Source organism: Coturnix japonica, chromosome 9 (assembly GCF_001577835.2).
Source record: "Coturnix japonica isolate 7356 chromosome 9, Coturnix japonica 2.1, whole genome shotgun sequence".
In the NCBI taxonomy this organism is placed as follows: Eukaryota; Metazoa; Chordata; class Aves; order Galliformes; family Phasianidae; genus Coturnix; species Coturnix japonica.
Window position 1 is genome coordinate 3,052,409 of NC_029524.1, and position 70,600 is coordinate 3,123,008.

The 70,600-nt window shown below is 46.2% G+C and overlaps 3 protein-coding genes across 5 annotated transcripts; 2 read left to right on the top strand and 1 right to left on the bottom strand.

Moving 5' to 3' along the window:
• Positions 1–2,128: 2,128 nt before the first annotated feature.
• A4GNT (alpha-1,4-N-acetylglucosaminyltransferase) lies at positions 2,129–8,356 on the top strand. 2 transcript variants are annotated; one of them, XM_015871293.2, is made up of 4 exons: positions 2,129–2,328; positions 4,615–4,817; positions 5,766–6,215; positions 7,170–8,356. In XM_015871293.2, the coding sequence occupies exons 2-4, from the start codon at positions 4,713–4,715 to the stop codon at positions 7,779–7,781; spliced, it is 1,167 nt and encodes a 388-aa protein (XP_015726779.1). In that variant the 5' UTR covers positions 2,129–2,328; positions 4,615–4,712; the 3' UTR covers positions 7,782–8,356. The 2 variants fall into 2 exon arrangements, with proteins under 2 accessions (XP_015726779.1, XP_015726777.1); XM_015871291.2 differs by lacking the exon at positions 2,129–2,328 and having other exon boundaries at positions 4,264–4,817.
• Positions 8,357–9,221: 865 nt separating this feature from the next.
• On the top strand, positions 9,222–19,273 carry DZIP1L (DAZ interacting zinc finger protein 1 like). The gene is made up of 10 exons (XM_015871290.2): positions 9,222–9,378; positions 11,026–11,511; positions 11,664–11,840; positions 11,973–12,134; positions 12,338–12,430; positions 12,842–12,872; positions 13,631–13,681; positions 14,012–14,148; positions 14,760–14,952; positions 15,131–19,273. The coding sequence occupies exons 2-10, from the start codon at positions 11,038–11,040 to the stop codon at positions 15,220–15,222; spliced, it is 1,410 nt and encodes a 469-aa protein (XP_015726776.1). The 5' UTR covers positions 9,222–9,378; positions 11,026–11,037; the 3' UTR covers positions 15,223–19,273.
• Positions 19,274–20,159: 886 nt separating this feature from the next.
• Positions 20,160–33,529, bottom strand: CLDN18 (claudin 18). Of its 2 annotated transcripts, none has more exons than XM_015871307.1 (5): positions 33,310–33,529; positions 23,147–23,311; positions 22,798–22,903; positions 22,371–22,481; positions 20,160–21,696 (listed from the first exon to the last, which is right to left on the bottom strand). In XM_015871307.1, the coding sequence occupies exons 1-5, from the start codon at positions 33,527–33,529 to the stop codon at positions 21,519–21,521; spliced, it is 780 nt and encodes a 259-aa protein (XP_015726793.1). In that variant the 3' UTR covers positions 20,160–21,518. The 2 variants fall into 2 exon arrangements, with proteins under 2 accessions (XP_015726793.1, XP_015726794.1); XM_015871308.2 differs by lacking the exon at positions 33,310–33,529 and adding an exon at positions 27,459–27,871.
• Positions 33,530–70,600: the final 37,071 nt, after the last annotated feature.

Below are 70,600 nucleotides of genomic sequence, written 5' to 3' on the forward strand. Positions count from 1 at the left end.
GGATCTGGACCAACTTCTGCCTGCAGATCCTTGTTTTTCAGTGCTCTCCACACAGGGAAGCAAAAACCATACTCCTCTAGAAGGCAATGCAGAACAGAACCAGGGTTTGGCCCCTGCCTGTGTTTAGTATTTCACCTGTTTGTTGCTATCAGGGCCCCAACTCACATGCCAGGTTGATGGGACACAGGTGAGATCAGCATAGTGGTGTCTGACCCACGGCAACCCAGAGCAGGAGAACAGAGTCCCATTGAGATGCTGGTATCCATGTGGGAGCATCTTTGCCTCCATTCATACAGCATAATGCTAGGTGTTAGGATGAGTCCAACCACTAAAAGCAGTTTTCTGGAGTAAAGATGCTTTTCGTACCAGATGGCATCTCTGCCCCTGCATTTATGCATCAGCTCATACTGTAAAATCAGCACAACAGGAAGGGATGGATGGACACATTCATCCCTGGAAGAGCACACAGCCTGTATACACCATCCTATTCCCTTGCAGGATACACTGCAAGAGATGGACCTGACTGAAGTGTTTGCCAAAGGAGAGGGTTCCTGGGGAGAGCTGAGGTGTGTCGGGCACAGGGGCTCCTCCTACGTCATTCCCAGGGACTTCTTTGTGAGCCGAGCCCTCCCGCATGCTCTCCTGGGTGCTATCTGCTGATTAAGCCCAGGATATCTTGCCAGCTTTCCATGGAACTGTTTGCTCTGCACGGCTGCGGCAGCATTCATGTTTCCACGTCCCTGGCAGCTGCCTGCAGCAGGCTGTTTGCACGCAGGAGTGCAAACACAGCCAGGGGAGGCTGGGCTCTTTGCATCTAGCGAGAGGCACACCCTGGCCTCCTCAGTGGAGGGTTGCAGAAGGCAAGCTGGCCTCTTGCTGCCTTGTGACCCCACAGATGGCAGAGGTGTTCAGCTGAGCACTTCTCAGTAGTTTCTTAGCACTAGGGGCTTGCTGATGGTAGAGAAAAGTGGTTTTCTGGATGGCAGATGTGTGGGTTTGCCTCTATGACAATATGACAATATTTCAACCCTTTTGGGGGAAGGACCTTGGATTGATCATCCCAAATCCTACTGCACCATGTGCAAGGCACCCTGAGCATCCTGCCCTGCTAGTAAGTCTGCCCTGAAGCTACAGCTTCATCAAAAATTGAAGGAGAAGAGGGAAAAGGAGCAAGTAGGAGGGATGGTGCAGAAGGGATCTGCCTTAAGGGTTCTATTAGACTTTGTGGTTCCATCTCTCTTATAAATCCTGCTGACCCGGGACAAGATAGCTGTTAAGAGCCAAGTCACTGCTGCACTCCTCCCAGAGGGTTTTCTGAGGTCTCTGATGTTATTTGTTAAATACAGCCATGCTCAGTGCAAACTAGCTATGTGCATTTAGAATCATAGACTATCCCAAGTTGGAAAGAACCCATAAAGACCAAGTCCAGCTCTTAAAAGCAATGCACTGCAATGCAATTTAAAAGCAGTGCATTAAGCAACATCGAGCTCCACGGCCTTTTTCTCAGGGTTTGAGGTGACCATAGTTTGGCTGACCCTCCACATTTCCACCACAAGTTAACATGCAGCAAGTCCAGCCCTACGGGTGTGGGGCTACTGGTGAAGCACTACTTGGATTCATAGGATCACAGGACAGTTTGATCATAGAATTACAGGAACTTTACAGACATTCCATTTCCAACCCCTGCTGTGGTTTGGCTGTCCCCCACCAGATCAGGCTGCCCAGGGCTCCAAACAGCCTGGCATGGATTAAGCAGACCCAACCTGTGCTGGCACAGAGCTCAGGACACAGCATGCTATTTGGGATGTATTTGTGAAGGGCACTGTTGTGAGCACTTCCAAGCAAGGAAATAGCATTGCATGCTACTCTGGGAAAGCTCTTCTTCATTACAGGGCAAAGACCTAAACTACAATGCAAAGTATCTTCCATAAGGGCAGTTCTGGATACAAAGAGAAGAAAAGCTTAATAAGCTGTAAGCCACCACCTTCCTTCCAGGCAATTGGGAATAAAGCAGCGATACACAGGGTGCAGGCAGTCAGGGTTTTGGAGTCTGCTTGGCTCTAAATCCTGTGCCTGGCGACCCCAGCAGGGCGCTGCCTGCTGCTGTGTGCCTGTGCCTCTGAGATCAGCCCCAGCTCCTTACTCAGTGTTATCTCAGAATCCAAGAATGCAAACACCAGAATAGGTAGCTATGAGGCTGCTCCGAGCCCTGGCACAGGAGAAGATAGAGGAGAGGTAGTGCAGCTCCTCCGGCACCTTCCTGCCTGCTCCAGCTTGGTTCTGCTTCCCAGAAGACCGAGTGCTTTGCTGGGTTATTCCAGCCAAAAGGTGAGTTTTGTTTTATCTATAAATATGCCAGGTTGGGGAATCGGAAAGAGGGAAAAGTGATGTGGGAGGAAGAGCCTTTGCTTGTGTGCACTGCTGGAAGCTGGAACATCTGCATTAATTAGTCCACAATGAATATGGTACGTTCTTCTATAGGACTTCCATTCGACACAGGTTTCCACATATGCCTGGTGTTAAATCAAGAGGGGAGCTGCCTTTGAAGTGCATGCACGTGCACTGACTTGATTGCAGCTGCAATTTGCTCTAGCAGCTTCTGCAAAGACACAGGAGTGCAAGCCCAAGCGATGCCATGAGTGCACCAGAACTGAATAGCACACAGTTATTCCCCACTCGGAGGAATAAAGACAGCCACCTTGGGAGCAAAACCCACTGGCTTTTAGAGGAAACCCCAAAATCCCACTGCACCCTCCTGCTGCTCATGTCCTGTGGGCATGGCAGAGGAGTTATCGCACAGCTGGAGCCGTGCTGTAGCTCCTAATCTCACTTGTAGTCTCCCACCCATTTTCATCCCACACTTGAAATGCTGCAATTGCCTGGAGAAAAGAAATATCTTTACAAGAAGGGCCATCAAGGCAGCGTGCCGTCTGCTGCAGCCGAAAAGCAGCCCACTCAGCAGGGTAATCTATTCAATGGCTGGGATTTATTTTTAACGCACGGCTCTGCAGTCCTTTTAACTTGAGCGGAGAAGTGAACATTTTGATAACAGCAGCCTCCAGGTCAAATGTGATGAGAATTCTAACTCGCCACAGAGTGGCTTTTGGAAAACCAACCAAGCAAAACAATTTCCCAGAATGAGATGATGAAGATTGGCGTCGCTCCGCACAATGTTGTACACGGAGCTGATAGCTGTTGGAGGGGCTACTTATTCTCCCTCCACAATTTGCAAATCAAATGCCTTCTGGACTGTTTTAAATCTGAACTACTATTGCTTCCATGGCTGTGCTGGGCTCCTCGTTCAGATATGAGATGTCGGATCTCAAGGCCAACCATTAATGGGAAGGTCTGGGTGGTCCCATTTCTCATCAAAAGCAAAGCCAGCAGACTGGCATTGAGATTTTTAACACTGCAAAAGATGGGAGGGAGCACCAGTCTCCAGACTGCATGGAAACAGACTGACAAGCCTCATGCGTGGTTTGGGTCAAAGCTTTGATTTGGAGGGGAAAGTAATAGGAAGAAGAGTTTGAAAGTCTGGCCAAGCTGAGGTTGATGAGAGAGCTGCTAAACTTCTCCTGTTTTATATTCGAGTGACTGGAAATAAGTCAAAGCCCATCTGAGAGAGGCAGGAGGGGAATGTGGAAGGCAATTCAGCGTAGCAGCGCCTCCAGCTTTATCAGCAGGCTCAGGAACACGTCGTTTCCGAACCTTTGTGTTTGCTCTCCGCTCCCTGTCTTCCGTCCACATTCCCTATCTGCAGAGAGGCCCTGGAAGTGGGGGCTGGTCTCCTCTGCAGAGCACCCGTGCAAGGAGGGAAAGTCGGGAAAAGAAAGGAAAAACAGTCATTAAAGGAAAAGCAGCTTCTCCTCCCCTGAAGGCTGCAAACTTGCTGGCCTTGGCCAGAAGATTATCCCTACAGCCATGCTGGTGATTGCAGCACTGCACTGCTTCACCTGTGCTGCTGCAGGAACCTGGGGCATAGGAAAAAAAAACACAACCCTTCTATTTTCTATGCATTGGCAATGGGAAACAGCCAAATTTGCTATGCAGTGTGGAAAGCCGTACTGATGGGAGCAGCCATTGTTTTAATATTTAATTTGATGAGATGTAGCTCTGAAAAATGGAGCAAGAGCTGCCACAGCTTCAAGCTCAATGCTTCCAGGGGAATTTCCATGGGGTTCTCTACACTGTGGACTTATCTATATTCCAGCTGGGTGACATGGTAATGCGTCTTATTAACTAACTGAGCACACAGTCTCATTTCCTCCCATTCCTTTTAATTTATCAGTCTTCAAATACATTCAGGAGATGGCTTGGATGCTGAGTTGTCATTCAATGTAGCTTCCTTCCTTCAGACCCTGGCTCCAGGGTGACAGCTGGTCCCTGCAGAGCGGATATGGCTGTTCCCATGCAACCTGATGTCATCTCAGGAGGGATTTCCCTACACTGTGAGCCTGTAGATGCAGTTCAGCAACGGCTTGATCCTGCCTCTCACCAGCCAGAGCTCCCTGGTGCTGTATGGGCTTGTGCTGCAGTGAGACAAGGATTGAGGAGCTGGGCCATGCTGATGCAGGCTGGAGATGTCCAAAACCTGTCCATTCTTTGTCCTTTTAGGTGGCTCCCGTTGGCCTCACACCAACTCTCGGACTGAGAAAGTAAAGCTTTCACTTTTTCTTTGCGCATCCGTCTGCTGCCTTCAGAAGTCTCCTTGCATGATCCAGACAGTTTGGGTATCTTCCTCCAGGAGCTGGGCTTCCAGGAGGCCTGATGGCCAACGAACAAGCTGGAAATGTGGATTTATCAGAACTATAATCCAGGTACCTTCTTGCTTTTTAGCTTGCACAAAGCCATGTGCTTTCTATCCTCCATCTGCCTTCTGCTGGTCCCTCCATCCCTGTGGAACCTGAGTCCCTCACAGCCTTTGGGATAAAAGCTGAGATGTGAGCAGGTTGGGAGAAAGACTTTGTTTCCTATGTGCTCATGTTCCTTCTGGCTGAGACATCCAAAACTGTAATCACGGTCTTCCCATTGCTGCCACTCATAGTCCCCTGAGATACTCAACTCCACCACAACTTGGGATCTGGTTCTCACATGCCAAGGACATCTACTCATGAGCAAGCACGTGTTGCCATGATGTTCCAAAGCTTGAGAACCATTCACTACACTAGCCTACCCTAGGAGTGGTACCAAAGTCTCATCCTATCTTTCACTGGGTCTTTTCAAACTCAACAACAGCATAGCTGTGCCACAAAATGTAGGCATGTGTCCCTTTTTCAGGACCTCTCCAGGTCCCCATTTTCTGCTTGGGGGTGAGGAGTTGAGGCTACACAGCTCTTTATCCCTCTGCACTTGGAGCTTTCATGCCAGGTTTGTCCTGGGGAAAGGTGTGAGTATAACCTTGTTGCCTTCATGCTATGGGGGAAGGCGTGAGCATCACCATTATAGAATCATTAAGGTTGGAAAAGACCACTGAGGTCACCAGGAGCAAAAGCCAACCCACCCCCACCATGCTCACTGATGAGATCTGTCCCTCAGTGCCACATCTCCACGGTTCCAGAACACCTCCAGGAACAGTGATTCCACCACTTCATGTAAAGGGGGAAAGGCATGAGTATCACTATGCTGCCTTCCTCCTAAGAGTAAAGGCATGATCATGCTACCTTTATGCTACACTTTCCAAAGCAAGTCCAACCACTCCTAGTCCTGCTAACATGGTGATCATATATATATGATGTATATTGTTGCTTTTCCCTGTCTCTCCTTAGCATATATGTCTGAGGCATCACTTCAAAGCCCAAAGGAAAACAAGAATGTTGAAGAAAATCCACATTTGCCTCTGCTTCTTCTTTGTCTCCGGCATTTTATACGAGATCTCCTTGCTATCTGGCTGCTTCTTCTCCTGTATGCCTATGCCCAAGCAATTCCTGACACCTGAGCAGGTCCTCAACCTGGGCAGAAGCATCATCTTCCTGGAGACGACAGAGCGCCTGGAACCACCACCACTGGTGTCCTGTTCCGTGGAGTCTGCTGCCAGAATCTACCAGGACCGGCCCATCATCCTCTTCATGAAGGGGCTGACAAATGACACCGTGTTGGACTCAAACTCCAGCTACACGGCCTTCTCGCTTTTATCTTCTATGAAGAATGTCTTCCTTTTCCCTCTCCAGATGGAAACCATCTTCCAGGAGACCCCTCTTCTGCAGTGGTACAATGAGGTAAGGTTCGTAATGAGGGTGAAGTAGGAAAATGTTGAAATGATAGTGGGAAAACTCTAAAGAAGGCTTGAAACGAAGGGAGGAGCACAGGCTTGGCAATGAGAAATCAGCCACCTCCATTGTTCTGGTTCAGAATGTGTTTATTTTTGCCATGTTTTGCAATGTATTCATCTATCCGTTTGCTGAACATAATATCAGCATTTTCCCACTATCTGGAGAATCAGATTTTTGGCAAACAGAGCGTTGGTAAAAATAGATTGCACATGTGTTTTGATAAAACAGCGCTTAATAATCTTGCTCAACAGAAGCTAGTCTGCCCGAGTCCTCTCAGCGCTTATTAAGGCTGCCACACACTGATACAAGCCCATGGGAGATTAGATGTGAGAGAGATTTCAATTTCTGTAACCGCAACGTCCATACCCAAGGTGAGATCTCACTAGCTCCACCTTGAAAACAAGCTCCTGGCAAACCACTTGCAATAAGCTTTTGTCAGGTTTGTTTGGCTCCATCTCCCTGCAGGACAAGTGATGAAGCTGGATTACCTTCAAACTCTTCCTTTTCCCTAGGAAGAAATAGCTCCCCAAACTAATAAAGTCGATGGGAACCCACAGGCCTGTTTGGAAGATCTGAGAGTGATAAGGAAGGGAACATTTCAAGTGGTTTCAGCTTCAGTAATGTAGCAAGCAATGATTCATGGCGTCATTGGTTTAACAGTGTGAGTTTCAAAAGAACACGAAGCAAAATGTTCCAGTGTTCACACATAAATGAAGCATTGATCTGCACTGCACTATTACACCTTTCTTTCCAATAAAAGTCAATTGCTGGAGGAAGGAAAGGCAATCAGTGACATTTGAAGGCACATGGACTGGTAGTGTAGGGGTGTTTTATGGTGCAGTTCATGTCCTGATTGGTGATCACTCTCCAAGCATCACTGTCTTGCCTTTCTGATTACAGGTAGACCCCGAGGAAGAGAAGAACTGGGTCCATGTCAGCTCTGATGCCAGCAGACTGGCGCTCATTTGGAAGTATGGGGGCATCTACATGGACACTGATGTCATCTCCATCCGGCCCATCCCCGAGGGAAGCTTCCTGGCAGCACAGAAGTCAAGGTTCTCCAGCAACGGGATCTTTGGTTTCCCTGCCCATCACAAATTTATTTGGGACTGCATGGAGAATTTTGTTCTCAAGTACAATGGAAACATCTGGGGGAACCAGGGGCCCTTTTTAATGACAAGGATGCTTAAAGCCATCTGCAATCTCACAGATTTCGAAGGCGTTGAGGACCACAGCTGTCAGAACATCTCCTTTCTAAACCCACAGCGTTTCTACCCCATCCCCTACCCAGCCTGGAGCCGCTATTACGATGTATGGGACAAAGTCCCTGACTTCAACCACTCCTACGCTCTACACCTGTGGAACTTCATGAACCGCAACCGGAAAGCTGTGGTTCCTGGGAGCAACTCTCTGGCTGAAAAGCTGTACAAAACCTACTGCCCCAGCACGTATGAGGACCTGATCCAAAACGCAGAGCTGAGCGTCTTCGCAAGCTATGAGGACTCTGTGTGATGTGTAGGAAGAAGGAAGGAGTGATTCTTCCACACTGTCCCCACTGACGTCAGCAGCTGGCTTTGCAGTTGAGAGACCTTTGCATAACTACTCTCCGTGCTCCTTTAGGATGCTAAGGAGCATATGCATTGGATGCAGCCTGCCCAGACATTATAACAACACTTTTGCAAGAGAGGTTTAGGAAATCTGGTTTTATTTCTTCAGAGGTGCTCATGAACCAAACCTTAATGAGTCAAAGGGACTTGTGGACCTTTCTACCGAGCTTTGTGAAAGGAGGTGTTCATAAAAAGACCTTCTGCCTTCCTAGGATGGATTTCAGATGCACCTCTGGATAGAACTGGCAGCTACACATCAGACAAGTTGCCAACACGGTGGGCCTTGGGGTGGGCTGAGGCCTCCAAGCAGGTGGAATGCACGTGTATGGCAGGGGATGGATGACAGTAACTGCTAATGAAGAGTAGCCCAAACTACTGTCTTCTCATTAATCTGAGCTTTTCTCACAGGAATTCTATACCCTCTATTTTCAAGAGGGACATATCACTGCAAGTTAAAATAAAATGGATAGTAAACCACCACACCTCCGAGCTTGCTTTCCCCTGGAAAAGGATTCCCCTTTTTGACATATGTGCACTCCCACACATCTTCTTCGGCTTCTTCATCCCATCTGGCCCCATACATCTTGCCCCAGCACCAAAAACTCACCCCAGCCTCTCTGAGCTGCTTCTATACTGCCCCATTCTTGAGGCCATCCAGAGGGGAACAGAATAAGGGAGACACCATTTAATCCCATCAGAATACCCAGCAAACTTATATTCTCCAGGCAAGCAATGCATTTTCTTGCACTGGCTTTTTTTTCCCCCTACAAGAGTAATGCAAATCCATCCTACTCCCTGAAAAGCCCAGCTTGCAAATCTCTTCTGCGTCTGTCTGAGCAGCTGTTTTTAGGTTGGGAGCAGAAAGGCGGGGGCGGATGGTTTGCCCGTCATAGAATGTTTGCCATCTGTACAATGCTATCTTCTGTAAACACAGCAGCTAATGAGCATGCTGCAATCTGCAGCCTGCTTTCAGCAGCTAGAAGTGGCAGCGGGATTGATCTAGAGAAGAAACCTCTCCGCACACTCGGGGCTTATGCATTTAGATGGTTGGTTTGGGTCTCCATTCAACCCTATGAGCTCAGCACCATCCTCCAGTGAGCACTGAACTCAACCAGTGCATGTTGAGGGCCCATCCAAATTCAATCAGTGTACTCTGAGTCCATGCTGAGGGCCATCATTGGCCATAGGGGGACATTTTGCTGCTCCCATCCTGGGGGGTGAAGCTCACACAGCTCAGCACAGGGCAGCTGGTTTCATGGTGTCTCCCATAGATGCAAGGTTTTGTCCAATTTGGGCATCGGGAGCTGCTTTTGAGTGTCACAAGCTGGAGGGGCGGGGGGGGAGCAGGGGAGGAGTGTAGGGTTACAGCACGGAAATCCTCCGTGTGTGCAGGGATTCAAGCAGCCTCTTGCTGCTCCCGGCCTTTTCTCATTGCTCTGGTCCCATCCTTGTCCCTGTCCTTGTCCTTGCTCCTCAGTTCCTCTCGCTGTCTCTAGCAACAAGTGAGTATTTGCCTCTTTTTTCTTTTCTTTTTTCCTTTCTTTTAGCATTTTTCTGCCCTGACTTTTCAAACTCCCACTTACGGGAAGGGAGGGACTGCCCTGGGGAACGTGCTTGGACTTGTGTTGCTCCAGCTCTCAGCGCATTAGCTCATGCAAAAAACATTTCCGTGGCTTTGCTTTGCTCTGCTGCTTTCCTGCAATAGAGGCTGAGGAAGGGGGGATATGGGTTTAGGGTTCCTATAGGGTTCCTATAGGGTTCCTATAGGGTTCTTATTGGGTTCCTATAGGGTTCCTATAGGGTAGTGAATGATGCCTGTGGGCAAGGTCTGGAGGTTGGGGGAGGGAGATGCTCCATAGGGCATCGGCAGGGTCGGGATCCCCTGACCCTGCATCTCCCAGTGCCAGTGGAGAGCAGAGGGATGCTGGCACCTGAATCGTTCAGGAAGGGTGGAGGAGGAGGAAGGGGTGGGGGAGGAGAGGGGGAGAATTCCTTGCCAAAGAATGGGAATTATAGGGAAGAGGACCAAGCAACAGCCTGGTTCAGCAGCCAAGAGCTGGGATAGTGATCTCTCAGGGAGCTGCCTCCATCAGCACTGTGGTGGAGTTGGGTTTTGCACAGTGGAGTGAAAATGGTGCATGTAAATGCATTGAATGTGTAAGCTTGGCTGTGTGGTCCTAGCTGCACCCCTCAAGGCTGGTGTCTTCACCCATCATGCACAGTTTGAGTCGTAGCTGACGAGCATCAACACATTGCTTCCATTGGAGGCAGTTCTTGCCAGCAGGTCCATCACATCAGTGGGTGCTGTGTTGCATTGCAGCATGGAAGTCAGAGCACTTTTGCACCAGCTGGACACCCCATCCCAGGCAAATTGAAGAACTGAAGGAAAATAAACCTTCAGAGCTGGTGTTACTGGGTTGCTTGCTGTGGTGGTTGCGCCATTGGAGACCGCATATCTGGCATTTTGTATGAAGAGGAAGGAAAACCCATCAGGCGTGCCTGAAGCAAGTGGTGGGGCAATCCCAGACATGCTGCTAAGCAGCAGGTCCGGGTTAAACACTGCTCCTTTGGTGCGTGAAACCCTTGTTAATATTAACGAGGTTATGTAATACAGCCTGCGGTTAGAAGATGGATGGAGGATTGTAAAGTGCTCCAGGAACAGGGAAATACCTGGGTTAGGGGCGTTGTGGTCACTGCTGTTGCTTGGTCACCTTTCCACATTTCCAGTGGTGCAGAAACATTGCCTGGTTTAGCAGAGGTTAATTCATGCAACAGAGCCTCACCTGCAGGAGCCACGTGCTGCTCCCCTGCAGATCTACACAATTTGCAGCTATGAGTCAGGGCTATATTTAGACCCATATATATATGTATACCTACGTACCTACTCAGGCATATCCACTTTGTCTGATGCAAGCAATCAGGTTGTTTAACACTGCAGTGCTGCTAATGGTATAAACATGGGACTACCCTAAAACATGTGAATTCTTCCCCTCCCCTTCCCTTCCCTTCCCTTCCCTTCCCTTCCCTTCCCTTCCCTTCCCTTCCCTTCCCTTCCACCCAGGCAGGATTAGACACAACTGCCTCTCACCACAGCACTGGAGCTGGAGGAGCAGTGAACTCAGTCTTAACTCACCCCTTCTTTCTTCCAGCCCTTTCCAGCCATGGCAATGCTGGCAGCACCCCCAGCACTCACCATCCCACCTGACACCTTCTGCTTCCAGCCCCGCCACATTGCCGTGGATCGGCATCGTCTCAGTGCTGTGGATGTGGAGCGAGTGGCACGGGAAGGGGACGTGGCTGTGCTGCAGCAACACATCTCCAACATCACCTTCTGTAACATGGCTGGGGAGCGGTGTTCCCACTGTGGGCAGCCAGCTGACCCTGTGCTGCTGACAGTGCTTAGGTTGGCCCAGCTGAGCATCGAGTACCTGCTGCATTGTCAGCAGTGCCTGGCTGACAGCCTGGCTGTGCATGCCCAGCACCTGCAGGATGCCCGTGCACAGCTGGCCCATGCACAGGGCCTGGCATCGGAGCAGTCAGCAAGGCTCCGGGGTGAGAAGGAAGAGAACAGGAGATGGAAGAAGCTGGTGGCCACCCAGCTCCTCCTGCAAGCCAGACCCAGTGGTTACTCTAAGGTGTGTGGAGGAGGGGTTGAGAGGTCTGGCTTGGGAGATCACAAAGATTCATGTGTCCTGGGAGATTCCTGTGCCAGGGTGACTTGGGACATCCTATGGCCCAGTGATGGACTTTTGGAGTCACCCAGTGACTTTGCTTGGTGCTTTTTCAGGGTGCTGCTGGAGCAATATCTCACCTTCACTCACAGTGGCTCTGCTCCCCAGGCTTTGCAGAGACCAAGAAGGTGGAGCGGATGGAGAAGGAGGTTGAGGAGCTGAAGGCAAAACTGTGTGAGATGCAGCAGCAGCTGGCAGCCAGGAAGGAGGCAGAGAAGCTACACAAGGAGCAGGTATGACAGGAAGGAGGGAAGAGATGTGATGAGACATAGCACAGGTGAAAAAAGGCACAGTGTCCTAATCCTCATCTAACCTGGGTGCTGCTGCTCCTTACATCTCCTGCTCCCATTTTCCACTCCCTTTAGGAAGAAAAGAGAGCTCACCAGCGGGAAGTGGAGGGCAAGAGAGATTTCGAAAGGTGGAAAGAGGAGGAGAGGATGAAGCTACACTTGGAGATGGATGGCCTGAGGCAGCGCTTACTCACTGAGCTGCAGGATGCTGCCAGCAAGAGCAGTGCTATGGAAGGGGTGAGCTGGGGGACAGCGAGGGGAGGTGGCTTGCTGACCCACCAGATCCAGGTGGCCGTACAGATTCACAGCCCAAAGGGCCCCCTGTTGTTCTGGGCATGCGTTTTGGAGTCATAGGCAGCAGCTGGCCAAGGTGGGCCTGGGAGAATGCAGATTTTCCTGAGACCCACTGGGACAAACAGTTCCTTCCCTCCACACTGCAGAAGCTGCAGGAGCTACAGGCCAGAGCAGCAGTGGTGTCTAGCCTGGGGACCCTGCAGGATGATGACTCTGATCTGGAAGGAACAGCAGTGCAGGTGAGACCATGTCCTTACCAATGCCATCCATCACTTCTGTGTGCACCTGCTCTGGGCATGTCTGATGTCAGCTTGGGTAGCAGTAGGCCCAGAAATGGAACCAAGATGTGTGGCTTTGACATGGCGACACCTCCGAGTGTTGGGTGGGTTGGGAAAGGCACAGCCTTTGCAATGGCAGACATCCTTCAGGACCAGTGGAAAGCTGGATTTCTCCAAGCACAAGCATAATCAGGTGCCCGTGCCTATAAGAACTGCCCACTGGCCATATCCCTCGGTGCCACATCTCCATGGCTCTGGAATACCTCCAGGGATGGTGACTCCCCACCTCCCTGGGCAGCTGTGCCAGCACCTTGGCACCTCACTCAGAAAAGGCCTGGGCATTTCCCTTGTGATCTCTCTTCTTCTTTACAGACCAAGCTGCTGTCTGCAAATAAGCCCAAAGGTAATGACTGCTTTCTAAAAGTGAATCAATCTGAGCCTGAATAAATTTTTCATAGCTAGCAGCTGTTTAGAGCATGCCTATGTCTTAGTCTCCCATTAAAAGATTGAGCTGTGAGGACCTCCTTGGGGAGCTGGTTCTGTGTCATCTCGCATGAAGCCACATGTGGGCACCTTGCAGCCCCCTGACTGCCAGCAGCAGCACTGGGCACATCAGAAAACCTCCTGCTTCTTGAGCTAGTTTTGCATTGTAGCCATGCCTCAGAGGAATGAGATTTCAATCAAGAGTGCACAGCAATGACCTTGCCTCCTCAAAACTGATACCAGCAGTTATTTGCATGAAAATAAGGAGCTGAGACATGCCGTGGTTTCTTCTTTGCAGCCTTGGTTTTCTATAATCAGGTTCAGGGGAGAAAGATTGGAGACTTCTCAGCTCCCATCGCTCCTCAGAAAACCAAAAGAAAGGCCTTTAAATAAGGATGGTTGTCAGCAAATACCTGTGGAGCACATCATCCATCCTCCCAGGGATGGCTCTGACACATTCCAGCTGGTGGCTTCAGAGGGTGACAGTGCTGCTTCTGAGCACCGCGGGGTTTCCCTTAAGGATGCTCTCCTAGGCACTGGACTTGGGCCATCCCTGTATCCCTAGGAACAGATATTTCTATGCTTTCCATTTAGCTAAAGAAGGTGGTGATGGAACTCACGTCTGCACTGGAGCTTCAACTCCCCTGGCCCCCTAACATGCTGCTTTCATTCCTGCAGTGACCCAGCAGGTGACCAGAGCATTGGTTTCTGAAGGGTCCTCAGAAGGAGGTGGGTATTGGAGTGTAACCACTTTTACATAGGGAACACTGGGATGAAACTGGGATTTGGGGTGCTGGGATGAGGGTAATGGGGTGGTGTTACTGGTCATCTCCATGCCAAGTGTGACAGCACTGTGACTAGCCCTGAGTTGGATGCTTCACCCCAGAAAGAGGAGGAAGGTGTCCTTGATAGGGGCATGCAGTCTGCTGAGAGCACCCAGCATGCCAGAAGCCTGCTCTTGGGTGGCTTGGGCTATGGTTCTGGTGGGACCCATGTCCTCAGAGGGGACAAGGGCCCAGCCAGCTCTCTGGGGCACAACGCATGCTCTGCTACACCCAGACACAGCAGATGATGCTCAGAGTGGGAAGAGGCGACTGCTGGAAGCCCTGTGGAGAAAACCAAACCTCCTGAAGAGGTTTCGGCGCATCCTGGAGGCAGCACTGGAGGAAAAGCTGGAGAGCATGGGGGTCAGCAGGGTAAGTCTGTGCTTTCACTACCAGCATTTGCAGTGCCAGCCCTGGGGGGTACAAAGACTGCTCTGACTGCAACCAAAACTAACAGTAAAGCAACCTCTGCCTGGAGCATTCACACCCTGAGAGGCGAATGGGAGGGTGCAGGCAGAACCAGCTGGTAGCACAGGGAATAAACTGCTGTGCTCACACCTTTGAGACTGATTATTAATAAATACCCAGCAAGCCTTTATCACAAGGAGCCTTTCATATGCTAAATCAGTCAGGGCTCCCTCTCTTCGGGGAAGGAGGGTGTGTCAGAGCACAGCCTCTGTCACAGGGACTTCAAGGGGACTTTCACTGGCCAAGTCCTTTTCATGCTGAGCATATTAAACAGTACCTCCTACACCTTGCTGAGCTGCAATGCAATACCACCACCTAGCACCTAGCAGAGCTGCTGCAAGGGCAAAAGATAACTAAAGACTCATGAATGGATTATGGATGGGATAAGAGTGTTATACTGGGGAAACAGCAGGGTGTGGGTAGGGCTTGTGTGGGGTTCACAGGTTGCTTGTGAGATGCAGACAGTGCAGGTGAGGACTCACAGTGTTGGGCCTCTCAACCACCCTGTGTTTTAGGTTGCAAAGGGGATCTCCACCCAGACCTACCAACACCTCCAGGCTGTGCTCAGGCTTCAGCAGCAGCAGAAAGCTAAGAACAGTCCTGGTCTCTTCCATCTAAGGGGTGAGTTGATCCAAGAGCTGATGAGGACAGTCAGGCAACTCAAGAAGCCCAGCATTCCTTTGCCTCGACAGCTCTTCATAATCCCAGGTGAGATGACCTGTCCTCTCTTGATACCAGCCATGGGCACCCGTGTCCGCTCACTGATAGCCATGGGATGCTGTTCCCTTATCCAGCAGGGCCACACTTAAGCAGCTGGCCACTGCGTCCCTTACAATTGAGCTGTGCCACCTCCAAGTCTTCATTTAACCTACTGTGTTCTGTGCAGGGACTGCTATGTCTATGAAAAGGAAACCCTTGGAGAGACATCTGGATGTGAACACACAGAGACCAGCCAGTGGGATGAAATCTCATCCCTGAGCTCAACATCCCCCAGAGACAACCAGCTCACCAATAAACTCCAGGTATCTCATGTGAATGGCCATAGGGTTGTTCCTGGACATAATTTCCATTCAGCTTCTTCATACCCATTAGCAGTGCCATGAAGTAGTGCATGTCAAAGGACTTCAGAATTACAGCAGTGGAAACTTGGTCATTGGCCCGTCTCCTGTTTGTTCTTATTACAATGAGGATGAAGATCTGGGCCTTCAACAGACAAAGTGAAAAAAAGAAGAGATTTGCAAGCCATGGAAATAGAGAAAAGATCTTGTGGGGCATCCTGATGCTGCTGGGTTTTGCTATCTTTGCAGGCCTGAGTTTAGCATCCAGCCCTGCTGCTCCCCTTCATCTTCCCTGTGCCCATCATGCAGATGCCTGCAGTGACCCGGAGGCCCTCCTGGGCGACCTGGCCACCAGTCCCAGAGGCTGGTGACACACAAGGGACCAACACCTTGGTTACCATTCAGCCCAGCACCGTGCAAAAGGATACTTGGTGCCAACGAGGAAATGGGAGCCCTCTGGCAGCAGCCACTGGATGGTGCCACAAGACCACAAACGAGCTGCAACAGCATCCTACAGCTCCTGGAGGCTTCAGAGCCCCACCTGCAGTCCCTCCTCCCCTTCTTGAATCAGTGCATGCACTCAGCTGCATGCCTGTGCGCTCCCCTACAGTCGGTCTGTGGCTGCACACCTTTAGAGGGAAATGTCCCCATTTTAATCTTCCAAGTTGAAATAAGAGCAGGACCTAGTCTGTATTATTTGTTACAGTGCAATTATCAAACGTGTCATTTCACAGGTCATTTAACAAATGGTTTTCTTTTGGGTGAGCACTGATTTTAGTGAGCACTGCTTTTAATGAATTAAGTCAAGATTTTAGAGCACTGCCCTTCCCTACCTTTTCTTGCTGGTGCCAAACTGGGCTGCACTGGTGGGGACCTGACGTACTCCCTGTGCCCATTGGTACTGTCATGCATTCACTCCGTACTGCACACTGCCCAACCTATGGAGCAGAAGGGATGCTCCCAAGCAGGCTGATGTAAAGGAAAATCAACAGAAACAAAGGCAGCAGAAGCTGGTGGAGCAGCAGCAGGGAATGCCACATACACTAGTGGGGGCTCTGGTTTCAATAGGCAGACAGGTGTTCTGACAATTCCTCCGCACAAAGATCTCTTTGTGATTGCATTAAAGAAACAAATTCAGCTTTTCCCATGGGAAAGCGACAGCAAAACAAAGGCTGCCTCTAAAATTCATTTCCCCCGCCCTGTAAGGATGAGACACTACAGTGCCATGAACCGATGTGACTTTGTTAGCAGTGAAAACAATGGGGAGGCTGCTGCCTGCAGCTGTGCAAACCACAGCATCACACCCTCCAGCAGCACCTCGCAGAGCATCCTCTCCCTCTCCATCCTTTGCACCTCCTCCTCAGGTCAAATCCTGCCTGGCTGAGTGTTGCAGTTGTGCTTCTTTCCAGTGCAAGCAGCCCTCTGCCCTGACCTCGCACCTCACCTTCATCACTCCCACTAAAACTACTCCCCTTTAATTCCCACAGGGTTCCCCTTCGAAAACATGATCTTCATGTTGCCATGGCATATTGAAGGGTCCAAGAGGAAGCTGGGGTTGGGTTTAGAAAAGCAAGTGATGCTTGCACGAGCTGCTTCCAGACAGCAGGTACCCTGGGGAGCAGGCACAACCCCTTCCAAAGGGAAGTATTTGTGCTGCAATACAACCTTTGCCAAGAGCTTGGTGACACTGGAGTGTAACGCTCTTCAAACCACGCACTTTGTCTTTTGTTTTTCCTCAGTGACATTTGTCTTCATGGGACTCCGTTTATTAATAACTCTCTTATTAAAGCACAAATGCACGTGGAACAATTAGCTGAGAACCAAACCACAGCACTGACGGCGCGAATGCAACACAACTATCCTAAATAACACAAAGCTGAGAAAAAAATAAAGGAAAGGAAAAATCCTATCAAATTTATTCAGTCGTAATATCTCACCCAGAGAGCTATTCTCCCATAATATTTGGGGCAAGCACAGTGTCATAAATCTTAGTGTTATTAATCCGTAGACTCATTCATCTCTGTTCAGCTATATAAAAGCAATAACCTTGTCACTATAGGAAGGAAGATTGGGCTTTTAATTGCATATAGGTTTCAGGAGAGTTCTTATCTCATAGTCCAATTTGTAGCTTCAGATATGGGTCTTTGCTTCCCATGGTCAAAGTCCATGCAAATCTGCCGTGCTCTCATATACTTATAAATGTTGCTGAACCTCAGAAAGAACCTATGCGGAGCTCTGCTGGCAGATAATATACACAGCCTTTCAGCATCTGCTTTATTAGACAAGCCTATATTTAATTAGGTGCTCTGAGAGAGAACATGTGCTTCCAGAACATGATGAAATTTATGGAAACAAAACCATTTCTGAGTGTTTGCACACATGCACACTCACATTGCCAACCACCTCTGCATCTCTAGCAAAATGCATCCTTTGTCCCACATCTTACCATCAGTAAAGGCATAATAATTGGCTGGAGGTCTTCCCTCTCTGAATTATTATAAGGTTGGGTATTAGGAAGAATTTCATCTCAGAAAGAGCAGTGAGGCACAGGCACAGCTGCACAGGGAGGTGGGGCAGTCACCATCCCTGGAGGTGCTCAGAGCTGTGGAGATGTGGCACCGAGGGATGCAGGCAGTAACATGGTGGGATAAGCTGGTGTTGTACTTGGGGATCTGAGCAGTCTTTTCCATCCTCAATGAATCTACGACTCTATGTTTATTTGTCAAAGAGAGACATATGGAGGAGTTTGGCTCCAGTTATCACTAGGCTTTACTCAACCAAAGGCTCTTGCACAGCAAACCTCCTTGTTGCTTCTGAGAGGAGGAGTGCAGGATAGGAGGAGAGTGGAAAGGTGATACAAGAGGCGTAATGACAGATGGACTAATACAGTAGAAAGGTGTTAGAAGGGGAAGGAAAAAAAGGACTGCTCACCCATTTCTGAAGATTGGGGCTCACAGGAAAAAAACTCCATAGAGAAGGAATCTCCAACCAGAGATCCTTCCCCAGTGGCAGTCAGCCCTTCAATGGGGTCTAAGAGAGATGCAGCCAGGCTCCACCCCTTCCAGTCTCACATCTGCATTGCCTTCACCTGTGCTCCCAGGGCTGACCAGGTTCTTTGCCCAGTTGCTCAATCAGTGGATCAGGCTGAGGATTCAGCAGTTACCATACAGCTGAGTACTTGGAAGAGGATGGATGCACTTGGAGCACTTGGATGACAATATGGGCTCATTCTCAAGGGTTTTTGGATGTCCCTTTATACTCAAAGCCCAAGAATAGAAAAATTTCAGCATACATATATATATATATGTATGTATGTATGTATGTATATTTTACCAGTCAGTCTGCAGAGGAAAGCTGGGAAACAGGAACTTTGTTCTCACCAAACACCAAGAACTTTCCTTTAGCAGATGGCTTCAGCCATAGTGCTTCCAGGAGACAGATCAGCTGAGGAGATATTTGGATCCACCTCCCAAGGTGGCGAAAGCCTGGATGATTTCTGCTGAACAGAGGCAGCTCCATGGCTATGGGTGCTGGTTCTCCCTCAGTGCACCAAGATCACCACTCGTGATGGTACCCACCAAGAAACCAGGTCCCTCCTGGCCAGCTCAGGAGCGAGAGGGAGCTTCCATTATACTGCATGCTGCTCCATAACAAACAGGCTTCCAGATGCACAAGTCTCATCTTCAGGGTTTGATTTATCCAGCGGAGTTCACCGTATTAACATTTTTGATACTGTTTTCAGCCAGGGTAAGGAAATGAAAACTGGTGCTGAAAGATTAGACATCTACACAGGGCAGGAATCAGAGGAACCAGCTGTGTTTCAGCTCTCTGTCACTCTGCATAGTGCTCCTACCTGCAATCTTGTCATCTATATGCTCGCTCGCATCTAAGTGAGGCTGAGATACAGTCAGCTCAATGTATTTGCCAGCGTATCTGCACTGCATAAAAATAAAATCTAACTTTCAAAGTTGGGTCCTTGGAATTTTACATGTGTGCCTTTCTTTCCTTTAGTGAGAAAAGTACTATTTTTTTCCTGGATATTCTGCATTTTTCATTACCTTTTACACCTCCACCCAACCATCACTTAAGCATTTCCTATCTAAATTAAACATTCTTGTGCTTTTCAGCCCCTTTCCAGTAGAAGCTGGCAGGAGCAAGAGCATACCAGCCTTTTTTTTTGGCCCTCTTAGGAGCTATGAGGTATTTAGAAGTGTTTAATTACTCCCTTAAAGTTGAGCAGATGTTGACCAACTATCCTACATAGTACAAGTTTAGCTGGAGCAGCAAAGCTGCCAGTTTTTTGTTCATGACAAAATGAAAACAGCAATTTGAGGTCATAAAGACATTTTCTATTTTTAATATTCAAGTAAAAAAAAAAAAAAAAAAAAAGCAACCAACAAAACAAGACAAAAAATCCAGCATGCAAATAAAAGGCAAAAAAATAATAAAGCTAAGTCTATAAAGTGAAAAGGGGAAAATCCTCTTAAAAGAGTAAGTATTTTTAATGAGGACAGGATTTACCTCTGCACAACTGAGTTGGTCTCCTTTCAGAACAAATTCATAAAACAGGTGCTCTGGTGGTTTGAGTGGGAGTCAACACTGACACCAGCAGAGGCAGTTATTTACCCAGGTAACAGCAAAGACCAGAGTCCTGCTGGGGTTCTGCTGTGGCCAGGACCTCCTTGTTGGATAGAAGCTCTTCCCATCTCTCCATGCATTGGTCATGCTGCTCGTGTTACTCCCTCCACCTCTTGCTGAGCTGCCTGAGATTCAGCCTCCCCTCTTCTTCTGAACCTGTGCTGGAGATGACTCCATGCAATGATGGAGAGCTGATGGGCATGGACTGTGCTCTGTGCACTGGGAGTAATGGTGCTGAGCAGGACAGCCCATCTCTGCTGTCCCACACATCACAGGAGATACAAGCTGGAGAGGGAGACCTACCAGAGGTCATACTCCGGCGTCAGCCCTATCTGTGATGCCTCCAGAATGTGAACACCCTGAAGGAATATCAGTGTTTGGCCAAATCAAACCTGCCAGCAAATTCCTGGCAACTTACTGTTGTTACAAGCAGGACAAGAACCTGTTGCAAAAGTCTACCAAAAAGGGTCGAGGTTTTAAACACCTGTTTTTCCCTAACTTATCTCTCAGTGCCCTTTGCACCAAGATGTTTTCCTAGAGCTCTGGTGTCACTTCCTCTGACCCCTTCCAATAAACATCCTCTATTGCAGGTTGGCTAGAAGAGGCAGTGTCTCACTAAGGACTTAATCTTCACATCATTTGGAGAAGAATTAACACAAGAAAGTCCTGATGTTAGTGCAGATTTTCACATCTAATGCTCCCTGGGATTCCTGCTCAATTGTAACTCTAATTAATTCTAAATGAGAAATTCTTCTGGTTTCATTAATGATGGCATCTGCAGGAACTCTGGTCACACACAGAGGTTCTCAGCTATTGTATCAAATATCTAGCATAGGAGTAACAATGGATTATATCTATTCCCCAATGAGATCAGAAGAAATAAATACACTTTGGTATCACGGGTAATAGCAAATGTCTAAGTAACATAAGTCAGATTAAATATCACAGCAGATCAGCACTGTAGTACCACCAGCAAAATAAAGGTGAGTCTGACTAGAAACACTGCCAGGGAGGAAAATGCCATGACTGCTGGTTCTGTATGTATTGGCCATAGCCAAAGGGACAGAGCTGAGTTTTCTTACAACAAAATAATAAGACTTCCATATTGTAATTTCTGCTTTTCGCAGTGTGTGTGATTTGGCTTCTTGATTTCTTTAGGCTTTTTTTGTATGCAATTTCATAATGTACTTTTCATCCACAGACATTCAAGTGGCTGTGTCTGGACTACAAACTCTATCAGGGTCATCACTAATGAGAATTTAAACCTATTAGAAGAACTAGTAGACAGCACAAGGCAGAATCCTGGTCCTGACAGTCAGAGTTTATATGTAAAACATGAGGAAACAGTTGTATTCTGAGAACAGAAAAAGACACTGCTTTTGTTACAGGCCTCCTCATGGTGGTTATGCCAGCAGGCAGAAGAATAAAAGTAACGTGGTTAGGGTACTGCTTTTGAGGAGGGGAAAAACAATAGAAAACAAAATCCTATTTACAGACTGCCTTATTTGTGTATACTTTTTGTGTCTAAAGTGAAAAACGTTCTATAAAATACAGCAAATCTCAAGCCTAGGAAGTCTACTAGACATAGTCATATTTTGAAGGGTACGAGCGTCCTGCATCCTCGCTCCGAGGAGCTTCTTCATACGCTGGACCCTTTCTAGTCTTCATTTCAGGTTCGTACCCTGAAGCAGCTTTATATGGTCCTGTTCTGTAGGAGATATTCCGTCCTGATGCGTTGTAGGACACCGCCTTGTAACTGAAAGACAGGAAAGATGGCATTAACCCTGGATGCCCTGTGACTACCCAGTGTTGCACCTTCTGTTCCCATTTGCTGACGGATTTCAGGCAACTTCATAGTGTGTCTCTGTGCCCAGACCCAACCTTCCATGGATGGTTGGACTGGATGATCTTGTAAGGTCTTTTCCAACCTTGCAAGTCTATGATTCTATGACATGCTGTAAAGGTCTTTCATGTTTTCTCATAAAATTATACTTTCTTGAGGAAATCCTCATCTGAGTGAATGACTCCCTTGCAATAACCTACTGTCTAGGTGTCCAAAGCCCTATATGAAGTAAATCATGGCTCAGCTGATATAATCTTCACTTGATGTAATCTTTCACTCTTACACCATCTGCAATCAAAGCTGCAGTTAGTAGGGACAACTTGGCCAGTACATTACAAACGTTAGAATAGTTTATTGGATGTTAAGGGCAATCTCTCCTAATCTCTATTTGTTTTCAAGTCACGCAGTTAAGGAAGAAGAATGACTAATTGTGACCCATTACACAAGGTAAGCAGATGTATCATCAAAGCAACATTTGCAATGAGGGCATTATGCCTAGACCTGTCTTTTGATGTGATAGGCACCTGCTATCCTGACATCCAAGGCCTCACATAGTACCTTCCTATATCCACCACAGCCAGACTTACCGGGATTCTTCTGGAATCATTCCTTTGCAAGCAAGGCACATCATGATTCCTCCTACAAAGGCCAGGCCTCCCGCTACCCAGCCAACAAAGAGGGCTGAGCCAAAGGTGTACCTACAAAAAACAGCAACATGCCTGATTAGTGCTTTGACAGTAGTCCAGGCTATTTCTTCTGAAACACACTATTCTCTCTCCCCTTCTGGCCCTGCTGAAGATCCCATGAACTCAGCTCCACCTGCAGAATGGTCCTTCATGGGATCCCCAATCCCTTCTGGAGCTGTATAAACACAGACATCCCAGTCAATTTTCTTGGACAAATTATTATCTGGAGCTCAAATGCTCATTGAATCTTCCATGTCCTGAGACCAGAGTAATAAACACCCAGTGTTTGTTTTTCCTTTGGCTCATCCTGAGCCAGATGAGCACCTACCTATTCTGGACATTCTGCATTCCCTGGTACATGTTGGTTGTGGACATCCAGAAGTTTGTGACCAGCATGTTGGCAAACACAGACACTCCAGTGATGGCACACAGACCTGGGGTTGGACAGAAAGGTGGTCTGAGACCCATGTAGAACAAGCCTTGGTTCTTTGAGACCCACAGTATGTTTGCATTACTGCATAAATTTGTATGCTTTCACGTTCCAGAAGTAAGAATAAAACTTTACAAAATTCCAACTCATACCAGCAGAAAGACCTGTAATCACAGATGCAGGAAGCCTTGCTCTGTCCTCAATTTCAGACACTATGCTTTGTGTAAGGAAGACAGAACTTACTTACCAGCAATAATAAACATGATGCCAGAGGTCAGAGTCATATTGGCTTTTGCAGAATCCTCCATGGTACCAATTCGGATGCACTTCATAGCAAAAATGCACACAAAGAGGCCAAGGATGCCCAGGACGATACCCACAATCATAAGGGCCCTCACAGCCTGAAACATTGCTGCAAAACAAATCAACCAGAGACATGATGAACAAGTGAAGTGAGACTCATTGGAGACTGGAAAGCTTTAAAAGACTGCTTTAAATAAAAATAAAAATGGTAAAGGAAAAAAAAAAACCAAAACATTAATATAGCTTGACTTACCAAAAGCAAAGACACACCACGAAAAACAGGCCTAAATTATCTTAAGATCATAGAATCATTTGGAAGGAACCGTTAAAAGTCATCTGGTCCAACTCCCCTGCAATGAACAGGGACACCTACAGCTCCATCAGGTGCTCAGAGCCCCAGCAGCCTTACCTTGGGTGTCTCTGGGGATGGGGCATCCACAACACCCCTGGGCAACCTGTGCCAATGCTTAACTGCCCTTACTGTAAAAATCTTCTTTATGTCCAACCTAAACCTCCCCTCTTTTAGTTTGAAACCATTCCCTTTGTCCAATCACAACAGAGCCATGCTAAAGAGATGCCGATATTCCTGTTAATTCTCAATGTGAGAATGGATATTTAACATTGCAGGATTATAACAGGTCTTTTATTTCAACACTGAAGGAGCCTCAAACCATGGGAATGTCACAAGTTTCTGCCTGCATTTCAAAGTGGAACTGAAACCTTATTGTTTTAATCCGTAAGGATTTGTTCATTTTACCTATCCCTGAATTTAAATGCATCTCTGCTACACCTGTAACATATATCACAGTATTGCTGTGTTGTTGCTTAGTTGACCTGTTTTAAAAAGCAGGAATTGTTTCATAACTAAACTGACTGAGAAAGCACATTTTCCCCAGGCAGCAATGAGCTCAGGCAGCTCCACCGAGCTACCCACAATATTTCCAACCACCCTGTGAAGTAGAGTTCTGAGTTTTCCTCCTTCGCAGTAAAACAGATGGCACAAGAGGCAATAAATAAATTAATAAATGAAAAACACTGCATGGACTTCACGAGAGAGCTACAATACTTTGGCAATGACCAAAACCTGGTCCAAATGGCGTTACTTGGTTGAAGGCAAGCTGTGATGCTGACATGTTGTGCTTACAAGCACTGCTGACCACCAGACCAAAGGCAACAACCACATCCCCTGGCCTCTTCCTGGCTCAAGTAGAAAAGAGGAAAGCAAAGGGAAACTTGAACCTTTTAAAATGAAGAGGTGAAGGGAAAAAAGAACAGGCAGGACAGGTGGCACATATCTCACCTTGCCTGTAATTCAGCACTCCCCAGCCTGGCAGAGACAGAAAGGCGGCAGGTGCTGGCAGAGCACTGGGAGAGTGCTGTCGAAACTAATTCAAGGGCTGTTGTGACTTGGACAGAATACTTTGCAGACTCTTTTTTTTTTTTTTTTCTTCCAACGAGCTCTCATGGCCCCTGGTTCAGCTTTGTTAGTCCCTGCACATGCACATACCCACTTCCACTCAGGAAAGATGATGAAAGCTTATGAGTGATGGAGAGGGGCAGGCAGCAGAACCCCAGTACATGTGATAACACTGCCTGTCCTTTTACTGGACTGGACAGGAGGACTGCAGCACCCAGGTGTAACATTCAGGTTCCCCAGCTGGAATAGGATGAGCCAGTGCAGGAGTGCAGAGAGCAGACATATTAGCTTTAGAAAAGGATGGAGAAGGGGAATGTTTATAAACTAAATCTAGGATGGTGTAGTGGGTGCTGCAGTGCCTCCATGCTAGTGCCAAAATGAATGGAGAGCCAGACACTAACTGGAACTACATTACTTTTTCCCATCTAGCAGTCCCACTGGGGCTGCTGCTCTTATGACTCAATTTGCCCTTATCAGCTGATAACGAGTGCTAACGAGCCTGGGGTTTTCAATCTCCCATTCATCAGCCCCCAGGTGCGAGCTCACTAGTTATTATTCATTGGAGAACAAGAAGCTGGCGGATATGCCTTATCAGCCCTCAAAAGGTGTTCGTGCAGCACCTGATGCAGAACAGAAAGCTGTAAAGAGAAGAAAATCACAATACTCATTTGTCTTTACAGTCACTTAAAGTTCTTTCCAATTGCTTTGGTTTCAGGTCAGGCAGTTGAGGCTGATAAGGCAGAGTAGATGCAATGGATCCTGATGGAAGGTCCTTGTAAACCTCAGGATTTGTCCCTAAGACAGTCTTATGTTCCTGGGCTGTTCCCACAGACCTTATGGACTCTATATCTACCATCACTACAGCAGTCTGAACCCTTAAAGAAGAGGTGATCTTAAGCCAGGATCTCACAGATAAAGTGGGCTCCCAGTAAAGATGTTTCCAGTGCCTTGAGAGCATCTGAAAGAACAGAATGGGCAGGTCAAGCATCTCCTGCAGAGACAGGACTTCTTCTGGAGCACCAGTGACCAGGTGTGATGGACTGCAATTGAAAATGGGCAATCTGCAGCTGTGAAAAGCAAGTAGAGCGGGACACAGCAGGGGCATTGTCTCCTCAATGTAGTATGTCAGTGCCACAAGGCTGATGTGTACATCGTCTCTGTTGAAGGAATGTGAAGGAAAAGAGGGTGCTCCCAGCTCCACAGTGACATTAAAACCTCTTAACCTGGATCATGGGACCAAAAGTGAGGGCCTTTTGTAATGAGTGCACAATAATTTCAAGTGGATTCTAGCAGCCATCAGAAGTCCTCCAAGCAGCTTTCAAAGGGCAGTGACCTCCGATAGAAGGAAGGAGTGGAAGGGTTCAGGCAAACAACATAAGAGACTAAGGAAAAAAATTGTACCAGGAGAATGAGTTAGCATACTGCCCTATAGTTAGTCTTTACATACCTCTTTACATACGTATTTTGCATGAGATACAACTGCGCGTGATAGCTGGACAAATATGGTTGCACATTTTTGCACACTCAATTTCCACACAAAGAGGAAGTGTGCAGAGAAAATAGTACCAACTCAAGCCCATTGACTGAAGTAAATGTGCGATTTGGAATACGTGTTTTTTCATTTCCAAGTGGAAATGGAGAGCTGTCTTTTCTCCCAGGGTTGCTGTGAGTAGGAAAATGTGAAAAGCACCTTAAGGTCAATTAAATTAACATCACCAATCACCAATGCAGAATACAAAGGTAGAAAAGTAAGTTTATGACTGGTTATAATCAATGAAATATTGAAACACAGGGGGAAAAAAAAAAAAAAAAAGAGGCTTTTAAGTTAAACAAATTCAACGTGAGCCTTTCCTTATTTATGTTTTAAGGTTCTCATCAACTGAATAGACACAGAAAGATAGTAAGAGATAGCTCTATGGTACAATAGAAAATGCCTGTGACCATCATGCACATTTCCTTATTGCTGTAGAACTTAAAGTAGAGGAGAGAAAAGAAGAAAAAAGCCTAGAATACGGACAACTGTCTCCAATACCCTGTCTAAATAAAGAAAGCATTTGAGCAGGGCAGCCATGGGGATAAAGGGCTTGGAGCCTGCATTCTGTTTTCTTCTACACCACTCAGTAGGTGCAAAAGGCCTATGTATAATGGTGCTTCCTTGTACTGAGTGAAAACCATTCTCAGATCTGCTTTCATTGCTCACTGGCCGAGTACAGGTGCAGTAGGTCATGGGGAGGTATGGCAAGCCAAGCTGGCTGCTGCCATGGCACACAACCAGCTCAGGATACCCTCATAGGCAGTGGGAAGGGAAAACAGCTCTTTTTTAACATGACGCTGAGGAAATAGCATGCAACATAGGAAGTAGTAACCTTCTACAACCTACTACTGCAACCACTATAAAACTCAGTATAAAATCTCAACACACCTCTCTGCTCATTGATTTTCCTACTCTGCCCAGAGGCAGATTTCGTCTGTGATTTTGTTACCAAAAAAAATATTTCAGCTGGTTTTGGTAGAACACATTATTCCGATAACAACACGAGAACTGCACACAGCTGCTTTCCTTCTGCTTCAATTCAAAGGGACAGAATATCCACAGGCCTAAGTATCCTCACATCAGTAACAGAGCGGAACCCCATGTCACTCATCCACCTACATACACTCCTAGTTGTAATCTGCACTGAGCAAAGCTCTTATTTCAGTAGCAAATACTCACATGTTTTTATGCTCAAATACTGAATAGCCCAGAAATCTTACTCGTTGCAAAGTGCTTTAAGATAGCTGTTCCTGGCTTTGGGTGCAGAACAACTCCTAGGGTCAACCTGATGCATTTTTGCCCTACCTGGCAGCCCAAGAATGGTGAAATATGGCCGGCATTCTGTAAAGCCAGAGCTCTGCCGCACGCAGCTCCTCCACAGTCCCTGATATTGAAAGACGGCCGTCACCGGGTTGTCGTACAAGTCCTGCGTGCTCCACATATCCATGGCAGTGGACATGATGCACCCCACAACACCCAGCGATGAGACAAGGAACCCCATCACTTGGCAGAGGGTCGTGGACATGGCGTCTCCCCCGGCGAGAGGAGTCAGACAGCCCCAGCAAAGCCAAAGACCTAATAGAAGCACTGAAGTCTTCCTGCCCACACTGCCAGAAGCGCAGCAGCCCTTATCAGATGCTTTCCATTGAGCGGTGTGTTTGCTCAAAGTGTTTTTGCAAGATAGTCCAGTTTCACTCTCACCGAGTCGGTTTGTGCTGGCAGGGCCTGAGATAGGAGCCTTTGTCCTTTAGAAGTGCTTGTCCTTCCCTGGCTAAGTGGCCACATTCGGTCAAGTGCTGGGAAAACCACTTGGAGCATGAGCTGTGTCCCACCAAAGCCCGCCGCTGCTCCTCGGGCTCCTTCTGCATGCCTGGAGCAGTGCGAGAACACCAAGAGGGGCAGAGGGAAGGGGAGCACTGCTGGGAGAGCTCAGTACATATAACCCTGGCTGCCTCCTTGGCTCTCTGCTTTGGCAATGAAGTGGTAAAGTTACTGTTGGGCTGAGATAGGAACTGTTCTACAGCTTGCCATTCACACACAGTGAGAGATAGGGACCTCTGAGTTCAGTCCGAGGACATAGCTTTACCAGCTTGAACCAGGGGACAGAGACATCATCACTCATTGCAGCCTCCCTGAGCATAGCTGAGGTCACCTCAAGTGGCACCCAAGACACCCAGGCAAGAACCCCAAGAGACCCAGCAAAACTCCAGCATTAATCTCCTCTCATCCACATCCTCAACACCCATCACTCAGCCTAATAAAACCCATACAGGGAAGAGAAGAAGGAAGAATAAAGGGAAAGTGTATTCTTATAGTTGCTTGCCTACATTAGCCCTTGCAGCAGTCCTGGAAAATGGGGCAGGGGATAGGAGAATTTGGAAATGATTTTATTTCCATACACTTTAATGGAGATGTATTACTCCACTATCATCTACCTCCAACACACCTAAAGTTCAGAAGTTACCAGCTAAAATGATAGCATGAACAAAAAAAACATAGAAACAAGCACTCAAGAATCAGGGATGGTAGGAGCTGCTCTTTCTCAACAAATGAGTGGGCACACTCAAAGGCACACCTTGTATGGATTAACTCATTATGAATAATCAGGGCTGGGAGCAGCTGGAAGCCAGAAGGACAATGAGGGCTAAAACAAACAGTGCAGCCAACTCTCCATCCCAGCTTGTAGCAGGTGGGGACAGGAAGATGCCCTTTCATCCTGCTGTCCCTATTCCTGAGCATCAACCTAAAAAGAGGCTGTGAACCCAATCTCTCTGCTCCCAAGCAGAGATTTCTCTTCTCCTTCATGTCCCAGGACATGCCTTCATCTTTCCACCTCATTGCTCTTCTTCCATGCTTCAAACCATATCCCAAGGACTAACAAGCCTCTTGGGTATAACTCCTGCCCTCAAGATTATTGTCACCCTACAGCATTTGTATACACAGCTTCTAGAGCTGCAGAAAAAAAAGAAAAGGCCCAAAGGGTTGGTAACAGCTAAAGATAACCTTTGGATGGGGTAGGAAAAAAAAGTGGGGGAAATGAAAAGGACCAATAATATTTTCCAGATATTTTTCCCAAGGAAAGTTCCAGTCCCCTGGTGGAGTGGCCTTCCTGCACACCGTACTCCTGTGTTTGCTCTGCTGGGAGGGGAGCAACCACTCCTTCCCCTGATCCTTTCTACTGGTTTCGGCTGTGTGCAGCTGGAGTAGCAATTTGAGCCAACAAGAAAATTGTCTCCACCAACATCCCCAGGCCCCATCTCCTACGCCATACAATCCATCACATCATCCTTATTTGTGCCCTGACCTCATGGTCTGCCACCAAACAGTGCTGGCTCACTAACCTTTCTTTAGGGATGCAGTTTTCTCCAGCAGATGGGGGGGATGCTATTTCTCATCAACATTATTCAGCGTCTTCAAAACTATATTGGAACAGACGAGCACTACAGGACTATCCCCAGTAGCTTCCAGTTGTGTAAAAATGCCTGGATGAACCCATCTGCCTCTGATTTTGAGGGCCCAAATTGAACCATGGCTCTGAAGAGTTCTAACCAGAGCAGGATTATGCATTTTCTCTCAGCTTCTTGCATGTTTTCCCTCAGAAAATGGAGCTGAGAAAGTGTCTTCAGTAACAAGGGTTGTGCTGCTGCCTTGAGCTGAGTAACAAATGAATGCCCAGTCATGCTCAACACTCCAGACACTGCTGCATTTGAAGCATTTGTGCTTGTTGGAGAGGTTTCTATTTGCTCATTGCTAAGAGTATTGCCTAAGTTGCTATCCAGCCAGTGCAGTGTTAGCAGCTCGCCATTTCTCATGCTCTGATTAGCGCTGTGCTCCTTAACACTGAAGTCACAACGCTCTCACAAACACCTTCCTCAGTGGTTGTTCATAGAATATTCTGGACCAAAAAAAAAGCCACAATCCTGCTTTCCTGGCTCATTTTCTCCAAATACAACGTGCTTGTTTCTGAGCCACTGATAACAAGGAAAATATTCCCTTTGCAAGAAACTCATGGTGCCATTTTCCCAGCAACCAGCCCATGGCAGGGGTTGGAACTTGATGGGCTTTAAGTTTCCTTCAAACCTAAGCCATTCTGTGATTCTAGAACCTGGTGGTTTTATCTGAACTGTTGGCTCATTTCACAGCCTGAGGAATGGTTAGGTGATAGGAAGCTGTAAAGCATCTCAGCATCTTTACTACAACCTGATACACACCTCCAGTCATCCTTGATAGATGTCTATGGTGAGTGGTTGAAAGGTGAAAGACTCAGAGCATGAACCTGCTAGAATCATAGAAGCATAGAATATCCTAATTAGGAAGGGGCTAACAAGGATCATGGCTCCACAGAACACTGTCCAAAATTCAGGCCATGTTTCTAAGAGTATTTATGAGCTATTTTTCAGTTTCCAGCAAGTTGGCTTAATGCTTGGGTCAGCGGGCTGGCCATGCCGTGTGGTGCTGATGAGCAGTATCTGAGGGAGGTACATGATGGAGAGACTTCTCTTGCAAGGACCAAGCTTCCCATCAAGAAATAGAGAATGTGTTTTTTTCCCCACTTAGAACATGGGGACATTCACAGAGGGATACCAAACTAGGAAAAGGAAGGCGACTTTTTGACCACTCCCCCCTTCAGCTCATTCTTGCTTTATCTACCCAGGCGTCAGCCCTGGATTATCTCAAAAGTGTTCACTGGGCCCATTGCGACTTCTGAATGTTATCACTGCCTCTCCCCTAAAAATCACCTACAGCTCATGTTTACTTTAAAATTTGCAAATATAGCTCACACCCTGCCGGTCAGTTCCAGCTTGTTCAGAAAGAAACAAAGCCAACCCACCCTATTCTTTCTGCCCTGCCATTTTTCTGATGACCACAGCCTTCAAAGGTATGTGGCCCACCTGCCTATGGTAGAAGGGCTGACTGGCCTTCCAAAACTCTGTATGTGAAGCTGGTTATGATGGCTGATATTGAAATAAGATGAACCAACTGGGCTAAAGGATTTAAATCAGCAAGCAGAGCTTTGGAGGGACTCTGCCATGGCAATTGACAGCGGAGGACTGTGACACAGCAATTAGCTGTCCCCATTCAAACCAATGTCCACCAGAGAGCTGGAGAAATTTAATGGGGTGCTCTCAGGCTCAAAGTTTGCTTTTGGAAAACCTGAATATTTGTTCCAGTGTCAAGAGCTATCCCAGCCATCCCAGGAGGTCAGAAGAGGCTTTGCCTCAAGAACAAAATGCCCTTTCAGAGATGGCCAAACAGCAATAGCTGAACAGGTCTGGAAAAAAGAGACTGGGACAGACAAGAGGAAGATCACTGACAAGATCATTGTTGGTTAGTAAACCTGTTAGCAACTGAACTCTTCTTTAAGCAGAAAGCGTGACTTCTGCAATAGGTGAAATAATCAGCTTCACCAGCGCTCAGCTACTACTATTTCCCTATTACTTTACGTTCAAATTCAGATCATGTCCTCCAGACAATCACAGTAAGGACTGCCCACACACCAAAGCAAGCAGCAAAAATAATAAGAAAAAGCAAAATCAGAACAAACAGGCTTAGATCTCAAGCGACATATTTCACCAGAGACTGACTGCTAATAGCCAAGCAGGAAAGGTGAAGAGACATAAAGTACCTGTGTTATTTCTCATTTTCATCTATTATCTTGATTTTTCCTCAGTCTATTTGAAATTAAAATTCCCAGCTAAACTGAAGATAGATGACGGGCAAGACAAGTTTAATCTTTGCTATGGGAGGGAGGGATTGAAAAAAAGAATTCTTTGGAAATCAAAACTTCATCAACGTACTCAGGTCACCTCATCGCTTTGCTGGAGTCCTATTATTTTTATTCACTCCAGCACTATTGTTCCCAATATAAATTGCCATTGTCAGAATAATAAATAGGGGTTCATAATGGAAATGCTGACAAACCATTAACCACGGTGAGGTTAGCAAGGGGCGTTTAATGGAGATTGAGGTACAGTACGGTTAAAATAAGCACCTTGATGATCCTCTTCAATAATTTCTTAGCAAATTTTATCTTTAGCGTCATTTTTTGCCACCCTCTATCTGGGATACAGCTGCCCTTTGCTGGTGGTGAGAGGGACGAGATGCCCATAGGATCAGATGAACACAGGGGATGGAGCCCAGCAATGCAGAGCTTATTTTTGCACCAGCTTCTCCAGAGACTGATGATGTCAGGTGATATATAACAGGAAGAGAAAGGGGGGAGAGCATGGAGTGACTTCAGAAAAAAAGAGCTAGCTCTGCTCATTAAAAAGAAAGAAAAGAACCCACCTCGCTTTGTAGGGAAGTGCTACAGAAACCAGTTCACTGGAACAAAAGCTTAAATGTTTACACAGCTACACACTGGTGGGGTAAGCAAGAATCCCCCAGCAGCACTGAGGGTTTTTACTGCAACTTCAGGATCTCACCCACCATTATATTTGAAAGTTGTGCTTTATTCACCAGGCTTTTAAAATTCCATCTCGTTACTGACTACAATAAACCCAGCAAATTCCATGTGGTGATTCACCCTGTGGCTCTGTGGACCCTATAGACAAACAGTTCAATGGTAATCCCAACATTTAGGAAAGGATTTGGGAGCAGGCAGAGACCCTGACTCCTAAAGGTGCTGAGCATCCATGCTAGGAATTGGCTAGGAACAGGAATCCAGTGATGGATTACGTGATAATGACCCCATATACGAAGCACACCTCATGAACACAACTACACTGGGTTATACTGGTTAAATTTGCACAGATAGACTGCCTGTGAACAAAGCTATTTTTGCACACAATGCTTGTTCCTATTTTGGAAATAAATACTATTTTGCAGATCTTCTGCAGTATCTGCTGATATAATTGGCTTCCTCCCTTCATTCTCATTATGTCGAAGCACAGAGAGCAGGTGGGTAGAACGGCCCAAGTGCCCCTTTCCTTGATACATGAAGGTGAGAAGGAAATCCTGACAATACCATAACCTAATTGCTCTTGGCCCTGGAATATCTGAACACAACTGGGATGAGAGTGGTACATGTGGAAGGAAAAACTATAACCAAAGAAGATCCCATCTCTGCTCTGAATATCACCCATCACCATCACTCATCCACAGCACCAGGCAACCACGGTATGAGGCAGATGGTCTCTGCACAAACAAGTCCTACCTGGCAGTCCCAGGATGGTGAAATAACCACGGCACTCAGTGAACCCGGAGCTCTCGCGGACACACGTGCGCCACAGGCCCTGGTAGTTGAACACCGCGGTCACCGGGTTGTTGTACAGGTCCTGAGTGCTCCACTGATCCATGCATGTTGATGCAATGATTCCTCCTATTCCTAAGGCTGATACCACGAAGCCCATGGACTGGCATATGGTGACGGACATGGTGCTGGTTGCTCACTAGGCAGGTCCTTAGTGCACGCAAGCCTCCACAAGCCAGCTCTGGGGCAGGCAGCCAGGGCAGAAGGGACTTTTAGCTGGAGGCACAGCCTACGTCATGGACGGGAGTCGGGAGAGGCCAGGCCTGTGCCATACAAACCTACCCTTTCCCTTTATCTGTTTCGGTGAGATAACTTCCCTCACCCGGTACCAAGGGCTGCTGGTTGCACACGGTGTGAAAGCCTTGCTCTCTGTTTACCTTCTCCATTGAAGCAGAGATGCAGACAGCGTGGGCAGATGAGGACCAGCAGGTCCCTTTGAAACAGCCAAGGGAACCTTCAGCAGAAATGCCTGCATTCCCCCAAAGGCCAGGCACAGAGACGCTTTAGTTAGATGCCACAGATATGAATTACAGAGAGTCTAATCCTTTTCTGGCAGGGATGATGCTTCCAAACCAAGTGGGGAGGCATTTATTAGCATGCCTTCACCTGGGGGATGTTTGCAAATATACATAAGACAAAGCCCTCAACTGAACTCCATGCAGCTGTGGAGCACTGAGGCCAGGACCAGGCTCAGCATGGCTGGAGGTGTGCCACCTCACCACGCAAATCAGACTTGCTCCCAGTGACCTGTACCCCATATTGCATTGCCCAGCATGGCCATGGGCCGGGCTACCACCACCTGCTCTAACCAAAAGTTTTAAGCAAAAAGAGAGTACTGTACCACAAAGGGCAGATGTTGAGATGGAGCTCAGTGAGTGGTGAGGTCAGGCTGGGTCCCAGGGAAGGCAGCAGTTAGCAAAGAGTGAATGGCATGAACCTGCATGCTGCTGTGCGAGGAACAGGAAGGGTTCACTCTACTGCTTGACCGTGCCTGGCAACCGGACTAAAGGAACAAAAAGACAGAACCAAAGGCATGCCCTCATTTTTCAGTGCTTTCTCCCTCTTATACAAATCTGAATTTGTACATGTTTAGATGGATGAAGAATCAGGATAAAGCACTAGGTATTACTGTAAGGCAAGAGCACCTTGAAGATCTGTCCTGGGTTTTTTGGTTGGTTTTTTTTTTTGGGGGGGGGGTAGTATCTTTTTCGATCCTTTTGCTGTATCCTTCGTTATTCCGTTCCTAGCCTTACCATGGGCACTGACCCGCAAGCTGGGAATGTTTCAGGAGAGCCTCTCTCAGCAAAGGAAAGGATGAACAAGCCCTGCCTTGGCAGTACTAGGCTCACACAAGTCACCTGCAGGCCCAGGTAGGGTCCTCAAGAAGAAGCAGAGCAAAAAGGGACCTTGAAATGCCATCCAGTCCATTCCCACACCCACAGCATCACAACATTACTTCCCATAAAGATCTGTCCCGCCTTTGGAGAGCATCCACAAAGTAGATGTTGTCTGGAATAATTCATCCCACAGTTTCAAACATCACTTTTTTCCTCAGTACTGAATTTTCTTCCACATTGCTCATGAAAAGCAATACTCCAAACTAGACGACAGAGAGAGAGAAGATGACTCTGTGCATCTCACCAACAGTCCACCGGTTTTAACATTTTCTTGCCCTTCTTTCCTTGTTTCCAGAACAGTATTGATGAATAACATTCATTTTCAAAATTGCCTCTCCCAGACCCTTCTTGGACATGGCAATACCCAGCCCTGGTGACACACCTCAACGGCTGCGTGTCGTGGCTCTCGTTACTCTTGGTATCAGTCAACAGAGTTAATCACAGAAAGCTTTCCTGGTATCACATAGCCAAATATAGAACCTAAAAATGGAGCTCAAATACACTCACTGTGTTTGCCACAGCCACATTGCCTGGCGACAGGAAAGGCCCATGGCAGATGGAGATTGCTTTGAATAAATTGGATAAAAGCTAGATTCGCCTTGCATCTGACCTACCTGTGAGGCTGGAGAATGTGTACTCAAAGAAAAACTGCATGCAGGCAGAGGGGTAGATCTTAACTAAGCCACCCTTCCATCTGTTTCAATGCCTCTGCCACTTTATGGCAGCTGCAGGTGTATGGGTAGTGCCATTCACAAACAGAATCAACAACACTGCAACCAGAAGGACAGTTTTATCTACTGACCGTGATGAAATCTATTTCACCATGAGAATAGTGAAGGACTGAACTCCTTCAACCAACTTAAGCCTACTGACTTGATGCGAGAGTACCACTTATTTTCCTGCTCAAAGCTCACCAGGACCTTTAACAGCTGTTTCTTGCTATGAAGTGCCATCCACAACTCTCTCCCCAATCATCCAGCAGAATCCACCACCATTCTGGGCTCTTGATGCTGCTGTGCCCCCATCCCTGCCCACCTTTCCCAGCACCTCTCATCTGAGCCCTTCCTCCTTGAGTTCCCAGCACTGAAATCAAGCGCATCATGCCCTGCTTGAGTTTCCCATAAAAGCCTGTTTCTCTTTTTTCCCCAAACCCTATTGAGGATTGAGCCATTTTTCAGCCAACAGAGGGAGGAGGAGGCTTAGTGTGAAAGGCAAGCACTTTTCATCACTTTAAGAGAGCAGAATCAAAATACCAGTAGACAAAGAAAAACAAAAGGAAGGATGAAGGGTGGATTTTCTCCACTTCTGTTTTTTCTTGCTTCTTTTAACAGCCAAGACAGAAAAACCAAGCTGGCCCCAGTCTTTTCCCTGAGAGAGTTTTTCTCTCTCTAAAAAAATAGAAGGATGACAGCCTAAACCACTTCAGAACAGTTGTCACCTCCAGAATGAAAAACAGCAAGAGACTAAAATATATATATCTCCATAAGGTCAAAGATCTCCCAGCATCTCCTCTCCAGATAAAAAGAAGTGCTCCAGAGCTGAACTCTGCAGAAGCACACCACTTGTAAATGTATTTTGATGCTACAAAAAGATATGAAAGCACAAAGATGTGCTTGGGAATATTCATGAGCTTGTTGTGCACCACCAAAATTAAGTGGCAGTTTGTTTGTCCAACCCCCCCCAACCTTACATCTCTGACTGAACCTGATGGTCCTGCGCATTTGAGAACTGGGAGGTGACCAGAAAGTGACCCACAATTAAAATTGTTCTGGGCCTGAACTTGCAGCTAAATCTGGTACAGGCTAAGTGGCACGTTCTCTTCTCAGTTTGTTGTCTCCCATAGAATGGAAAAACTGAGCTCAAAGACTTTTGAAGGTGTTCTTCCAAGGGCTTATGCTGGGACTGCCACCTCTCCAGTTAGCCTAAGTCTGGCTGTGCCCACTGTCCTCACCAACCTCACTGCACTGGTGAAAAATAACACCCATTTCAGAGCAGAGTTTGCTCTTCTGCCTGTGGCCATGGTGAGTTAGTCTGTCTTCAGCCATCACTATTGCCCCGAGGAAGGAGAATCCTGGATCCTACCCACAGCCAATGGCCCTCTCCCTCCACCAGCATCCACTCTCCATCTTTCAACTTCACAGTCCCATTGAATCTCCTTCCTCAAGCACAGCAGTCAAGATTTCTCCTGAATACAGGATTCGTCCCCGCCAAGGAGGACGCCTTGTCTGCTTAATTATTTTATTCATAAGTCGGCCGTAACTTCAAAGACATCTCAGTGACCTATCTAAAGCTAAGTGAATCCCTCACCCCGTAGGAGACTCTCTCTTCTTGATCCCCCTGGGGAGGCTGGGGCTGGGTGGCAGAGGAGCTGGTGGGGAGCGATGTTCAGCCGGACAATGAGAAACACATTGACAAAGTGTTCACATTATTGGCTGATAGGTCTGCATCAGTCACTCATTCACAAGCACAAGGTCTAAATTGCAGAACCAATTAACGGCACTAATAGCCCTTGCCTGAATTAATCTTTGAGACAAAAGAGGAGAGAAGTGGAAGAGCTATTAGCAAATCAAGCTGTACCATCCCTGCTTTATTGCGGGAATCTAAGTGTCTGTATTTGGCTATTATGAACTGACTGCAATTACAGCCCTCATTTAAAATGATTAAGTGGTTATAATTATTTTTCAATTAAAACTTAGATCTTCCATTTATACAACATTGCAGGCTTCAATTAAAGTTCTTTTTCCTCTTCTTCTTTTTGGAGAGAAAAAAAGTACCACTGTGCCAAAAGAATCTTGCATCATTTCTACCCATTAAGAGCCAAATAAGATGCTAATAATGCTTTTGTATGCATCCCTCCTTACCCGCCCTACTGAACTACATGGCAAACGAGATTAACTGCCAGAGACACCACTTGCAGTACCTGCAGGAGGTCAAAAAATAACTGGGAAAGAGATATGGGCCTCGGATGCTTCTATGAAACAAGTTATGGTCAAGTAAAACTTAAGTGAGCCATTTCCAGGGCTATGCACACAATAATATGACTATTATTTTGGGAAGAGCTTGGTTTTGAGTTTTGGTTTGAGTTTCAGTTTAGGGAGCAAGGGGGACTCCGTCCATCCATACTATAACAAGAAATGAACTTAGAAAAGCAGAACTGGAACTGCCACTGCAGGTGAGCTTGGGATGGGTTTCTTGAAAATCTGGTTTTAAAAAGTAACCCGGGGGGAGGGAAGACAAACTTTCATATTTGCATTTTGCTAAGTGAAAGATTTTCTGCTTTGCTTTTCAAGATAGCATTTATCTTTTTAACTTTACTTATAGGAATGCAAATAGATTCAAAGGAGAAAAGGAAAAACAGAGCAAAGGATGGAAGATAGAGGTTGAGGTAAAACGCATTGGTCCAACCAAATATACTTCCCAATTATTTTTTTAGTTACACGCCTCCAAAATTGACTTTTACATTTCTTCACCTATGTAAACACTCTACTGGTGTTACTTAGTAAATAACTTAGTAAGTACTTAGCCATGGGTAAGTTTGACTCAGGAGTGTTAGTAGGAGAGAAAGGCAGCAGCCACCAGAAGAGCCATACCACACCAAAACGTCACTCCTTGTGTCACCTCCAACTGATGACATCACAGCAACCTTCACCCCAAGGCACCAGGCACACCAGGAAATTTGATTTAGACTGCATTTTGCAAGAAGACAGGGAGGGATGGGTGGAGGGAGCGTGACTCAGAGAAACAGGATAAGAAAGAGTTTGCAGCCCAGGAGGACAGAGGTACATCTCAGGGGAGACATCACTGCTCCCTACAACTCTCTGAAACGAGGTTATGTTAACATGGGAGTTGGACTCTTCTCCCAGGTAACAGCAATAGGATGGGAGGTAATGGTCTCACATTGTGCCAGGAGAGGTTCAGGTTGGGTATCAGGAAGCATTTGCTCTCACCAGCACAGGCTGCCCAGTGAAGTGGGGCAGTCACCATCCCAGGAAGTGTTCAAGGCATCTTGTCTTGCTGACACCAAAAAATGCTAAGCACAGATGCAACCAACCACATTCCTGAACAGTGACATTCTCTTGGGCACAGAGCATTGCAGGGAAGGATCTGGGTGCTGCCAGAAAAAAACAGACCTGGTTACCTTTCATTTGATGGCTTTGAGTGACAACAAAAACTTGTCACTGTGACGTGATGTGAGCCAAGCTGTGCAGGTATTCTGGAGCACAGATAGAAGCATCCCCAGGGGTGAACTTCTACAAGCACATAGTGCCTTTTCATAATGCACTTGGCCACAAATCGATGCTCCAGCTGACAGCCAGCCTACATTTTCTTTCTTTCCCAGGTTTGGGTCGATACACCTTCTTTTCCCACCTTAAATAATTTGTTGTACAGATTTGTATATAAATACAACGCATGCCACTTTTGTTATCTTTCTCCTCCATGGCATGGAAATTAGCCTTTCCTCTCACAACATGAAACACGCTCTCTAATCTCATATTTGTTGCACAACTCCAACCTCCTCCAATGTATTTATTCACATAACTCGATACAAAACCTTCACCTTACACTGCACAACAATCAGGTTGCATATTCTTCTACTTAAGAATGAGGAAATGCAGAAACTAAAGTTAAAAATAGGAGAAAACTGTGATATCACATATGCACGTTGTGGTACTCACTCAGACCCTACAGCCTTCAACTGAAGAGCGCTCCTTTAGGAGGTCACAGTGTTTGATGTACATAAGGACTTCAGAAGTGATGATGCAAGCCACTGCTCAAATGATACTGCGCACTGAAACCCGCTGCCTGCTTTTATTTCTGCTCCAAAACTAAGCTATGACAAACTAAAGATGATTTATTGATAGATGATACTAGAGGTCTTTTCTCACCTTAACGATTCTGCATTCGTATGGTTCTATGGTTTCTTCCCATTTTGAGACACCACTTCTCACCAGCATTTGAGGAGGTCCCCTGGTGCAAGAGAGTGAATTACTGAGATATCATCTGTGCATGAGCCAAGCCCGTCATCCTTACACACGAGAACATCATATTAAACCTACTCCGCCAGTAGGAAGAAGCTGATTTTTAACATTTAAAACCCAAACAGATGGCAAATTCCTGCTTCATGTTTTGCAGCCAGAATCTAAAGGCTCAGATGCATCTTTCACAAACACCATTTCAAGGCTTTCTTTTCCAAACCTTTGTTTTCTTATTGCTTTGACACCAACAGATTCCCTCCAGAAATGCAGGAATTGTGCTTGCAATTGATACAGCCCCAGCTTTTTCAAGACCTAAAGCCTGGCACTGAAGAGAACAATTGTATCTGTCTCCTTTTTGCCTTGGATAGACAGAATTTGCTTTGGCAGAGTTCCTCAGCATTGGTGGGCAGAAAGCATCTAGGACACTCTTCTAAATTGTCCTCTTTTGAATTTGTTTTTTCTTATGCTTATTTCTTAATTCCAAGAAAGCCTCTGTGAGCCAGATTGGAAGACCTCTCTCAAGGTGCCTTTCAACCCTGTATTGTATTGCCTTGGATAGAGGGGGAAGAAGGAAAAATAAAAGAAAAAGAAGAAAGAGGATTTCACTGATTTTGAGAGGAATGAAAGAAAGAAAACACAACATGTGAGGAATGAGGGTTGTTATCCCTGCACGGCTCCAGCAAAGCCTGCCCAGCACTGGGAGCAAGGAATAAACTCTCATTCCATCTGCTGTGTTGCCATTAGGACTCACAAATTGTTTTCCACCTTTAAAGCAGATTTCTTCATCACCCAGGAGTTCATGGATGTGCTACAAGGAGCTTCCTGCAAGGGAGGAAAAGCAGTCTCCATCTTATTATGGGATGTGTCTACAGAGTCCTCATAGGGTGTATCAGTACTTTAAACTCATCAGCAACATTCAGGTCTATCCATTGGCCTTACATGTAACTGGATAATAAAAGAAACATACAGTTTCACTCAAATAAATAAATAAATAATCCCCACACTTTGTCTGCTTTTCTCTTCCTGGCATCCCTTCCTGCTAAGGACAGCAGAGCTGGAAAAGCAAAAGAAATGGAGCTGGTGCATCGTTCTGGGATGCAGAGTACAGACTCTCCTATGCAATGCTCCATCTCAGAGTTACAGGCTGCCTAATAAGTACAGGATGCTAAAATGCAAGAGAAGCTTTAAGAGCAGACACTGAAGTATTGCATCTGATGCCTGTTATGACAGCACTAACGTTGTGAAGGGCAGCATCCTATCTTTGGCTCTATCACTGTCTTTGAGTTGAGGGTTTCCTCTTCATCAGGCAAAGCAGAGCAAAATTCCAGGTTTCCCCCAGCTTTTCCCATTCATAAATGTAGCTTGTTGTTTTAATCCTGCAGTCTCTGAGCCTCTCTATTCTCAGGCTGATGCAAGGACACATGGATCCTGCAAGCAGTGCCTGGATGAGACTGGCTTTGAATGTATTGATACTGAAGAACAGAGCGAACTTCTGTGCTGGGACCTGAATACACAGCAATTAATAATTTGTCAGATTGGTTTTACTGGATTTTCAGAGGATCATTAAGGTTGGAAAGGACCCGAAGATCCCCAGCTCCAACCCCAGCCTACCCCACCATGCCCACATCCCTCAGTGCCACATCTCCACAGCTCTAAACACCTCCAGGGATGGTGACTGCTCCACCTCCCTGTGCAGCTGTGCAGCGCCTCGCTGCACTTTCTGAGATGTTCCCTAATATCCAACCTGAACCTACCCTGGCATAACGTGAGGCCACCCTCCTGCTTTGACGTCTGTATCGGCAAGATTGTACCAGGCTTCGGCAAAGCAGCGCTGATCGCAGCCACAGGATGGCAGCAGAAACTCATCGATAGCCCCCAGCCCCAGACCTGGCCACGATCCTCACCCTGCGGCAATGACTCGCTCTGATATAAACAGTAAATGGAATAGTGTCACAGTCTGCAGGAATCTTCTGCACTTTTCGCCTCCATAGACCTGCTTTGGTGTTTCAGGGCATGGAGGTAGAGGGTGTTGGAACACATGTGTCCTACAGCACATGGGTTTCCTTTGCAGGACTTGGGCAGGACTTTGAGGTTAACTGGTAGGAGAACTCTGCTACCTCATCTGCCACACTGCAGAAGCATGTATATTCATACATACATATACTCATACGTAGGTTCTTTCTTTCATTCATTATGTCCCCTCTGCCACAGACTAGCCAACACTAGTCCTCAGACTAAGTTTTTCTAGCCTATTTCAGATGCAGTGTTGCTTTTCATCTTCCCTCCTTTTATTGGCATGCTGGGCTGTTTGTCAATAGGACAGCCCTGAGCACACAACTGGGCCTTTGCAAACCTGCTCATCGGAGCATCCTCCCACTCCCCTCTCTGTCCATTCATCTGTTTTCCCCCAGCTCTCATCCAAAAGCCATCAACCGTATTCAGGCCACAGCACTCTGTTTATGTCTGATCCACATTCACTGCTACCCATGGGCTTTACTCTACAGAAAGGGCTATATCTGAACAGTGGAAGGGGAACATGGCAAACTTCATAGTATCAGTATTACTACCTCTACCCGCATCCTTCTGCCTGCAATAACATGGCTATATTTCCTGCTTTAAGAGGCAGATAACAGTTTACACAAGAAGCCCAAGTGAGAAGATGGTTTAGTGGCACTAGGACTTGTTTTGTTACATTTTCATCAGTTTGGTGAGCCTGAACTGACTCTCAGCAAACTAAAACTTAACTCTGGCACGTATGTCCCCAGTGTTGGGCACCCAGATCTCAGGGTTTGCTCACAAAACTCTGGCAATTCAGCTGTTACATCCAGAGCTGGCAATGTTTCCAGTCTGACCTTGTTAGTGCTATTTTAACCCACATGGTTCCTTTCTAAATCCTACTCTCCACTCAGGTGGGCAGCACTCAGGTGCGTCACTATCATCCACTTTTTAGCAAGACAGCCAAATCTGGAGCCAGCAGTGGATTAATCCATTGCCTGAGAGCAGCTGGGAGAATCATGGTTAGAATGGGGCAGCATGAAGGAGTCCCCAAAGGAGGTGTGAAGGAGCAGAGGAAGATGATATCCCATCGTCAGGCAGACATCCCTACAAAAGCCACAGCTTAAGTATTACCTTCCATCTTAATAGTTTACTGCAGGTAACGTAAAGAGACCAAGAAAGCTTTCCCTTTGGCATGGCTCTGGGACCATCTTATCACTTCAGTGTCCCAAGGACTACAGGAGTTCAAATGGCTCCCTGCAGAGTTTCTCTACAAAAGAAACCCATGGGACTTTTCAACGTCATCCAATCATGAGTTTATCACTTGCTGGCCTCCAGAATTCAGTGCAGTGTACTTTAGGGATGGGTAGCTAACATCCGCCAATGCTAACTCACGTCTCTGTATCATGCATCTTAGTCCCTTTAGCACAAGGGACCTGATATCCTCTTCCTCTGATTCAGTGTTATGCACTTGTGAGCAAAGGCCACATGCAGCAAATCAGGCTGCTTCCTACATGTAAGGATGAATGAGGGGGCATATCATAGCTGTAGGCATGATACCTTTTCTAAAGATGTTGAATAGCCATTGAACTGGAGGAGAGATGGAGGAAGGTAACTGGGATGCAGTAGAAATCTCCTTCACCCTCTGCCAGAAGAAATTCCTCAATATTTGATACCAGGGGGAAGAATAAGACACTGTGACCACATCCCCTGCCATTTCAAGACCCCTCTGGTGAGCCTATAGCACCCCCACTACCAATGGCATGAAGCTGGATGGTGGACACAGGTCTGCCCACACTCACATCCATCATCAGGCAGTGCTTATCATCCATCAGGGCAGCTTCTACAGCACTGAATGAGCTGGGATTTTGTTCAGCTCATCATAGCAGAAATCCATCCCCCCCTCCAATGCAAATCTAGTTGGAGTCTTGTTTCTATTGAACCAGAGTCCATATCTCCCACTAACCAACAGTAAGGCCTGACACTGAAAGGATGCAGAGATTCAACTAACCATGCCACTGAGAAAAGTAGTCCTGTTGTGATCCCTTTGATTTGGCCCTAAGAAATCCCATCAAAAGATGTGCTAAATTGCTGGCTCATAGGAAAATAGAAGTCATTTTATCCAGGCTTTAGGGAAGATATATTTTTCCCCTTCAATGCAGTATCTAGTGAATCCATAAGTTAATTGTGGTGTTTTGTAGATGAATACGATATCATACCAATATTGTTGCCAGTGGTGGGTACTTTGAGCTTCTTTCACTTGAAGGATACAAAACCAAGCAACATTATATCATTACAGTTACCAAGGTAACTAGAGAGAAAGATAACGCTGGCTGGGGTTGCACACTTTGTGATCTCACTTCATTAGCTCATTTCTTTACGTCAGCTTGCTTTTCTGGCTCCATTTCTTCCTTTGCTTCAAAACCCCAAGGGAACAATGAATCCACTAATCCACGCATGAGAAAGGTGATATGGCAAGAGACAGAAACAAATTATTGTGAACCATTCTCCGCTGTAATTAAACTGAAAGATGCTCATCTACCCCAAACGGGGAATAAGAGAGGGGGAAGTTTGCCATGAAGGAACTAAGGATGCAGGATCCCTCTACTTTGGTGGCTTGCTGTTGCAATCAGAAGACCTCCACATCCAGACATCTCTATTCTTCCCATGCCAAGTGTTAACTCACTCTGAGGTGATGCAAAAAGAGTGCTGAAGCAGTCTGGTTGTGATGCAAGCCACTTCCACTGTGATTTGCACTGACATGGTGCAGCATTGAACCGGGTGGCTGCTAAAATCCACACCAAAAGAAAACAAAACTGGGACTAGACCTGGCATGCAGAAGAACACTGCATAAAGATGCAGCAAAGACACAGATTGCTTCCTAAAGGAGTAATTAAGAAGCAGTTGGGAGATGAGCATATGGTTGGAGGATCAAGCACTTCTAACTATCTGGAATCAAAGTTCTCCACTGCATTCTCTAACGCAATTAGAAAACAAAGCATTAAGACAAGAGTTACGATCCATTCTTTTGCTTGTTAGTTTATAACTTCAGAATCTAGTGTATAGTACAGTAGATGATGGTAATTTACTTTCCAACAGATGCTATCCAATAATGCATATGCACAAATCTTAAAGACTAGTGTGTAAAACTTGTACCTAATCATGCTTATTCCAATCACTCTGGAAAGCAGAAATGAGAACCCACAGCATATCACAGAATCCTAGAATGGCTTAGGTTGGAAGGGGCATTAAAGATCATTGAACTCCCACTCCCTGCCATGGACTGGGTGACCCCCAATAGAACAGGCTGCCCAGGGCCCCATCCTACCTGTCCTTGGCCACCTGCAGGGTTGGGGCACCCACACTCTTCTGGGCAGCATTGCCAGTGAAAACCATACTATAGGGAAATCCATCAGTGCAGAGGGGAGATAGAAAGAAGCCTAGAGGAGTCTGCTCACCTGAGGACCCCATGCCACCACCTGAGCTCCAAGTTCCCATAGACAGAAAAACAACTGTAGGCTTCATGCCTCTGCTGGATCACAAGGTCTGGGGTCCCAGGGCTTCAATCCTCCCCATCACTAAACCCATCTTCACCTGAGCTGCCCCTGAGATACCATAGCAAAGACTCTTGCTGAGTATTGGTGTAAGCAATAAGGTAGGCAGTGATCTCAGAGATGTTGCTTACACAAAGATGCACTTGCGCTGGGTTGCAGTATATCAAATCTTCTCTTGTCCAGCTCTGTGCCCCCAACATGTATGTGCTAACAGCAAAACTTGATGCAAAAAATAATCAGACACAGAAAAAAATAATGCCCAAACTATTTCTTAACACCATCTTCACAATCTCTTTCCAATTACAAATGTTAGACACATTGATAAACCCAAGCAACTCAAGCCACAGGGGACACAGATCATGGTTACTGTAAAGCTATAAGGGGATGGAAAGTACAGCAATAATAGCCAGGTAGCAAAGTCTTTATCTGAAGCAAATGAGAATGAGCCCAAATGCAGCAGAAATGAAGGAAAAATGCTGCCTACCTTCATAAAACTCCAGCTGAGCAGAAACCTCCAATAAGAGACACCCTTACCTCCACTGCCAGCCCTTCAATGAGATCTGGGAAGGGATGCATCCTGGCCCCACCCTCCCAGTCACTCAGGTACATTGCATGCACCTGAGCTCCTCTGGGTTGGCCCTGCCTTCTACCAGGTGCTCAATCACTGCTTCAAGCCACAACTTAACATTCCTGCTGCAGTTACCTATCAGAACAACACAAATGCACACTTTGCATTTACACCAAGCAGGTTGTACCTCTGGCACCTCACCATTCATGGGGCAGGTGCATGAAGCAGTACCATGGGGACACTCACCCCCTGCTAGCTCACTAACATCTCAGGATCTGACCCATTCCATACACACAGGGTATGTCTATGTGCCCTGCCTGTCCTCCTCTGCTCTGTGCTGATGCTTGCAGTGAGTCTGTTTCCATTCCCTCCAGGAGAGACCTGAGGCAGACTGTGAGAAAGGCCTATGGAAAACCTGGGAGTGGGGTAGTTCTTTTATTGCATTGTGTGCCTACCATTGATATAATAATGATGATAATAATAATATCTGAGTCTCATACAGCATATTTCAGAGCATGTCAGCCCATCCCACTGCTTGCTGGGAAGAATGTATGTCCTGCCCTTGTTTATAACTTTAAAAGATATATTATTTACAAACCTGCTTGCCTCCCACCCAAGCTGTGCATTCCAGCCTCTCTTTCCATCTCTCCCTTTGAGAATGAAAGCAAGGACAGGTCACTTGCCTTTTTATATGAGCATCCCTCTGAACGTTTCCAAGAGTGGGAGGGAGAAAAAAGGAAGCCAAAAACACAAAACAAAATGAGAGAACATTTCTAATTGGAAGTGTTTTGTTTTCTCCAGGATTTTAACTTTAGAGAGAGCCTCACAAATACTCTCTCAGGGTCCACTGCTGAACAGCTTTATTCTGCCGCAGGCAGGCTTTCATGGTGCAGCACAATAGCTTTTGTTTCAGAAGTATAGGGCAATGAGGACCTTGAATGCCAGAGGTCTGTATTATATCCATAACTGTAGATTTGGATGGTGGAACTGAGGTTGGGGGAAGGTGAGAATGAAAAATTTCTCCATTGTATAGATGGAGTCCTTCCAGCAAACACCAACACAATAGGAAGCACATTCTTAAGAGCTGAAGCAGACTCTGGATAAAGACTCACTCATTTTGTACATAATGGTCCCTGTGCTTTAACCTTGTACAGCTGCTATGACACCTGCTTTTCAAAGCCATTGTTGAAGAACAAGCAGAGCTTTGTCTGCTGTATACATTCTGTGCCACACATGTTAACATTTCTCTTTTTGTATTTACTTTTGTTTCCCCCACCTTCTCTCTCTCTCTCTTTTTTTTCTTTTTCAGACATAACAGTTATGAATGAATGGCTGAAAACTAATTTCAGCCTTGATTCCCGCAGCATCGTGTCCAGTATGAAAGTCTCAATGCATTGTAATACAGAATAAAGGGCAGATATTAGACTGGGTAGCACCCTTCTCCTTTTTTATCGAATCGATGGTCTTTGTGTCTCTGCTTCCTCCTCTTCTCTCCCTTTTCCCTCCCTTCCCATCTCTCTGGCTCCTGTTTTAAAGGACTGGCAGGATGAAGTAGCTCCAGTGAAAGGGGTTGGGGGACTTGTGGTGTTGACATGCTCACAGGGATGAGGCTGTGATATACAGCATGAAGCCAGGCCATGGGGTGCTGACAGTGCTGGGGATGAGATGGGAAATGTTTGGAGCACCATGGTCTACAAGTGGCTTTTTCTTGGGCAAACATGCAGCTGAAGGCAACAACAAAGCCTGCAGCACAAGGAAACGCAAAATCTTTGCAAGACCAGTCCTCTTGCTTCACAAGAGCTGCTCCAGCTGGAAGAGACCCAAAAGCACCAGGCCGTTCAGTATGAAATGCTCTGCAGAAGAGGCACTGATTTACTCAGGAAGGATTTACTCTGATGAAAGAGGACAATAATGGTTTGGTTTTATTAGAAGCTGTTCTCTTCCTCTCACTTAGCAATCTACTGTGAAATAGAGCAAAGACACTGTGTCCTTCTGAATTACATTAAATCTCCCCCATTCCTAACTTTCCTCAGGTGAGTAGGTGCTGGCTACAGGGGGGCAATGGGAATAAGAGAAACTGCTCCTGATCTATCACAGAGTAAATGAATGATGACTATGGCCAATGGAGCAGCGACAGCCCAGGCCCCAAGACTTGACAGTGAATCATTTAATGACAGGGTTATTGATCATGTCCACTCTGTGGAAATAGCCAGGAAGTAGGGAGCAATCTTTTGATGCCTAATCCCAATGGGTGCTGGCCTCTGTGTCACACAGCCCATCATCTCCACTGGGAGGTCATCCTGCTTCATTTTCTTAAATGAGCGATGATAGCCAGAGATCTGGGTCTGCTCCATACCTGACCAATACAGTCTCCAGCATTTCCCATGGCTTAAAGCTGTGGTGATGCTGTTAACAAATCTGTGAGCAGGCATGGGAGCATCAAGGAGAACACAGAGAGGACGGCAAGGTGGGGATGAGTGATCTGCTTGTACAGGGCAGGTTATTCCTAGCAGTATGAGTTACCAAGTCCAATGTAACAAAACCCTTAATGACCACAGCAATTAAAATTGCCTGGGCTTTATGCTTGCATTTGTTCTTGTGGCTTGGCAGTTTTCCTTTGGTTTGTGGCTGCACACCCAGCTCCACTTACAGGCAGATTTTGATGGCTACAGGGAAATGTCTCCTGCTTGGCTGAAGTCCTTCCCAGAGCAGAAACACAGCGCTTATAGAAGGTGTAGGGGGATCCCCAGTGCCCAGACACAGCTCCTTCTGGGCACCGACACTGGTGTCATTAGAAGGGCCAGGAGCAGCCAGGAGAAGTGTGGGACAGGAGTGGTTCCCAGGTCCAAGGCATATATTTACCTTGAAACAAACAAAACAAAAAGAGGCCAAAACATGAAATTAAAGGCAAGGGACTGGTTTCTGAAATCACTATTTGGGTTTTTGTTATTCATGAGAGTAACTCAGATGTTTGTTTCAAGCTTGTTTTCCTTTCTAATTATTGATGGGAAAAGCCTACTGCATTCACTTGATCTTCAGAGTGTTCCTACTTGCAAAAGGAAAACTCCATGGATATATCCAGAAGACACCCACTGTTGTCTAAATGTGAGCAGCTCTCAGGGCAGCAGGCATTTAAAAAACAGGCTGGAGAAGGGCTGAACTGTGAGCTCCTGCTGGGCACAAACCTTCGATGCTGGGAGAGATGCAGTGACATAAATTCCACCTCGTGTCTTTCAGAGTTGCTGCCAATGTGGGAAACTTGAACAGGACTTCTGTGAAAGGAAGAGAGGAAGAGATGGGAGGGGAAGGATGGCAGCAGTTCAGAGCCAGCCCTGCTGCCTGCCCTCACCCACCAGCATCATCTGGGTGCAGGGAATGGGATGCTGCAGTGGAAAAGCACCAGCTGTTGCTGGGAGGCTTGCAGGTGGGATCCCACCCATCCTTCACTGGCTGAGCTCATCATGTCCCTCCTAACACGTCCACCTGCCATCGTGATACTTTCCAGCCATGTCTTCACCTTCAAAATCTTCCTCAGCTCTGCTGGCAGGGAGGTGTGAATCCCAGCAGGCTGAATTTCATATTTGTAGAAGCAAGAATGTTTCTACAATTAAAAACCAACCAGGCAAACAAACAAACAGAAGAGTGTAAGCCAGAGCAGGTGCAAGTTGTTCATTGAATACTCAGTCCTCTTTCATGTCATGCCCCTAAGATCAGCTCACGCCTCCATATCTGTGCTGTTAATAGACCATGAGACAATTCAGGCACCGAGCCATCCAGAGCATAATCCTGCCATTTGAAAGCACATAAAGGCACTTCATAGCAGCAAGTGTCAATAGTCACTCCCCTATTGATATAACATCCCTTCCCTCCTCCATAAACTCCATCTAGCAAAGAAAATAAACAAGGGTTATATGAAATCTAACCCCCAGCATAGCCGTAAAAGATGCATCATCTAAAAATATATATTAAAAGAAAAAAAAGTGGTATTTCATCCACTAATTCATGCTCAGGTCCCTGCTCCTTATTTGAGAATGGTGTGCACAAAGCATGGGAGACCTGCCAGGGGATGCCAGTGGAAAGGAGCAGTAGGAAGGGGAAGAGGTGGATGGTAGAGGAGCCCTCAGGCCATAGTCTCATCGTGGTCCATGGGACACCCCTGCATCCCATTCAATGTTTACACCCCTGGGTCAGTGGAGATCACAATGGCAGAGCAGAAAGGGAGCATGGATGAGGGATGTGCTGCCAAAGGACTTTGAAAATGAACCAAAACCCACCTTGAAGCTGACCCTGCACTTGGGGCTCCCTGCATCCAAGGCAGGGACCCAGACAGTACTCCCGACTCTAGCTAAGTGCTTGTCTTGAAGGGCAGGAAGTGATGGGCAGGGGTAGATCTGAAATCCCCCAAGTAGACATTGAGATTGAATTTAGGCATCTACATCCAGGACATTCCCCACCATCCAGGCCAGATGTAGAGTTCTTAAATGAATTAAAACTCCCTCTCACCCACCATCTTAAGTTTCCGCGAGCATTTCAATAGACCTTTCCCATCCTAAGAGCTACCCAGGTGACCGAGCATCCCTGAGGGAATAGCACAAAATAAGTGTGAACTGTGGTAAAAGTGGCAGAAGGAACCTTTACCATCCTGATGGGGCACAAGGACACACTTCACTCGTGTGGTTGCAAAGAGAAGATGTGAGGAGAAGCCCTCAAGGGGCCAGAGATGGAGCCAAGCAGAGGTGACTTGGCTGTCCAGTTTTCCTATGGGTCAAATGAAAGATGATTTCCAAAAAAAAAAAAAAAAAAAAAAAGAGCAAACCCTGATTGGTTAACGAACATCTCACAATTTACAGCAGCAAAATGCTAGGCGCCATCAAATGCAAGCCAAAGTTAAAGCTATGACTGCTTTAATAATCAATGACTGCAGAGTATTTAAAAAAACAGCTAAGCTTTCAGGGGCTTAAGACTTATTGCTCGCATTTTCTCAGCTTTCTTAAAGAAAAAAGGGGTGTTGTAGAAAATGGTCGAATTTATCATTTATAGCAAAATATTAATGTAGCAGCAGGAGACTTGATGTGGCCATCTATCTACAAGCATTCAGACTTCAAAGGAAGCATAAACACGAAATTAATGGTTTGTCTAGTGTAAAGGAAAAATAAATGCAAATGTAGCCTCATTAATACCAAGTGGGTGACTTCTTGGTTTATGGGGTTTGGATTGATTTTGTCAAAGGCCAATAGATTTATTAAAAATGTCTTTTAAATTTAGCATCCCTATACCCATTAGTTGAAAGAAATAAAATTCTCTGCAATTGCCACCACCTCTCCTCCTCCTCTTCCCCCCACCCTCCCTCCTTGGATGTTGTTTTACCTAAATAAAGTTCTTGCATTAGGACTCACTTTCATACTGAAATATGTCTCTTGTAGGAGCCTCTATAAACGTCAGCATTTTCCACAGCGTTGGTTTATGGGCAGAGTGAATTTTAATGGCATCGTAATCTCACTGCAATCAATTGTGGTACATGGTGGGGGGGCTAAAAAAAAAACTGAGGGAGTGTCCATTAACCAGAGCTCTGCATCACTCCCTGTGTTCCAGAGCCTGCAAAGGGTGCTTGGGGAATGCTTCCTTCTTTTATTTTAATATCTATTCACAAAATGTTTCTTCTTGGTTGTTTTCACCTCATTGTTCATAGCTCAAAGTGAGGTTCCTGCCTCTCCTCCCCAGGATGCATTCCCAAGGTGGGACATCCCATGACCTGTTCTCCCAGTGCAGGAGGTGATGATGGGTCTCTGCTGGATGTCATGCACACAGCAAGGGCAGCAAAATCATGGCCCATGGGTTGGTTTGGTGCACCTCCTTGTTTTAATCAGCCTGTACATCTCCTGCCCCAAAGAAAGAGGCTGAGCTCTTCTCCCTTTTCTTTTGTGTCTTTTGAACTGATGAACCCAACAGGACTCTGCACAAGTTTTCCAACACTAAAGGCAAAGAAGCAACTCTGCTTATGAAGCAAAAGCCATAGGATCACCCTCTGAGCCAAACCTAGCAAACAGCAAGGCTGCCTGATGCACAGCATGGAATTTTCCTTGGGAAAATGAAGGAATGTCCCCTTATAATTGCATATCACCCAATTTGTGTTGCTTCTTAACTGAAGGTCACATTTTCCCCTCCAAAAGAGTTATCCTAAAAGACAATTAGTTGGTTCAACTTGGTCTGTTCAGGCCATTTTAAAGAAAGAACACAAAGTCACACTTGTACTTCCATTTCTGTACTGGCATAAATGGTTCAGTGTCACAGGAGAGAAAATAAGAGATAGAATGACCTGGGCCCTAAGGATGTGCTTTGTCAAGTAAAAGACAAGATGAAGGAGACACAGATGACTGGGAAAAGGTGGAGACAAATGATCTTTGCCTATTTCTATTGTTAACAATAGGGATGCTTCTTGAGATTAACTTAATTTAATGAACAGAAACAGCTACAGATGCATAAGGAGCATCCTTTCCCATGACTCAGTCCTTTTATGTCTGTAACTCAGATCTAATTGCTCAAACAGACTGCAGAAGTTGGGAAGTTTGCTCTGAATCCTCACATTCATCGTGGAGAAAAACATAATTTGATGTCTATGGTCCTTGGCATGACAAAACCACAAGAAATGAAGACATTTGATTTCCTAGGTACATATACCTGGACAGTAATGTAAGAACAAGACTAAACCTCGTGCTCTAGTAGAGAATGCCGCTTGGCTTTCTTGATACCACCACGTTTGTTCTTACTGCAGAACTTCCTTCCAACAGACCAAAAAACCCATGGTGCAAATGGGTGTTTTGCTTATCAGTTTTGGAAGATTTTCTTGAAGGAAGAGACCCTATATTCAGAGTATGGGTGGAGACCACCTGAGCCATGTTTGCCATTCATAGACCTGGACCAACTACATACTGTGAATACACATGAAGCACATAGGCAGACCTATGCAAATACAGACACTGGGCAAGAAACGGGCCAGTTTCCCACTAAAGCTACAAAATGAAAAAGGTGCATGTAAATGCATTTATTCTAAGCAAAATAACACCTTTCCAGCCCTGTGGACTTTCATCAAAAACAGAAATGTTTGCAGCACAGTGGAGTCCCTGGGTATCTGTAGCCTAACTGGTAAAAGCTCCCATGCCAAACACACCGAGATGCCTTTCACTCATTGGTGTGTGAATTCCTATTAGAAGTGACCCCATCTGCTGTCACTATCAATGCATAAATCTCTGGGCTGACAGCGATTAGCAGAAGACAAACGGTCAAAAAAAGGTAACACTCTCCTTGACCTAGAAATCATCAATTCAGGAAAGCATCTGAAAACACCCTGGAACCTGTCAGCAGAGCTGGGAGGGGGAACAAGTCTCCCGACTCATTTAAATGTTTTAGATGCAAACTGTTTGTCCTACTTGGACAGGTCAGAATGAAAACCAAACTAAGAACAGCAAAAACCGACACAAACGGCGGCTTCACACCCAGCTGCTTCATTTTCTTCTAGCATAAACAGAAAATTTAGAGTAAAAAACCCAATTGGGTTTCTCATTTGCATCCACATCCAAATGCAAACCTTGCTTCAAGGAGAAAAGTGGGGTGTTTTTTTAGCTAATTATCCCATTTCAGCTATTGCAGAAAGATTTCCCTGTCACCAGTAGCACCCAGTGTGAACCCCTTCCATGGAGGTCTTCCTAGTTGGGTTTTTCTGCACTACCAAAGATTCTGGCAATAGTGCAGGCTTTGGGAAGTACCCATCCCTGTTAGCAGGGTGCGAGGGGTGCTGGTTTGCCTTGCAGCAGGGAGCAGGAAGTCTTACTGAGCACACACGGGTGTCACCGGTCTTTTCTCAGGCTCTGCAAGCCAAATTTTGGCATGGCCAGAGCGTACCTCCCAACATGTGTGGGGCTGCTGGTGCCTGAACACTCCCAACTCACATTGCTAACTTGGGGAACATCATCAAAAAGATGACCAGGTAACAAGAACAGATGAATAAATTTGGCTTTACCACTCCCTGTAGATGCAAGAAAACTACCAAGAACTAGCCAAGACTTCTCTCTACCTTGGGATGGACTCTACCATTTGCCCACAGGCTGCCCTGTGACCCCAGCTCAGCCTCTCTATGCCTTGGGCAGCCTTTCTATCAAGCAGTGAGCACAAGGAAGCTGCCCAAATGGCAGTCCTTAATGAGAGCTTTTGCCTGGTTGCCGAAAGAGCTGGGAAATGCATCTGTCTGCTGCTTCTCCTCCTTTCCCTAAGTGCTTCAGGGCCATTCTGCATTGCCCACGCTGAGAGCAAACAAACAGAAGATTCAGCTGGTTTTGCCTTTCTCATTTCCTCTTTCTAATAGGACTCAGGAAAAAAAATACTGCTGTAAGTGCATTTACATTACGCCTGCAACATCTATAATATTTTGGCATGTTTGCAAAAAGAGGCAAAGCTCGATTATTTGGAGGAGAACCTTGTGAACCTTGTCTGCCCTATTGCTAGCAGTTCCCTCTCTGGACACTTGGGTTCAAATCCAAAGCACAAGAGCAAAGCCGTCCTGCAGTGGGACAAATCAGCCCTCACTGCACAGGTGAGGCCACAACACCAAAGAAATGAAACAAGATTCAAAATCAAAGGCCATGTTTCTTTTCTAGCTTTCAAAATCCAGAAAATAAATGGGATGTGCCTATAGAAAATGTTCTTGGGGTGTCCCATCCTGCTCCTTTATTCTTAAGAATTAAATAAGAAAGCATTCAGGCCGATTTTTAAACAAGCTGATATTAAAATGAACATGTATTTATATATGTATTATTGTAAATTGCCACCTCCTAGCATATTTAAGCACAGCTTTTGTGCTCTGAAAAGCTCAGGGAGGGAAATTTATTTCTGCTGCCTTTTCAGTGATTCTCTGAGCAGAGCTATCTTCCAGCCTGAGGCTGCAGAGAGCTGGGTGTGAACTTGCTTTCTCCCCTATTGGGAGTTTCTTGAGTTGATAACATGCTCCATAGGGCAAGATGAGGACAGGAAGATGAAGTTTTTTCCTGGAGAGTGATGCTATTAATCTTTTTCTTCTCGTCTGCTTGGTGCAGTGAGCTTGGTCTTCCCTGTCTGTGCCTGAAAATGAAGAACAAATCTGAAAACAGAGCAGGCTATTTTAATTTTCGACCACTCTCTTACCACACAATATATTTGTAGGGCAGTCAAATTGCCCTGCTGAATACCAACTAAATTATCCATAATCATGTTAGAACATCAAGTCAGATTTTCTGATTACTGTATCACACTCGGTAATGTGTGTCATGCACTACTGCAAACTCAACCTGGTACAATTTTACCCATTGAGAGCCTGCAATCCCACAAGTGAGAATGGACTTTGTAACTCTTTTAATCCCATCCCCAACAAAGATATATTTAGAGCCTACAACAGGTCTCTATATTTTTGTTTCGGATGCTAATTCACTTTTAATGTCTTCTTCCAAAATGGTTTGATACTATTGCCTTGCTGCAGCTGTCCCTTACCTGGTGGAGTCTTGGAAGCAGCCATGCTCCACTCAAGCCCAGTAAAATCACATCTCCTTCCTCAACAGCAAGACTCAAATATACCCAGTAGCCTCCCAAGATGCTGGGCATTCAATTAAACACATTTCAACCACAGGCTGGGCAAATGAATTTGCAGTCTCACTGTTCTATGTCACTACAGCCTTACCAGTTCCTTGCAGTATCCCAGTATGTAAGATACCCTAGGTATAGGGTACTGGTTAGGCTGTGGTTGGACTTGATGATCTTCAAGGTCTTTTCCAACCTGGGTAGTTCTATGATTCTATACAATTTCTGCTGTCTACTCCAATAGGCAACCTGTCCCTGCTCAGGTAGCCCTGGACCTTCTTCACTGATCCTAAAGGGACCCTACACACATCATGCTCCAGCCACGCAGGAAAGCAGGTCTTCATCCTGCATGTATCAACATGAGCCTTAGATAATAAATGAGGAAATAGAAGAAGAGAGAAATCATCAGGGCTGTTAATTTGACACTGACTCTTTTGATCTCCTCTTTAGATCATAAGGAAAGGGTAAGTGTGCTTCCTTTTAATCTTCACTCCCGCACTTTAAAGGCCTCAATAATGTTCCCACCAACCAGATCATTTTCATTTGCAACTCTAATTAATCTGTGAATAAATATGCTTCGGAGAGGTGGATTGATTTAAATGAGAGCTGTCTTTTCACCTTTAATCTATAATGCTGCATTTCTCTCTCTTGAGAAAATAGCTCCTAGCTTGCACTCTCTCCCTTTCTGCCCAAGTTCATACAAGGCTCTTTCTCCTCTTTTTTATTATTATAAAATAATGGCTTCAGCAGGTGAATAAAAGCTTAGGCAAGTTTGACAAAAATGGGAAGCTATTCACCCTTGCTACCTTTAATCTACTGCATTCTCCTCCTAATGAGTGTAAATTACCCTGGCTATTTCACAGAGTCTTTATATGGCATAATATCAGCCGGCAGGCCATTCTCAGAAGGGCGTTTTTATATGATTAGTATTAGTATTATCTTTAATCTTTTGTGGTATGAAAGCTGAGGACAACACGAGGATCCACACAAAGCAAAGGAGAGCCTGGTAGGACCCATTTGGCTATGTGAAGGAATGGGTCCTCTGTAAGGAGGGTTTGGTAGCAAAGTAGGTGGGTGGAAACCCACCAATAAATTTTAACCCCATTGCACGTGGAAAGCTTGGCTGAAGCCACATCAGTGCAGACAATAGGATCCAATGTCAATGACTGGTGGCTTCAGAAAGGGATGGGAAAGGAAGAGATACTAAGTCCCACAAACTCTCATATGTTCTTTTCTGCTTTGTGTAGTCGAGGTCTAGATGTAGAGGTAACAGTGCTGCAAGCCATCTGCTGCCCATCTCTCTTTTCAGTTGAGAGAATCAGGCTAACCTCTGATATCAACAAAAATGCTTGTTCTCAGATAATGCCATCCTGAGAGGCAGTGGGGGCATCACCATCCATTGGAAGGCTGAGCATCATCATCACCTGTGAGGAGGGTTGGGCATCACCACCCACAAGACAGGTCACAACCACCTGTGGAAAATACAGGTATCATCACCACCCAGACATGTGGCACAGGACCAGTGCCTGAAGGACCATCTTCTAAGCTCTTAGTACAGAAAGGTTGAAGAGGAAAGCTAAAGCAAGACACCCACCCAAGGCCTCTGGTGAACAACAGATTGGAGGGAGAGCTAGGAAGAATTCTTGCAGTGTAGATCTCCAACTGGCTGATACCACCAACATGAAGTAGTAATTCTTGTTTACTAACACCAAATCAAACTAGGAATACGTGCAAAGGAGCACTTGAGGTGTGAGTCTCTCATCTTCACTGGTAATTTGAAGGTGTTTAAGACATTTCTCCTGGAAGTGTTCAAGTCAAATCAGAAGCAGCTGTGAATGACAGCTACAAGGGGATATACAGGATGTATTCAGGAAAAGTGGAAGGTATCATGCCTTAGGGTTAAATATCCTGCAACATACGTACTTAAGGTGAAACAAAGCCTGGAAATGTACCATGTGGGCAGGCACTGAGTTAGACTTGTGCTAATGAGGTAATAAGAAAGCAGTGAACAGATCATCCACAAAAACTCACATCAGCTGAAGGAGAAGTCTGCTCACAGACTGGGAACGTTGTCACTTTCAGCTCAGAAGCAGCAAATAGATATGGTGAGCCTTGATCACATCCCTCACCCCACGTGAGCTGATGTCACCCCACAGCATCAAGTGGTGTCACCATCCCTTGCCTGCCACTCTGACAGAGCTGGGCTGCATCACAAGGGAATCACAGAATCACAGAATTACCCGGGTTGGAAGGGACCTCAAGGATCATGTAGTTCCGAACCCCCTGCCTGGCAGGGCACCAAACATACACCTTTTACTAATCAGGTTGCCCGGGCCCCATCCAACCTGGTCTTGACACCTCCAAGGACGGGCATCCACAACCTCACTGGGCAGCCTGTTCCAGGGCCTAACCACTCTTCTAGTAAAGAACTTCCCCTAACACAACCTAATCTTCCCTCCTTCAACTTAAAAACCATTTCCCCTAGTCCTGCTATTATCAGCCCTTTCCAAGAGTTTACTCCCCTCCTGGAGTAAGTTCCCTTCAGGTACTGAAAGGCTGCAATGAGGTCACCCCGCAACCTTCTCTTCTCCAGGCTGAACAAACCCAACTCCCTCAGCCTGTCCTCCTAGGGAGGTGCTCCAGCCCTGATCATCTTCCTGTCCCTCCTCTGGACCCTTTCCAAACTTCTCCATTTTCTTTGTACTGAGGGCTCCACACCTGGACACAGTACAACAGATGGGGCCTCACAAGAGCAGAGTAAGAGCTGGACGATCACCTCCCTATCCCTGCTGACCACCCCTCTCCTGATGGAGCCCAGGATCCCATTTGCTTTCCGGGCTGCCAGAGCGCACTGCTGGCTCATGTTAAGTTTTTCATCTATCAGGACCCCTAGGTCTTTTTCAGCCGAGCTGCTCTCAAGGACAACTACAAGGAAGTAGACAGAGGAGGGTTGGCTGAATGGAAGAACAGAGCTGACAAACTCCCCTTCCTAAATTTGGCCAGCAGTCTGAGAAGGAAGTCAAGTTCACACATACACAAATAGAATAAATCAGCACAATCCTTCTGGAGCAGACAAGCCCTGGCTTACCTCTTGCTACAAGCTGTAGCCAGGCCATTTGCTAGCCCACGCTGTTGCTAAATCCCTTCTGTCATTTCTCTCATCTCAGGATGGTTCAAACCCCCCATTATCCTGTTAGAATTTGTGTCTTTATTATTTTTTTTTCTAATTTGCCACTTGTGATTATTATTCTCCATTCTAAGAAGGCCTCATATTCAGGGATTCATTTGTTTCACTCTTATTATGCGCACTGTATATGCTCAAGGTCGCTAGTTAGTCTATTATTCAAGCAGGCACTTTTTTTCCCTTTTTCTTATTCCCCCTCCCCAATGAGGCTCAGTTCAAGGTCTCACATTCTCCGCTTTCTCCCCTAAGTTTTTGCCATTTCTTTTCCTTATAAAAACATTTTCCCTTGCCTCACATTCTCCAGCAGCCTCAATTCAATTCAGTCCCTGCTAATATCTCTCCGCAAGAAGCCCAGGGCAGACCCGAAGTCAGCTGCTTCTGCTGTTTTAAAAGAACCAAAAGAAAGCTTTTTATTTTCCTAGGCTCTCCAGCAATTTCTTGAGTTGCAAGCTGATACAAAAAGCGTTCTTAGAGGTGACCAGGAGATTTCCATATCATTTGCAGCAGCACCAGCTAAATATCAAACTGCTGCGTGGGACGAGGATGATAACCACCCCAGGAAATGAACACTTACAGTCCTATCCACTAGATGTGAATTTTAGCTGTGCTGCTGTTGTCTTGCTTGCAACGAGAGGTAAAACAGCAAGGGATTGACTAGCAGCTAGTGTTTCATTTTGGGTGAACAATGGAAACAAGGCTTCAGCCCACTACAAGCCCACTTGTTGAGTGACAAGATCCTCAACAAACCCTCCTGTGCTATCTGTCATCTCTCATTATCCAGGTATATTTATGCGCATTGTCTGTGCAGGAAAAACTCCTCCTGGGAGAGCTCAAAGCAGGAGGACTCGTGACACCCACTCCTGGGCTTCAGCATGAGGTGCAGCTGTGATTTCATAACAGGCTTCTTGGCACAGCCATAACCAGAAGGTAGAAATTGAGGCTCTTGCCACCTGAGATCAGAGCCACTTTGTGGGGTGAAGCAGAAAGACTGGGGAGGAGGTTCCACTCCATTACATAGCTGGGGCTCCTCACTGCTGGATTCACACACCACCGAGCCTGGGTGAGCATCACAGCAATGCCATGACCAGCCCCAAAGAGCAGCTGCCAGGAGCTCACACCCTGGCAACAGTCCCACACCATGGGGCAGAGGCATGGGATGCTCACAGACATCCTGTATTTGTAATGATCTTATGGATATACCCTAGCTTTCATTTCAAACTAAATTTGCTTAGCAATTGTTAAACATGTTTGCAATACGGAGGTACACCAGCTAGTTGCATTTCATTTTCCACCAAGTCACTTTCCAAACATAGCTACTTACCTGGAGCAGAGGCAGCAGGAGATGAGGAGTTCCATGCATTCCCATGTCTACACACAGCTCCATCCAATATGGCTGCTAGACCACACAGAGCATCCCAAGTTAGAAGGGCCCACCTGCCCTAATTTGCTGCCACCACAGGTAACACTGAATGTTTCATTCCTCAATCTGCCCCTCCTCCTCCTCTTTTCAGCTTCAAGGAAAAAAAAAACATATATATTTTATTGTTTGCCAGGCTCAGTCACAGCACAAGGACATGGGGAAAGACATTCTTTCAATTCTTTGGGCATTGTGACCAACTGAAATGGGAAACAAGACAAAGCCAGAGAAGAAAAGCTTATTATGGGCAGCCTAGTTGGAAGAAAATGAATCACCCAAACAGATAGGTTTCAATGATCTCAAGCAAACTGCACTCTTTATTCTGTACACCCGCGTCTAATTGTTCAAGAAAATGTTCATCTGCTTTATAATGACAGTCATAATGAAAGTTATGCGAAATAACTAAAAAAGTTTATTCAAGGGTCTGCTTCTGAAATACAGCTATAATGCACTTTCTTCTGGGGATTTAATAGAATTTCCTCTCATAGAAATTAGATGGATAACAAGTAATTTTTATGATTATTATTTTTTTAATTTGAAAACTATGACAGATAGAATCATAGAATTGCTCAGGTTGGAAAAGACCTTCAAGATCATCGAGTCCAACCACAACCTGACCATACTACCCTCAGTAACAGCCCTCAGCTAAATCACATCCCTGAGCACCACATCCAAACAGTTTTTAAACACATCCAGGGATGGTGACTCAACCACCTCCCTGGGGAGCCCATTGCAGTGCTTAACAACCCTTTCTGTAAAGGAGTTCTTCCTGATATCCAACCTAAACTTACCCTCGTTCAACTTGAGACCGTTTCATAGAATCATCATCACCACAGAATGGCCTGGGTTGAAAAGGATCTCAATGCTTTATCCAGTTCCAACCCCCTGTTAGGTGCAGGGTCACCAGCCAGCAGACCAGGCTGCCCAGAGCCACATCCAGCCTGGCCTTGAATGCCTGCAGGGATGGGGCATCCACAACCTCCTTGGGCAACCTGTTCCAAGGCTTCCATGACATTAGATAGGACTTATAATCAGGTTTATGGGGTATGGAAGCAGGACAGTCAGATGTTGTTTTAAAAAACAAGGAACCAGAATAGGAAAATACAACAGCACAGGGCTCCCCAGCAACTGCCCAGGTCACATGTTGGGAAGAGAAAAGAACTCCAGTTCACCTCTGGGACCTAAAACAAGCAGAGTGAACTGGTGAAAGCTTCCTCCAGGCCCACTGATACATCACCGCCAGAGTTGAGGGTGCAGAAGGCAAAGCAGGCTCAGAGGAGCACTAATGAGTGCATCTCATGAAGCCCTTCAGCTTTTACACACAGTGGAATGCTTCTCAGCTTTAACTTAAAGTCAAGACTCTATCATTCTTAGGTAAACCCAAGTGAGCAGGAATATTAACTCCAGCTGGACAGCAAGTGGTTAACAAGACATTGAGAAAACATTTTTTTCCCCCACTATAAAAAAAAACAACCAACTTGTTTTCTTCATGAAGTACTCAGTATGCTTCTGTACTCCTTATCAAATGAAACCACAATGCAGCTTCCAGAGCAGAACATGCTGACATGAGCTTCAGCAGGATGGTGAGATGCTAGAGGACCAGCTGTTTGCTTGACATCAGCTCTGGTTCTTCATCCTTGAGCTGGAGGGAAGGAGAGGCTCCATTAAATGCAGCAGGATCCTGAAGGATGTGACCAACTTTAAAAACCATGAGTCACCCAACCAAAGCTGAGCAGGCTCAAATTAGAAATGGGCTGAAGTGCTTCACAGAGCTGAGGCCTGAGAAAGCAGATCGGCAGGTGCAGCTTCCACCCTGAAGAAGCTACAAACCTCCTTTCTTAGTTAGCTTTTTTAATTATCATTTCATTTTAAAGGAAACTGAACATTTTTTTACTCCATACCTACTCACCCCATGGGATCCACTGGGCTGGTCTTAGTGCTGATGCCAGGGGCAGACAGGTGAAGACAGAGCATATGAACCTGTACAAGAATGCAGAATTTAGGGGACTCTTTTATAGCCCAGGAAGAGCCAGGCACCCAGAAACATCCAGCAGGCCTGAGAGCTCCCACAGCAGGGCTTCTGAGGTCAACAGCATAGAGGACCCAGTGCAGCCCCATGCAACGGAGAAGGTTGCTCAGCTCCTCCAAGCCCTGTTTCAGCTTAGCACCTTGGTAGCTCAGCAAGGACATCTGAGAGCTGCTTGCGGCTCTTGGTGGTAGGAGGCTGGTTCTTGCTGGAAGAGCACTTACAGGAACAGAAAGCAGCATTACACCTTTCATTTTATATACAGAAAGCATTGTATGTCAGGCCTTTTGTCTGAGAGCACGCCGCTGTTAGCTGTTTTCACATGCAAGCCTTTTGAAGAAGACAAAGTTTCTCAGAAAAGCTTCAGCTAGGAAGATAGTTGAAATATACTTGGAGTTTAAGTTAAAAGTTGTAATATTTAAGGTTTATGAAAGAGACAAGCTGAGGTATCCAAGGGAGCTGATTGCTCAGATTCCAGTGGCATTTCAAAGCAGATTTCAGGAAATAGACTCCTGTCTGTTAACATCATTTATGAGCAAGAAAAACAAAAGCACTTCTTCCATCGTCAGTGATGTAGCACCACTCAAAAAGGAGTCTTTGGTCTAATTACAGACCTTTTGATCTTATTGCACTGACCAGCAGTCTGCATCTGGAGCAGGAAGCCCTGAGAGCATCCTGCTTTGGTAGTACCATACTGGAGGCAGGAAACCTGGAAGATATCTGCAGCAGTTGAGTGAAACCATCTCCTAACTATGGGCATTCCATAGAGCAATTAAGGGGCTAATCAGTATCCTATGTCAGTAGAAATATAAGCTTAAAAAAGGCTTCAATTTTTATTTTACAGTCAGGAAAAAAAAACAAACAAGGAAGCATTTCCACAGCCACTTTGTCACAGCTTCAGTTTAAAAGCTATGCACACAAGGATGGGTACTCATCTACTTTATACCTCCTTTTAATGTCAGGTAGACGAAAGGAGATAATCACCCTATTTCCCAGGCTCTCCTCCATGCAAAACTCTCTCTTGCCTCTACCACCCAGTTCACAGAAAAACTGCAAATGCACAGAAGCAACTGATGGAGAAGGGTGCAAACAAGCTCAGTGACACTATTAGCACTTAAGCAATCTAGAAGTATTGTCTGGGCTTGAAGATGCGCTGCAAGCACATCTTGATGCTACAGTGGCATCAATGAGGGCTTGAAATTGCTATCAGGACCTTCAGGTGTTGAGGTCTTTCTACAAAATGAAGAAACAAGCCTAGAATTTGGGACAAGAAAGAGCTTTCTGTAATCTACAGGCACTTGATAAGAAAATTACTGAGTGAATCCACCATGCAATCATCATGAGAGTGCTGGGAAGGAGCTGCTCATGGCAGTCACTAGAAAAGAGCAAGGAAAGTAAAGGTAAATACATATTGTTCTATTATGGCACCATAATCTAAAAGCCTGTAGCCAGCTCTGTTCAGCTTAAGAAGGACTCCAAGAGCTCCTCTGAAATCACCCACCCCACTTGAAATGCCATCCCATCTGCTTGAGGCTATGAAGGAGTATGAAGCAGCCCATTCTCTATCTAACACCATAGAGTACCCAGGGTGTTCATATAAACATGGCAGTATTACAGCAGCTTCCAAAGACCCAGGCCTGCTTTTCCCATGAGCAGATTTATCTATACATACAAGAAGTATAGCACAGCGCAAGTAATCTTTGCCACAGACCACTTATAGAATCATTTTAGTGGGAAGGGACCCCCAAGGGTCATTTAGTGATAACCCCATGCAACAACAGGTACACCAACAGCTCTATTAGGTGCTCAAAGCCTCATCCAGCCTGACCTTGTGTGTCTCAAGGGACAGGGCACCCACCAGCTCTCTGAACAACCTATTTCAGTGCCTCACCATTCTTATTGTAAGAAACTTCTATCCAATCTAAACCCTACCTCTTTTAGTCTGAAACCATTTCTCCTAGTCTTATTGCAGCAGACCCTGCTGAAGAGTTGATCTCTTTCCTTCTAACAGCACCCCTCTAGATACTGACAGGCCATTCTCAGGTCTCCCCACAGCCTTCTCCCCTGCAGGCTGAACCACCCCAGCTCTCTCAGCCTGTCCTCATAGGGAGATGAGGGAAAGGAGTAGAAGATATGATGCTGGATTGCTAAAATGAAACCTATATAAAGAAATATCTATTCACTATATGCATAAAGAAATACCTTCCACTCAGTACATACAGCAGAGAATTCCTTTCTCCACAAGGAAAGATCCAACCAGCACTTATAACACTCAACCCAAAGAGAGAAAGCCTTCCCAAGACCTTTTTTTAGCCCATCAAGCCCCTGGTGAACTCCCTTCACCTGTGCCAAGCAGGACCAGCTGCACCCTGCACCCTTAATCAGCCCCTTTGCTCAGTTCAGCTCACACCCAATGCAAGACAAAGTTTTGTTTCCTCCTGGGATAGAAAACACATGTTTTCCAAGGAGTCTTGACGAGCAGATGTCAGAGCAATAACATTCATATACTCATTTTAAGCCTGCAGCTCTTCTTGTTGTTGAATGTAAGATAAAATGTTGGGCTGAGTCAGGACCTGGATCCCACATCACCACATGTCCTGGAGATCCCCATGGCCATGGCCATTCTGCTGCCCACTCATGCCCTGCTTTACAGCTCTCATCCTGCAGGGGTCACACGGAGCCCCCCAAGTGTTTTGTTTCCCCCTTTCATTTCAGTGTGGCTGGTGTAGGTATTCAGGGCTGGCTTTTCTGGAGGTGGCTCTCATTGTTCCTTCCCCCTCCTTCCCCGGCTGACCAAACGCATGGAAGGTCAGTTAGAAATGAAGCTGCTTTTATCTGCAATCTCCCACCAGCCCTAAGCTGGGTCCCCTTTTTCACACTGAGGCCCAACCAAGCATGAAGGAAAATAATTTTACCCAATCTCTCTGCTCTAACGCGCACCAACCCCCGCCCTCCTTTGCCACAACTCCTCACCAATCTAAAGGGGAAGGATTAAAAAATAAAGGGGGTTGGGGGTTGGGGGGGGGGGAAGAAGGGGAAAAAAAAAGCCCTTTCTACAATGAAAGCGCAACTAGATAGAAATCTCAGCTAGGCACCACTCTAAACGTGACTGCAGCTTTCAGCTTGTCCTCGCTCCAATATCACCATCTCCACTGTTCAGCTTTCTTGGGCTATACAAATATAATAAGAAGAAATAGTAACCAGATGATTACTCGTGTTCAGAGTAATTGCAACAGGCAGAGAGAAGAGGACTGATTAATTTGCCTAGTGAATTATGCATTCTTTTCTTCATCTCCTTTCCTCCCCCCCAGCTTCAAGCACACTTCTCCCAAGCTTTATTATGTATATTCCTTGAATATTGTCACCTGTCCTCTCTTTCCTGCAGGAGAGCTGTTGTCAGTAGGTATCGGTAGAGGCTTGGTGGTTAATCCGCTATGAACACTCAGCTGAGGAGCTCGGCTGTGTTTGCTGCAGTCGGTGTATGAGCAAGGACAGAAAGCCCACCACACCAATGCGGAGCACAGCGCATGTAAATCCCTGCAGCACCAGCCTCAGGATTTATGGAGCTAAGCAAACAAGCTTGCACAAGTGAAACAAAGACACTCAGGCACGACAAGCCAGCGGCTATTAATGTTTTAAAATCCTCAGTGGAAGAGCTGTTTTGCCTCTCAGCTCAGCGAGACACTTAAGTGCGTGCTTATGTTTAATGCTCACTGGAGCATCCCTGCGCTGAAGTTACAGCCCACAAAGCTTGCTGCCTTGGAGTGGTGTTTTCCTCAAAACATGGTGCAAACAGGTGAGAAACAGTCCAGTAAATGGGTAAATCTCCCATCTGTTGATGGATGTAGCTTTGAGTTTGATGGTCCTCCAGGCCAAGGTGCAGGACACAGCCACCTTGGAATTGAATTGGGGCATCAGAAAGTACATCATCCATCTCCCTCCCATAGCACCGTGGGTGATCTCCCACCTGCAGCTCATTCATCCACTCCCTGGGCATTGTTTAGGGCCCTGAACCTTCAAAGTGTTTAAACAAGTCATAGAATGGCTTGGGTTGGAAGGGACCTCAATCCTCCCAATCACCAGACAGCTCTGCAGTCTTACCTAGTTTATTTAGGGACTTTAAGAGTGGAAGAAAAATAAAAGGTGTCACTTTATCCTTTTTGGCCCAAATAGTTGTTTCACAGAATGTAGATGCCCTTCAAAATAGTTATCTGCATCCCCTCCTAAGCATGGGCTATCTACTTCTGGGAGGGAACAGGTGCGTTATAGCATTTCTCAGAAGCAGGGTTGGCCTCTGCTCCTGGGTAACAGCAATAGGATGAGGGGTGATGGTCTCAAGTTGTGCCAGGGGACGGTCAGGTTGGATATTAGGAACAATTTCTTCTCAGAAAGAGCAGTGAGGCACTGACACAAGTTACCCAGGGAGTGGTGGAGTCACCATCCTTGGAGCTGTCTGATAACCATGGAGATGTGGCACCAAGGGATGTGGTCAGTAGGCATGAAGGCGATAGGTTGATGTTTGGTCTAGATGATCTTAGGGGTTTCTTCCAACCTTTAAGATACTATGACTCCATGACCTAGGCAATCGTGCCAAGTCCTAGACACCTCAATGAACAGGTATACATCATATACGGCAGCACCAGCCCTTGGATCCCCTGGAAAACCACCTCCTTCAGCCCAGCCCCTGCAGATCCCATACAGGGAACCTCTGCTCAGCCTCCAGGGCAAATTCCAGTAGTAAAATCTGGTAGTGTGCCCCAGCATTAATGCAAAGAGCTACTTGCAGAAGTATGTGACAGACTGCATAACCCAGTAACCCACTCACTGGCACTGTGGGGACAGTGGCACAGTTTGGAGTTGTCCTTGCTCCTCCCAAGGAAAGGATGAGGGGAAAAGGTGAGTAAACAGAGAAAGGCACAAGCAGCCCCACTCCCCTCCCAGATCTCCCTAAGGAGATTTTAGAAGAGATCACCTGCTAAGGAGAGGATGGATAGAAATTTTCAGGGTCTAAAAGCTGATTAAAAGCTCAGATAAGGTCAGATTTTCAAAGACTGTTGAAAAGCTGCTTTGGAAAAGCCCACTGCTTTCCCCTGCTTCTCTGGGCTCTTCCAGCCCTTTCAAAAAGCCCTCCCTGGGCTTCTGAAGGTGAAAGGAGCCGAAGTGCGGGTGCTGGAGGGAGGCCAGATGCAACGATAGATGCCTGGAGGATTTGTTGCCGGTGTGTTGTGCCACAGTACAGGTCCCTACGCTGCAGCCCAGACAATGGGCATTGAGCTCCGTGCACCCCTCGGGACACAGCTAACCCTGTGTTGCCGTCAGGTGCACGCAGAGCCGGCAGCCCTGCGGCAGGAGGAGAGCTGCGAGGCGATTAGAATATTCCAGGGGGAACTTTTTTGCTTCAAATGAAAATAAACGCAACCGAAGGATTACAAAACCCAAACATGGAACATTACACGAAGCCATAATTGCCTCCTATTATTTCCCCTCTCTCACCAAAACAGCTATTTAGACAAACAAAAGAGCAAAGAAAGGCAGAGACCAGTGCTGAAAGTTGTTTTATCTCTGCTAATCCCCGCTGCTTTGATAAGTCTGTAATAGGATCATTTGGCATCTCCAAAGTGCTGTGCCTGAGGAAATTCCTCTTTGCAGGCAGGTTTTGCCCAGGTGTCCTCTTCCAGAGATGGAACGATACGGGGATGGCTCAGCTCTGGGCACGCAGCACTCTGAAGAAGATTGCCCTCTATTTTGCATGCACGGAGCTGAGGGATCTTATGCTCCTTCAGCTTAGATTGCTCCCAAATGTTGTTTTATTATTGTTTTATTAGTCTCTCTTTTATGTTCTTGGCAATTCAGCTCATTTGAATGCTCTTTTTGTCAACTTTGGATGCCTTTATTCACATTTAAAGGAGCTTATTCCACAAATGCTGGCATTCCCCTCACTTGGACTGTGTTGAGGAGTTACTGCCTGAGCTATCAGAGTTGGGCTCCAGAGCTCTGCTATCCCATCCCCAAATGCTGGAAACAGTGGGTCTTTGTGCTGTTTGTGTTGGCAGGAGAACCATAGAATCACAGAATCTTAAGGTTGGAAAAGACCTCTATCTAAGATCAATAAGTCCAGCCATCAACCCATCCCACCCACTTGCCATGGCCCTTCATGGCTTTGGAGTACCTCCACCAAGCTCTGCTGAGCACAGAAGTTTGGTAATTGTATCAGCCACAATGTCCTCTTCCCCTTTTCCCTCCCCACATTGTCTAGTTTCAAATTCAAGACACTCACATGTTCCACTCTTAATATACCCTAAAAAGCATGAAGACCATTTCCCACGTCCTTCCCTCTGCAAAGCTGACTGCAGCATTAACCCAGCTGTAAAGACATCAAAGTGGTGAAAGCAGTCTCATAAACAGGACTCACACTGATGATGATTGGTCTCCAGGTCGTGCTCCATACAAATCTCTTCCTATCTATTCCATGTTATTTTTGAGCTTTTTCCCCCAGAATCAGTTTTGTAAATATGCAGTGCTGGAAATTCACCTTTGACTGAATTTTATCCATGCAGCCCTATTCTGTTGTTGTTTTTGCCTGGTATTTTACTTCTAGAAGAAAAGCATGACCTGCCTACACAAAGTTACCATAGATACCCAGAGTTGATATGGTGAAACATGGGGGGTTTTGAGGTTTTTTGAATGTTGTATTTAAGATCAATTTATTGCCATTATTAGCCATATCAAAGTTTATGAGCTGCACACAGAAACTTAATTGCGTCAGATTTTCCTGTCGGGAGCCATGCTTTTCTGTCAGATTTTATCTCACAACAAAGAATGGTTCATGCACTGCTGCTGGAACATAAGAATTCATGAGCAGCTGTTGGGGGATAACATTTTCTCCATAAGCTGCTGGGCTTTTTACCTGCACAGAATTGTGCTACCACCAGCGATGGGTGGAAAACAGCTGGAAGCAACCCTCCAGCAGCTCTGTTGTGCCAAAGTAATGTTGTACACAGTCCTACCCTGTGTTAGACAGACTCCACAAACAGGAGGTGAAAATAATCTCCTCGCTGCCATAGATACCACCAGTTCTCCACCAATGGTGGCACCATTTCTGCACATTACCCATTGCACTGCCTTGCACTTGGACAAGGCCACCTCCTGTCCTCCCCATGTTCCTGTGTACCTTCCTTTCCCACTTGGACACAAGCAGCTGCTGCAATAAGGCATTGATATTTATGGTAGAGGTAAAATAAAGCAAATAAGACATGCAGAATGCTGTGAGTGATGGGAGCCGTGCAGGAGATGTGTTGAGCTTGGAAGGGGTGACCAGCAAAACACTTGTGTGAGCACACACCATGACTGCATGCAGAAAAACGCTACTTTGGGGGCAGGTGTTCTGTTTAATCACTACAGAATTTCCTCGGTAGTGTAAATAGCTGTAGGATGAGTGGGGTGATCCTCAGCCTATAGGGAAAAGAAGCTGCAGCTGGAGTAACTCCCCAATTCATTACAGTTCTATCAGTTCCTAAGAGTAGGAGATGCAAAGTCTTGGTGCTGGGCACTGCACAAAGCAGGTTTCAAACAGCACAACCTGCCCCAAGGATCTTGTGGCCCCATCTCCTGGAGCTGGAGAAGACCACTCCAAGGCTTTGCTTTGTATTTACGAGGAGCAGCAGGGCGTATTCCCTACGGGTGTCCCAGAAGATATATACTGGTGACTGTTCCTATTCATAGTAATAATATGAAGTGAAATGAAATATCAGCGACCCATCTTATTCAGCCTATCTCTATTTCAGATCTGTATTTTGTAAAGAATATTGAAAGCATAATACGGAGCCTTCAGTAACCTGCTCTGCTTTATTACACAATCCACACAAGTTTTCCATTTTTTATTGAATTGGTCACTCAGTCATACTAAACACGGCAGAAAAAGAACAGGAAATAAAATGAACCAATAAATAAAAGCAGGGCTTCTAAAGCTCTTCGTACTGAAAAGAAAGCCGGAGTGTTCTTCAGAGTTTATCCAGGAGTAAACCACCTTAGTTAGAATAAAATTGTGCAGTGGAACAGAAAATAAGATGTTACTGCAAATGAAATGTATTCTTCAGTGGCAAAAATTAAAGATGTCTTGGGAGATAGGATTGGCCTGTGCCCATCTCACCCAGCCCTTCCCTGGGAGTGATGACAAGATAGAAATGCATGGCTGGCTAAACCCACCCATCGAGGGGCCAGGCAGGGCTGCATGGTCCCTTTGCTGCTAGCCCGTCTCTGCTCACCCCAGAGCTTTTTAGTATGTTGCAAAAGTGAAGATGTTTACTTTGCCGTGACATCTTATTTTCTGTTCTGCTGCACAGTGTTATTTTAACTAGAGCAGCCTGCTCTCAGATAAACCCAGAGGAACTTAATACCTGCAGAAAATCCTGCATTCAAATGTGCCTGGGTGTATGCATAGTGGGGAGACAAGAGAATGCTGTGACTTCTGTAGTT

Excerpts from the sequence above, each read along its gene's own strand:
- DZIP1L (XM_015871290.2), top strand. The coding sequence starts at position 11,038 with ATGGCAATGCTGGCAGCACCCCCAGCACTCACCATCCCACCTGACACC. Across the intron at positions 11,512-11,663 it reads GACCCAGTGGTTACTCTAAG|GGTGCTGCTGGAGCAATATC; the intron begins GTGTGTGGAGGA and ends GTGCTTTTTCAG. Across the intron at positions 12,135-12,337 it reads AGAGCAGTGCTATGGAAGGG|AAGCTGCAGGAGCTACAGGC; the intron begins GTGAGCTGGGGG and ends TCCACACTGCAG.
- CLDN18 (XM_015871307.1), bottom strand. The coding sequence starts at position 33,529 with ATGTCCGTCACCATATGCCAGTCCATGGGCTTCGTGGTATCAGCCTTA. Across the intron at positions 23,312-33,309 it reads CACCATCCTGGGACTGCCAG|CAATGTTTCAGGCTGTGAGG; the intron begins GTAGGACTTGTT and ends TTTGTTTTGCAG. Across the intron at positions 22,904-23,146 it reads CATCATGTTTATTATTGCTG|GTCTGTGTGCCATCACTGGA; the intron begins GTAAGTAAGTTC and ends GTCCAACCCCAG.
- A4GNT (XM_015871291.2), top strand. The coding sequence starts at position 4,581 with ATGTCCAAAACCTGTCCATTCTTTGTCCTTTTAGGTGGCTCCCGTTGG. Across the intron at positions 4,818-5,765 it reads TTATCAGAACTATAATCCAG|CATATATGTCTGAGGCATCA; the intron begins GTACCTTCTTGC and ends GTCTCTCCTTAG. Across the intron at positions 6,216-7,169 it reads TTCTGCAGTGGTACAATGAG|GTAGACCCCGAGGAAGAGAA; the intron begins GTAAGGTTCGTA and ends TTCTGATTACAG.